Raw genomic sequence first — 72,089 nt, forward strand, 5'->3', positions numbered from 1 at the left:
TGTCCTGCTAAACATTCAAAATGTAACGAGTACTTTTGAGTGTCAGGGTAAAATGTATTGAGTAAAAAGTACATTATTTTATTTAGGAATGTAGTGAAGTAAAAGTAATGTACAGATACCACAAAAAACAACTTAAGTTAAAATACTTCAAAGTACTACTAAAGTACTTTACACCACTGCTTCCATATGACTGGTTTTACATTAGTCTCCAGGGATCATAAGGTAAAATAGAGATCAGTTTTCTAAACCCGTCAGTCATTTAGTCTCAGATCAGAGATCAGTGTTCTAAACCCGTCAGTCATTTAGTCTCAGATCAGAGATCAGTGTTCTAACCAGTCACTCATTTAGTCTCAGATCAGAGATCAGTGTTCTAAACCCGTCAGTCATTTAATCTCAGATCAGAGATCAGTGTTCTAACCAGTCACTCATTTAGTCTCAGAACAGAGATCAGTGTTCTAAACCCGTCAGTCATTTAGTCTCAGATCAGAGATCAGTGTTCTAAACCCCGTCACTCATTTAGTCTCAGATCAGAGATCAGTGTTCTAACCCTATCACTCATTTTAGTCTCAGATCAGAGATCAGTGTTCTAAACAGTCACTCATTTAGTCTCTGGACGCCTGGACCTCTGGACCTGCTGACTTCTAGCTGTTTGGAAGACAGGGCCTTGGCTTTAGGGATGATAGCTGTTTGGAAGACAGGGCCTTGGCTTTAGGGATGATAGCTGTTTGGAAGACAGGGCCTTGGCTTTAGGGATGATAGCTGTTTGGAAGACAGGGCCTTGGCTTTAGGGATGATAGCTGTTTGGAAGACAGGGCCTTGGCTTTAGGGATGATAGCTGTTTGGAAGACAGGGCCTTGGCTTTAGGGATGACTTATTGCCGTGTGTTTCAACAGTAGAGAGTTGAGCTAAATCAAATGAATTAAAGTGATTTTAGGAACGCGTCAGCGAGTCGTTACGGATGGTGGTGGTTTTCTACGTTACCATAGAGACAACGAAACGCATGAGAAGAGACACAGCAAAACAACTGTACAGTTACTCAGGTGGCTGTGCTTTCTTTAGCATGGCTCTGAGCGTGTGTGTGTGTGTGTGTGTGTGTGCGTACGTACGTGTTTGTGTGTTACAGGAGGAAAGCAGTTCCTTAAGGGGTGATTACCTGTGAAAGGACTTAACTGTGTTGTAAATCCTGCATCGCCACTGACAAAAAAACAGTAAAACACACACACACACACAGTCAGGAGTAAGTGTGACTGAGGCTGTAGAACAGTAACATACAGGTTTAACACTCTGATGATAAATGAGTTCACCGAGAGGTTTAACACTCTGATGATAAATGAGTTCACCGAGAGGTTTAACATCCTGATGATAAATGAGTTCACCGAGAGGTTTAACACCCTGATGATAAATTAGTTCACCGAGAGGTTCAACACCCTGATGATAAATGAGTTCACCGAGAGGTTTAATACTCTGATGATAAATTAGTTCACCGAGAGGTTCAACACCCTGATGATAAATGAGTTCACCGAGAGGTTCAACACCCTGATGATAAATGAGTTCACCCACTGGGGAGCCAGGCCCAGCCAATCAGAATGAGTTTTTCTCCACAAAATAACTTTATTCCAGACAGAAATACTCCTCAGTTTCATCAGCTGTCATGGTGGCTGGTCTCAGACGATTCCTTAGGTGTGGAGGTCCTGGCCTGGCGTGGAAACACATGGTCTGCAGTTGTGAGGTTGTTTGGATATACGGCTTATGGTAGAGAAATTAACATTAAATGATCTGGCAACAGTTCTGGTGGACATTCCTGCAGTCAGCATTCCAATTGCACGCTCCCTCAAAACTTGAGATATCTGTTGCATTGTTGTGTGACAGAACTGCACATTTTAGAGTGGCCTTTTATTGTCCCAGCACAAGGTGCACCTGTGTAATGTTTAATCAGCTTCTTCATATGCCACACCTGTCAGGTAGATGGATTCTCTTGGCAAAGAAGAACTGCTCATTAACAGGGCTGTAAACAAGTTTGTACACAATATTTGAGAGAAACAAGCTTTTTGTGCGTATGAAACTGGGATCTTTTATTTTATAACCCTTTACATGTTGCGTTGATATTTTTGTTCAGTATAAATGGAATTCAAATAATTGAACCGATGTCATCAATTAGTTGTTTAAAAACTGAAAAAATTACTGTGATCTCAGTTAATGCTCAGCACTGACAGACAGACAGACACCATAGCAGACAGGCAGACAGACAGCATAGCAGACAGACAGACTGTCACCATAGCAGACAGACAGACTGTCACCATAGCAGTCAGACAGTCATACAGACAGACAGACTGTTACCATAGCAGACAGACAGACACCATAGCAGTCAGGCAGACAGGCAGACAGACTGTCACCATAGCAGACAGACAGATTGTCAACATAGCAGTCAGGCAGACAGACTGTCACCATTGCAGTAAGACAGACAGACTGTCACCATAGCAGTCAGACAGACAGACTGTCACCATAGCAGTCAGACAGACAGACAGGCAGACAGACTGTCACCATAGCAGTCAGACAGACAGACTGTCACCATAGCAGTCAGACAGACAGACAGGCAGACAGACTGTTACCATAGCAGTCAGACAGACTGTCACCATAGCAGTCAGACAGACAGACAGGCAGACATACTGTCACCATAGCAGTCAGACAGACAGACAGGCAGACAGACTGTCACCATAGCAGTCAGACAGACTGTCACCATAGCAGACAGGCAGACAGACAGACACCATAGCAGTCAGACTGTCACCATTGCAGTCAGACAGACACCATTGCAGTCAGACAGACACCATTGCAGTCAGACAGACAACATAGCAGTCAGACAGGCAGACAGACAGAGAGTCACCATAGCAGTCAGACAGACACCATTGCAGTCAGACAGACACCATTGCAGTCAGACAGACAACATAGCAGTCAGACAGGCAGACAGACAGACAGAGAGTCACCATAGCAGTCAGACAGACACCATTGCAGTCAGACAGACAACATAGCAGTCAGACAGGCAGACAGACAGACAGAGAGTCACCATTGCAGTCAGACAGACACCATTGCAGTCAGACAGACAACATAGCAGTCAGACAGGCAGACAGACAGACAGAGAGTCACCATTGCAGTCAGACAGACACCATTGCAGTCAGACAGACAACATAGCAGTCAGACAGGCAGACAGACAGACAGAGAGTCACCATAGCAGTCAGACAGACACCATTGCAGTCAGACAGACACCATTGCAGTCAGACAGACACCATTGCAATCAGACAGACAACATAGCAGTCAGACAGGCAGACAGACAGACAGAGAGTCACCATTGCAGTCAGACAGACACCATTGCAGTCAGACAGACAACATAGCAGTCAGACAGGCAGTCAGACAGGCAGACAGACCGACAGAGAGTCACCATAGCAGACAGACAGACACCATTGCAGTCAGACAGACAACATAGCAGTCAGACAGGCAGTCAGACAGGCAGACAGACAGAGAGTCACCATAGCAGACAGACAGACACCATTGCAGTCAGACAGACAACATAGCAGTCAGACAGGCAGACAGACAGACAGAGAGTCACCATAGCAGACAGACAGACACCATTGCAGTCAGACAGACAACATAGCAGTCAGACAGGCAGACAGACAGACAGAGAGTCACCATAGCAGACAGACAGACACCATTGCAGTCAGACAGACAACATAGCAGTCAGACAGGCAGACAGACAGACAGAGAGTCACCATAGCAGACAGACAGACAACATAGCAGTCAGACAGGCAGACAGACAGAGAGTCACCATAGCAGACAGACAGACACCATTGCAGTCAGACAGACAACATAGCAGTCAGACAGACAGACAGACAGAGAGTCACCATAGCAGACAGACAGACACCATTGCAGTCAGACAGACAACATAGCAGTCAGACAGACAGACAGACAGAGAGTCACCATAGCAGACAGACAGACACCATTGCAGTCAGACAGACAACATAGCAGTCAGACAGGCAGTCAGACAGGCAGACAGACAGACAGAGAGTCACCATAGCAGACAGATGAGTAAACAATAAACAAACTAAAAGACTCAGGTAGAAAACATACCAACACAATAAATGGTGTTTCCATGAAAAAGTTCTAAAAAAGTTTAACAGGTAACATTTGGTTACAAAGTGTAGACCTGGGAAGGCATAAAGAAAAGGCATCTTACTCCCAGTACAAATCACCAAGGCTTCTTCATTCAGAAAGACTTTTCAATAGGATTAAATAACAACAAGTATAATAATACTAAAAGCTGTGTGTTTTACATGATGATAAACTATATGTGATTACTAACCAGAAGACGTGAACACAGGTATCATTTAGCATTGTGGGGATTATAATCCTAGAGGACGCATCACAAACCCTATTAGCTCTAAGGGCCCTGGGCTAAAGTAGTGCACTATATAGGAAACAGGGTGCCATTGGGCCCTGGGCTAAAGTAGTGCACTATATAGGAAACAGGGTGCCATTGGGCCCTGGGCTAAAGTAGTGCATTATATAGGAAACAGGGTGCCATTGGGGATGTAGTCATAGTTGAATAGTGGAGACTGTGGTATCAAGACTCTTCCAGAACAGACAGTCAGTCCATTCTGTTCTGCTGAGTTATTTAGTTTGCATAGGTTGTATCAACACTCAATGTTACATCAGAGATGGTCTCTCTCTATCAAATGCAGTGTTTCCTAGTCATCAAGGTAACAATGTGACAGTCAGTCAGTCAGCCAGCCAGCCAGCCAGCCAGCCAGCCAGACAGACAGACAGACAGACAGACAATCAGCCAGACAATCAGCCAGCCAGCCAGCCAGCCAGTCAGTCAGACAGACAATCAGCCAGTCAGCCAGCCAGTCAGACAGACAATGAGCCAGCCAGCCAGCCAGCCAGTCAGACAGACAATCAGCCAGCCAGTCAGCCAGCCAGCCAGTCAGACAATCAGCCAGCCAGCCAGTTACGCAGCTGGCTAGCCAGCCAGCCAGTCAGACAGACAGTCAGTCAGCCAGTCAGTTACATAGCCAGCTAGCCAGCCAGCCAGCCACACAGCCAGCCAGCCAGTTACGCAGCCAGCTAGCCAGCCAACCAGTCAATCAGACAGACAGACAGTCAGTCAGCCAGTTACACGGCCAGCTAGCCAGCCAGTCAGTTACATAGCCAGCCAGACAGTCAGTCAGCCAGCCAGCCAGCTAGCTACACAGCCAGCCAGCCCTCCAGCCCAGGGTGCAGTGCTCCATCCTGGGGCCCAGTGGTCCATCCTCGGGGAGCTAGTCTACGCCATTGGGGTGCCTGCCCTGGAGCTATGGTTGGAGCTGGGCCCAGGACCAGGCTGCTCCAGGCCTCTCCTGCTGGCCTGCCTGCTGCTGCGTTTGTTGTCCCGTGGCTGTGCTCCTCCTCCCGGCTGTCCACTACTCCTACTAACGTAAACGGTAGGAGGCTGGGCGGCCATCTCAAACCTCTGCTCCCCTCCTCCCCCTGTCCTGCTGCTGTGTGTGGAGGTCTTTCTCTTGGTGCGGGGCTGGGGCGAGGGATGGGGTCGGGCTGCAGGCAGCAGTAGAGAGCGTTGAGAAGACGATCCAGCTGCAGCGGTCCTACCCGTATACGTCCCTGCCATGGCGGAGGTGCCCAGTCGTGCCAGGGCCACGGGGATCTCCTCCAGGGACTCTGCAGAGTCAGAGTGATACTCAGCAGGGGGCCCGGCGGGCAGCACGGGGCCAGGTTGGAGACCAGGCTGTAGGGAGCTAGGGGGGGGCAGGGAGGCCCGCAGGGGGAAGGGGAGGTGCTGGCTCAGGGAGCTGGACAGGTGGCACACGGACGTGGGGACTGGAGTTACACTGCAGGACTCTACTGGAGAACAGGACAGGAGAGGAGGAGGACAGAGAGGGGAGGAGGACAGAGAGGAGGACAGCAGAGGATGACAGAGAGGAGAAGAGAGAAGGACAGGAGGAGGACAGAGAGGAAGAGGACAGAGAGGAGAAGAGAGAAGGACAGAGAGGAAGAGGACATCAGAGGAGAACAGAGAGGAGGAGGACAGAAAGGAGAAGAGAGAAGGACAGGAGGAGGACAGAGAGAAGAGGAGGAGGACAGAAAGGAGAAGAGAGAAGGACAGGAGGAGGACAGAGAGGAAGAGGACAGAGAGGAGAAGAGAGAAGGACAGAGAGGAAGAGGACATCAGAGGAGAACAGAGAGGAGGAGGACAGAAAGGAGAAGAGAGAAGGACAGGAGGAGGACAGAGAGAAGAGGAGGAGGACAGAAAGGAGAAGAGAGAAGGACAGGAGGAGGACAGCGAGGAGGAGGACAGCAGAGGAGAACAGAGAGGAGAGGACGGGACAGAAAGGAGAAGAGAGAAGGACAGGAGGAGGACAGGAAAGGGACAGACATTCACATCACAGAGCTGCTACTCAATATACATGAGCATAGAAATAGAATCAATAGAACAGGTCTCCAACCTCTCACCGTGGCGATTTGACTGGAACACTAAACTCATGGGTACACAAAAAATGGCTGTCCATTATGGCACCATTGACTTGAAAAGGGGAAGCCTGTTCTACTTGTTCTAGTTCTGTAGTATGACCTCGTTATAATGTCTTAGAATCATCTCATAATGACTAAATAACAGACAATTTGAGACTGTTGACAATTGTAGAGATGACATATTAAACCTTGTTATAAGACATTATAAAGGCTCATACATGCTTTTAACACATTCTAAAGCATTCTTTTTAACACAGAGTTTATGTTTACCAACAGATACACTCATGTCACTTCAAGTAGCAGAGGACTGACTAATTCTTTATCAGCATGTCAAGTAGCAGAGGACTGACTAATGCTATATCAGCATGTCAAGTAGCAGAGGACTGACTAATGCTTTATCAGCATGTCAAGTAGCAGAGGACTGACTAATGCTTTATCAGCATGTCAAGTAGCAGAGGACTGATTAACGCTTTATCAGCATGTCAAGTAGCAGAGGACTGACTAATGCTATATCAGCATGTCAAGTAGCAGAGGACTGACTAATGCTTTATCAGCATGTCAAGTAGCAGAGGACTGACTAATGCTTTATCAGCATGTCAAGTAGCAGAGGACTGACTAATGCTATATCAGCATGTCAAGTAGTTGAGGACTGACTAATGCTATATCAGCATGTCAAGTAGCAGAGGGCTGACTAATGCTATATCAGCATGTCAAGTAGCAGAGGACTGACTAATGCTATATCAGCATGTCAAGTAGCAGAGGACTGACTAATGCTTTATCAGCATGTCAAGTAGCAGAGGACTGACTAATGCTATATCAGCATGTCAAGTAGCAGAGGACTGACTAATGCTATATCAGCATGTCAAGTAGCAGAGGACTGACTAATGCTATATCAGCATGTCAAGTAGAAGAGGACTGACTAATGCTTTATCAGCATGTCAAGTAGCAGAGGACTGACTAATGCTTTATCAGCATGTCAAGTAGCAGAGGACTGACTAATGCTTTATCAGCATGTCAAGTAGAAGAGGACTGACTAATGCTATATCAGCATGTCAAGTAGCAGATGACTGACTAATGCTTTATCAGCATGTCAAGTAGCAGAGGACTGACTAATGCTTTATCAGCATTGAAGTAGCAGAGGACTGACTAATGCTATATCAGCATGTCAAGTAGCAGGGGACTGACTAATGCTTTATCAGCATGTCAAGTAGCAGAGGACTGACTAATGCTTTATCAGCATGTCAAGTAGCAGAGGACTGACTAATGCTTTATCAGCATGTCAAGTAGCAGAGGACTGACTAACGCTTTATCAGCATGTCAAGTAGCAGGGGACTGACTAATGCTTTATCAGCATGTCAAGTAGCAGAGGACTGACTAATGCTTTATCAGCATGTCAAGTAGCAGGGGACTGACTAATGCTATATCATTTTTTTAATGTATTATTATGCCAATTAGATTTCAGCGGGAGCACGGACATCGACCTTAGGGGGTTAAGGTTAGGGGTAAGGTTACAATTAGGGTTAGGTTTACGGTTAGGGGTTAGGGAAAATAGGATTTTGAATGGAAATCTATTTCAGGTCCGCACAAGGATAGTAAAACCTAAAAGCGTGTGGTTCTGTAGTGTTGAAGGCCGGGGCTTTGTGTGTGTGGTCTCACCAGGTTCTGTAGTGTTGAAGGCTGGGGCTTTGTGTGTGTGGTTCTGTAGTGTTGAAGGCTGGGGCTTGTGTGTGTGGTTCTGTAGTGTTGAAGGCCGGGGCTTTGTGTGTCTGGTTCTGTAGTGTTGAAGGCTGGGGCTTTGTGTGTGTGGTCTCACCAGGTTCTGTAGTGTTGAAGGCTGGGGCTTTGTGTGTGTGGTTCTGTAGTGTTGAAGGCTGGGGCTTTGTGTGTGTGGTTCTGTAGTGTTGAAGGCCGGGGCTTTGTGTGTGTGGTTCTGTAGTGTTGAAGGCTGGGGCTTTGTGTGTCTGGTTCTGTAGTGTTGAAGGCTGGGGCTTTGTGTGTGTGGTCTCACCAGGTTCTGTAGTGTTGAAGGCTGGGGCTTTGTGTGTGTGGTTCTGTAGTGTTGAAGGCCGGGGCTTTGTGTGTGTGGTTCTGTAGTTTTCAAGGCCGGGGCTTTGTGTGTGTGGTTCTGTAGTGTTGAAGGCTGGGGCTTTGTGTGTCTGGTTCTGTAGTGTTGAAGGATGGGCCTTTGTGTGTGTGGTTCTGTAGTGTTGAAGGCTGGGGCTTTGTGTGTGTGGTTCTGTAGTGTTGAAGGCCGGGGCTTTGTGTGTGTGGTTCTGTAGTGTTGAAGGCTGGGGCTTTGTGTGTCTGGTTCTGTAGTGTTGAAGGATGGGCCTTTGTGTGTGTGGTTCTGTAGTGTTGAAGGATGGGCCTTTGTGTGTGTGGTTCTGTAGTGTTGAAGGCTGGGGCTTTGTGTGTCTGGTTCTGTAGTGTTGAAGGATGGGCCTTTATGTGTGTGGTTCTGTAGTGTTGAAGGCTGGGGCTTTGTGTGTGTGGTCTCACCAGGTTCTGTAGTGTTGAAGGCTGGGGCTTTGTGTGTGTGGTTCTGTAGTGTTGAAGGCTGGGGCTTTGTGTGTGTGGTCTCACCAGGTTCTGTAGTGTTGAAGGCCGGGTCTCTGTTGCTGCTGGTCTCAGTGGAACGGTCGTTGATCACCTCCGCCGGCACTTTGTGGACTTTCTTCTTTTTCTTCTGCAAACACACAGGAGACCAGGAAGCATCATTCAACACACACATGGTCCACATGATGGTCAGAGACCAGGAAGCATCATTCAACACACACATGGTCCACATGATGGTCAGAGACCAGGAAGCATCATTCAAAACACACACATGGTCCACATGATGGTCAGAGACTAGGAAGCATCATTCAACACACACATAGTTCACATGATGGTCAGAGACCAGGAAGCATCATTCAACACACATATGGTCCACATGATGGTCAGAATGAAGGATGTTGGTTTCCATGATTGCCTTAATTTCTTACCCTTGTTTATGTGTTCTCTCATACATTGCGCGTGTGTGTGTGTACCTGGATGTGTGTTTGTGGTGCAGCTCTGTGCTCAGTAGAGACGGTGTGTGTATGTGTGTGTGTGTGTGTGTGTACCTGGATGTGTTTTCGTGGTGCAGCTCTGTGCTCTGCAGAGACGGTGTGTGTGTGTGTGTGTGTGTGTGTGTACCTGGATGTGTTTTCGTGGTGCAGCTCTGTGCTCTGTAGAGACGGTGTGTGTGTGTGTGTGTGTGTGTGTGTGTGTGTGTGTGCGTACCTGGATGTGTTTTCGTGGTGCAGCTCTGTGCTCAGTAGAGACGGTGTGTGTGTGTGTGTGTGTGTGTGCGTACCTGGATGTGTGTTTGTGGTGCAGCTCTGTGCTCTGTAGAGACGGTGTGTGTGTGTGTGTGTGTGTGTACCTGGATGTGTTTTCGTGGTGCAGCTCTGTGCTCTGTAGAAATGGTGTGTGTGTGTGTGTGTGTGTGCGTACCTGGATGTGTGTTTGTGGTGCAGCTCTGTGCTCAGTAGAGACGGTGTGTGTGTGTGTGTGTGTGTGTGTGTGTACCTGGATGTGTTTTCGTGGTGCAGCTCTGTGCTCTGTAGAGATGGTGTGTGTGTGTGTGTGTGTGTGTGTGTGTGTGTGTGCGTACCTGGATGTGTGTTTGTGGGGCACCTCTGTGCTCAGTAGAGACGGTGTGTGTGTGTGTGTGTACCTGGATGTATTTTCGTGGTGCAGCTCTGTGCTCAGTAGAGACGGTGTGTGTGTGTGTGTGTGTGTGTGTGTGTGTGTGTGTGTGTACCTGGATGTGTGTTTGTGGTGTAGCTCTGTGCTCAGTAGAGACGGTGTGTGTGTGTGTGTGTGTGTGTGTGTGTGTGTGTGTGTGTGTGTGTACCTGGATGTGTTTTCGTGGTGCAGCTCTGTGCTCTGTAGAGACGCTGGGTAACTGTTCCTCTTCAGCCATCCTGCTGGATGAACTATGAACTCTGCCGTTGCCATAGTACCTGACCCGCAACACAGACAGGGAAGTTACAACACCCACTATAACAGTCACCTCTCACTGCCAACTGTGCCAAAGACAGAGACAAAGTAAAAGCCAGGGTGAGTTAGCACTTTGACGACAGGATTTTACTGTAGATTCGGACGGTTTTAAGTGAACAAAATTAGCCAGTCCTATTTAAAAATTTCTGCCATGCCCCAAGTCTTCCAGCCAGGTTTGGCCAGTAGTAAATCTGGCAGGGACCCCTCTGAGTCTGTTTGTCTTCTTAGTGCTGTCTGACTGGTCGTTGTTTAGTCTGGATGGGAGTCTGTTGTCCTCTTAGTGCTGTCTGGCTGGTCGTTGTTTAGTCTGGATGTGAGTCTGTTGTCCTCTTAGTGCTGTCTGGCTGGTCGTTGTTTAGTCTGGTGTGAGTCTGTTTGTCCTCTTAGTGCTGTCTGGCTGGTCGTTGTTTAGTCTGGATGTGAGTCTGTTTGTCTTCTTAGTGCTGTCTGGCTGGTCGTTGTTTTGTCTGGATATTTTCGAAGACTGTGTTAGCGGCACCTTCCCAGCTTAATGAGCTTTTAATGTAGCTAGCTAACTGACTGGAGCACAGCTTCTACCATGCAAATCAGGAATGTTGTGGTTAAAGCACTCAGGTTCCCATTCTGCTAGCAGTAGGAACGCATTCTGTTAGCATAGCACCCGTATGAACACATTCTGTTAGCATAGCAGCTGTAGGAACACATTCTGTTAGCATAGCAGCGGTAGGAACGCATTCTGTTAGCATAGCAGCGGTAGGAACACATTCTGTTAGCATAGCAGCGGTAGAAACACATTCTGTTAGCATAGCAGCGGTAGGAACACATTCTGTTAGCATGGCAGCGGTAATAACACATTCTGTTAGCATGGCAGCGGTAGGAACACATTCTGTTAGCATAGCAGCGGTAGGAACACATTCTGTTAGCATGGCAGCGGTAGGAACACAACACATTCTGTTAGCATAGCAGCGGTAGGAACACAACACATTCTGTTAGCATAGCAGCGGTAGGAACACAATACATTCTGTTAGCATAGCAGCGGTAGTAACACAATACATTCTGTTAGCATAGCAGCGGTAGGACCACATTCTGTTAGCATAGCAGAGGTAGGAACACAACACATTCTGTTAGCATAGCAGCGGTAGGAACACATTCTGTTAGCATAGCAGCGGTAGGAACCCATTCTGTTAGCATAGCAGCGGTAGAAAAACAATAAATTCTGTTAGCATAGCAGCGGTAGGAACACAATACATTCTGTTAGCATAGCAGCGGTAGGAACACAATACATTCTGTTAGCATAGCAGCGGTAGGAACACAATACATTCTGTTAGCATAGCAGCGGTAGGAACACAATACATTCTGTTAGCATAGCAGCGGTAGGAACACAATACATTCTGTTAGCATAGCAACGGTAGCAACACATTTACATTTATGTCATTTAGCAGACGCTCTTATCCAGAGCGACTTACAAATTGGTGCATTCACCTTATGATATCCAGTGGAACAACCACTTTACAATAGTACATCTATATCTTTTTTTTGGGGGGGGGGTTAGAAGGATTACTTTATCCTATCCCAGGTATTCCTTAAAGAGGTGGGGTTTCAGGTGTCTACGGAAGGTGGTGATTGACTTCGCTGTCCTGGCGTCGTGAGGGAGCTTGTTCCACCATTGGGGTGCCAGAGCAGCGAACAGTTTTGACTGGGCTGAGCGGGAACTGTGCTTCCTCAGAGGTAGGGGGGCCAGCTGGCCAGAGGTGGATGAACGCAGTGCCCTTCTTTGGGTGTAGGGACTGATCAGAGCCTGAAGGTACGGAGGTGCCGTTCCCCTCACAGCTCCGTAGGCAAGCACCATGGTCTTGTAGCAGATGCGAGCTTCAACTGGAAACCAGTGGAGTGTGCGGAGGAGCGGGGTGACGTGAGAGAACTTGGGAAGGTTGAACACCAGACGGGCTGCGGCATTCTGGATGAGTTGTAGGGGTTTAATGGCACAGACAGGGAGCCCCGCCAACAGCGAGTTGCAGTAATCCAGACGAGAGATGACAAGTGCCTGGATTAGGACCTGCGCCGCTTCCTGTGTGAGGCAGGGTCGTACTCTGCGAATGTTGTAGAGCATGAACCTACAGCATCGGGTCACCGCTGCTACATTCTGTTAGCATAGCAGCGGTAGGAACACAACACATTCTGTTAGCATAGCAGCGGTGGTATATTTGTATTAACAGCTCAGGTGGAATGCCATCCAGGCCAGGTGATTTGTAGTAACAGCTCAGGTGGAATGCCATCCTGGCCAGGTGATTTGTATTAACAGCTCAAGTAGAATGCCATCCAGGCAAGGTGATTTGTAGTAACAGCTCAGGTGGAATGCCATCCTGGCCAGGTGATTTGTAGTAACAGCTCAGGTGGAATGCCATCCTGGCCAGGTGATTTGTAGTAACAGCTCAGGGGGAATGCCATCCAGGCCAGGTGATTTGTAGTAACAGCTCAGGTAGAATGCCATCCAGGCCAGGTGATTTGTAGTAACAGCTCAGGTGGAATGGGGGAGGGGGCGTGTAGACCTGTAGCCAGGTAGACTTCACCGAAATTCCTCTGCCTCTTTATGCCGAGGTGAAGGAGAGTTTCTAAGCGTTGAAAGTAAGTCGCAGGGTAACGGGATAGATCAGAAAAGACGGTATGCCCTGCGGGTACAACTCCCTCTGGACATCTGCAAATGCTTTCCTTTCGCTTGGTGAAGGCAACTGTAGTCTGCATAAAAACGTATGGTTCTCCCGCCATCTTGGACGGGCGCATTCTTTCTTGCTTCCAGCGCTCCTTGTAGAATAGCGTTGAGGTCTTGGTATCGGAGAACGTTGAAGAGCATGAAGGTCTGGGGGTTGTCCTTCTTTGTATTTTGGTTGTAGATCCTGTGAACCCTTTCCATTTGAATCGGAGTAGTACCAAGTGACGGAATCCATTTGGGAAGGATTTCTTGCAGGAAAGCAATCGCATCACCTCCCTCTCCCCCGGTTTGTAGAAATCCCCATGACCCTCACGTTATTGCGTCTGTCTTGATCCTCAAGCGATGCCATTTTTGAACCCGCATCTTCTCAAAATCCAAAGTGCAGATGTTTACGTCCCTTTTTAGGCTCCTTTTGTCTCAGTCTGAATGTGATGCACCTTTTCTATTAAATCTGGAACTGATTCCAGGTCCATCTGATCTCAAAAAAAGGTAACAACTTGTTCCCTCACTACTGCTTGAATTGCTGCACCAACAGGACGTGTAACCACCTCCTCCAACCTCTCCTGTTGTTCAGCTAAAGCTAACGAGACGCCGTTGCTAAAGCTAACGAGACGCCGTTGCTAAAGCTAACGAGACGCCGTTGCTAAAGCTAACAAGATGCCGTTGCTAAAGCTAACGAGACGCCGTTGCTAAAGCTAACAAGATGCCGTTGCTAAAGCTAACGAAACGCCGTTGCTAAGGCTAACAAGATGCCGTTGCTAAAGCTAACGAGATGCCGTTGCTAAAGCTAACGAAACACCGTTGCTAAAGCTAACAAGATGCCGTTGCTAAAGCTAACGAGATGCCGTTGCTAAAGCTAGCATCAGTAGTAACAGTTGTATCAGTTGTTTTCTGGTTGTTTATTTGACATTTTTGGGTGGGTGAACCCGTATGTTTCTTGCCCCCCCCCCCCAGACATTTTCACCGACATTTAAACTAGAAAGTATAAAACCTTGGAAGTAGATAACCTCAATAGAAATATAGAATGATGAATTGTCGCCAGGAGTCTCCAGTCTTCTGACCGTTGCGTTTTTGTAGGTCACGTAACTCTCCAATGCCCAGCCTTTCTGAAGGAGCCATTTAGCCATGAGGATGAATGTATGACCTTGTGTGAGAGAGTATAATGTATAGTGTTATTAGTGTGTCCCTCTGCTTGACTGATAGACTTACATCAGAGGTCCACCTCCATAATACACCACTATCACTTTCCTGTTGCTCTCCTCCTTACTGTACTTCTATCCCAAAATGGCACCCTTTCCCCTATAACACTCTGGTCTAAATTAGGGCACTAAATAGGGAATAGGGTGCCATTTGGGACACAGCAGCAGACTGTCATTAAAGTCATGGGAAAATTGTTTTATTTTGCTTTCACCATGGAGACAAAGAGAGAATTTGTCATGGTCACAGTCGTCGTAAGTTATGATGAAATGACGTGTTAATGCTAAACACTGTTTATTGTGTGTCAGTTATGAAAACATGACAAACCTGCCTGGAGGGATAATTGACGTTGCATCACAAACGGGCACCGTATGTAGTGCACTACTTTTGACCAGGGTGGAATAGGGTGCCATTTGGGACACTACTTAGGCTACCGAAGAACCCAACTACACATATCCACTCAAATAATGATCTTAAAATACTTTGACACTCTTTGAAAGTGTGTGGACGCCCCAAGAACAATAAAACACAAGGTCAATTTTTATGACTGAAATATGGTTCCAGTCATCCAGTTTAAAAAAGAAGCAGGGATTTCAGACTAAGAGCCGGTCCGTTTGTTTTGATTGGTCTTCCCTATTTGAGACGGCAGAGAGAGAGATAACAACCAGCAGTACAGAGAGAGAGATAACAACCAGCAGCACAGAGAGAGATAACAACCAGCAGTACAGAGAGAGAGAGATTTTTTTATTGTTTTGATTGGTTTTCCCTATTTGAGACGGCAGAGAGAGATAGCAACCAGCAGTACAGAGAGAGAGATAACAACCAGCAGTACAGAGAGAGAGAGATAGCAACCAGCAGTGCATAGAGAGAGATAGCAACCAGCAGTACAGAGAGAGAGATAACAACCAGCAGTGCAGAGAGAGAGAGAGATAACAATCAGCAGTGCAGAGAGAGAGATAACAACCAGCAGTACAGAGAGAGAGATAACAACCAGCAGTACAGAGAGCGAGATAACAACCAGCAGTACAGAGAGATAACAACCAGCAGTACAGAGAGAGAGATAACAACCAGCAGTGCGGAGAGAGAGAGATAACAACCAGCAGTACAGAGAGAGATAACAACCAGCAGTACAGAGAGAGAGAGATGACAACCAGCAGTACAGAGAGAGATAACAACCAGCAGTACAGAGAGAGCGAGATAACAACCAGCAGTACAGAGAGAGAGATAACAACCAGCAGTACAGAGAGAAAGATAACAACCAGCAGTACAGAGAGAGATAACAACCAGTAGTACAGAGAGAGAGATAACAACCAGCAGCACAGAGAGAGATAACAACCAGCAGCACAGAGAGATAACAACCAGCAGCACAGAGAGAGATAACAACCAGCAGTACAGGGAGAGATAACAACCAGCAGTACAGAGAGAGAGATAACAACCAGCAGTACAGAGAGAGAGATAACAACCAGCAGCACAGAGAGAGATAACAACCAGCAGCGCAGAGAGAGATAACAGCCAGCAGCACAGAGAGAGAGATAACAACCAGCAGTACAGAGAGAGATAACAACCAGTAGTACAGAGAGAGAGAGAGATAACAACCAGCAGCACAGAGAGAGATAACAACCAGCAGTACAGAGAGAGATAAGAACCAGCAGCACAGAGAGAGATAACAACCAGCAGCACAGAGAGAGATAACAACCAGCAGTACAGAGAGAGAGATAACAACCAGCAGTACAGAGAAAAAGAGATAACAACCAGCAGCAGAGAGAGAGAGATAACAACCAGCAGCACAGAGAGAGATAACAACCAGCAGCACAGAGAGAGATAACAACCAGCAGTACAGAGAGAGAGAGATAACAACCAGCAGTACAGAGAGAGAGATAACAACCAGCAGTACAGAGAGAGAGATAACAACCAGTAGTACAGAGAAAGAGAGAAAACAACCAGCAGCACAGAGAGAGATAACAACCAGCAGTACAGAGAGAGATAACAACCAGCAGCACAGAGAGAGATAACAACCAGCAGCACAGAGAGAGATAACAACCAGCAGTACAGAGAGAGAGAGATAACAACCAGCAGCACAGAGAGAGATAACAACCAGCAGCGCAGAGAGAGATAACAGCCAGCAGTACAGAGAGAGAGATAACAACCAGCAGTACAGAGAGAGAGATAACAACCAGTAGTACAGAGAAAGAGAGAAAACAACCAGCAGCACAGAGAGAGATAACAACCAGCAGTACAGAGAGAGATAACAACCAGCAGCACAGAGAGAGATAACAACCAGCAGCACAGAGAGAGATAACAACCAGCAGTACAGAGAGAGAGAGATAACAACCAGCAGTACAGAGAGAGAGATAACAACCAGCAGTACAGAGAGAGAGAGATAACAACCAGCAGCAGAGAGAGAGAGATAACAACCAGCAGCACAGAGAGAGATAACAACCAGCAGTACAGAGAGAGAGATAACAACCAGCAGTACAGAGAGAGAGATAACAACCAGCAGTACAGAGAGAGAGATAACAACCAGCAGTACAGAGGGAATGTCTTATTATCAGAAATAAGGAGAGATTACTGACTCACATCACTGAGAGAGAGAGAGAGAGAGAGATATTATGGAACTGTCAAACAACACTAATTGTATTAGTCACATTACACACCATGACACATCACAGCCCAGCTCCACACTACAGAACAGAACACACCACTAGTGTCGGTCCAAACCTCGTATAACCAGTTCTGTTGTCTTTCCCACTAGTGTCAGTCCAAACCTCATAGAACCAGTTCTGTTGTCTTTCCCACTAGTGTAGGTCCAAACCTCATAGAACCAGTTCTGTTGTCTTTCCCACTAGTGTAGGTCCAAACCTCATAGAACCAGTTCTGTTGTCTGTCCCACTAGTGTAGGTCCAAACCTCATAGAACCAGTTCTGTTGTCTTTCCCACTAGTGTAGGTCCAAACCTCATAGAACCAGTTCTGTTGTCTTTCCCACTAGTGTCGGTCCAAACCTCATAGAACCAGTTCTGTTGTCTTTCCCACTAGTGTCAGTCCAAACCTCATAGAACCAGTTCTGTTGTCGTTCCCACTAGTGTAGGTCCAAACCTCATAGAACCAGTTCTGTTGTCTTTCCCACTAGTGTAGGTCCAAACCTCATAGAACCAGTTCTGTTGTCTTTCCCACTAGTGTCGGTCCAAACCTCATAGAACCAGTTCTGTTGTCTTTCCCACTAGTGTAGGTCCAAACCTCATAGAACCAGTTCTGTTGTCTGTCCCACTAGTGTCGGTCCAAACCTCATAGAACCAGTTCTGTTGTCGTTCCCACTAGTGTAGGTCCAAACCTCATAGAACCAGTTCTGTTGTCTGTCCCACTAGTGTAGGTCCAAACCTCATAGAACCAGTTCTGTTGTCTGTCCCACTAGTGTAGGTCCAAACCTCATAGAACCAGTTCTGTTGTCGTTCCCACTAGTGTAGGTCCAAACCTCATAGAACCAGTTCTGTTGTCGTTCCCACTAGTGTAGGTCCAAACCTCATAGAACCAGTTCTGTTGTCGTTCCCACTAGTGTAGGTCCAAACCTCATAGAACCAGTTCTGTTGTCTGTCCCACTAGTGTAGGTCCAAACCTCATAGAACCAGTTCTGTTGTCTGTCCCACTAGTGTAGGTCCAAACCTCATAGAACCAGTTCTGTTGTCGTTCCCACTAGTGTAGGTCCAAACCTCATAGAACCAGTTCTGTTGTCGTTCCCACTAGTGTAGGTCCAAACCTCATAGAACCAGTTCTGTTGTCGTTCCCACTAATGTAGGTCCAAACCTCATAGAACCAGTTCTGTTGTCGTTCCCACTAGTGTAGGTCCAAACCTCATAGAACCAGTTCTGTTGTCTTTCCCACTAGTGTAGGTCCAAACCTCATAGAACCAGTTCTGTTGTCTTTCCCACTAGTGTCGGTCCAAACCTCATAGAACCAGTTCTGTTGTCTTTCCCACTAGTGTCGGTCCAAACCTCATAGAACCAGTTCTGTTGTCGTTCCCACTAGTGTAGGTCCAAACCTCATAGAACCAGTTCTGTTGTCTTTCCCACTAGTGTAGGTCCAAACCTCATAGAACCAGTTCTGTTGTCGTTCCCACTAGTGTAGGTCCAAACCTCATAGAACCAGTTCTGTTGTCTTTCCCACTAGTGTCGGTCCAAACCTCATAGAACCAGTTCTGTTGTCTTTCCCACTAGTGTAGGTCCAAACCTCATAGAACCAGTTCTGTTGTCTGTCCCACTAGTGTAGGTCCAAACCTCATAGAACCAGTTCTGTTGTCTTTCCCACTAGTGTCGGTCCAAACCTCATAGAACCAGTTCTGTTGTCTGTCCCACTAGTGTCGGTCCAAACCTCATAGAACCAGTTCTGTTGTCTTTCCCACTAGTGTCGGTCCAAACCTCATAGAACCAGTTCTGTTGTCTTTCCCACTAGTGTCGGTCCAAACCTCATAGAACCAGTTCTGTTGTCTGTCCCACTAGTGTAGGTCCAAACCTCATAGAACCAGTTCTGTTGTCTGTCCCACTAGTGTAGGTCCAAACCTCATAGAAACAGTTCTGTTGTCTGTCCCACTAGTGTCGGTCCAAACCTCATAGAACCAGTTCTGTACTACAGACAGACATCATCCTGTGTGTTTGGACTAAAACAAGATATCAACAGTTTTTACAAGCCAGTTAAAAAGGGGAACATCCCACTAAAGAGAATTAAAGTGTTTATTCTTTAACGAGGTAACGGGCAGATTTACAGAACCACTACTAAACAAACTAAAGGCTGTCCAAGGCACCGGAGGGACTGAGGTGCATGGATGAAACCCCAGCAGCCAGTAAAAGGGGGGAGATGCCCATTTTTCATTCAGAACCACCACTAGGGTTGCAAAATTCCGGTAACGTTCCCCAAATTCTCAGGTTTTCCAGAAATCCCTGTCAGGAGGGAATACGCAGGAAATTCAGGAGTCCTCCACGCAGGAAAACCAGCAATGGGAATTATGGGAAAGTTAGTGGAATTTTGCAACTTTAACCACTAGAGAACAGAATAACAACTCACTCTAAACCCCCCCGCGCTGCAGCCATGGTGGTAGGATCCTCCACGTCCATCTCAGGGTTGGTATAGCCCAGCGTCCCCGAGTAGCTTACATTCTGAGAGAGAGAGAGAGAGAGAGAGAGAGAGAGAGAGAGAGAGAGAGAGAGAGAGAGAGAGAGAGAGAGAGAGAGAGAGGAGAGAGAGAGAGAGAGAGAGAGAGAGAGAGAGAGAGAGAGAGAGAGAGAGAGAGAGAGAGAGAGAGAGAGAGAGAGAGAGAGAGAGAGAGAGAGAGAGAGTTAAAGAGAGAGTTAAAGAGAAGGAGGGAGAGAGAGAGAGAGAGGTAGGGAGAGTTAAAGAGAAGGAGGGAGAGTTAGAGAGAGAGGTAGGGAGAGTTAGAGAGAGAGGTAGGGAGAGTTAGAGAGAGAGGTAGGGAGAGTTAAAGAGAAGGAGGGAGAGGGGGAGAGAGAGAGAGGTAGGGAGAGTTAAAGAGAAGGAGGGAGAGGGGGAGAGAGAGAGGGAGAGAGTGAAATGGATAAATGGGGTGCTTTCATCAGGCCTCTGGCGTCATGGGACAGCCCTTCTCTACTGTTCTGAATAAAACCCCCACCTGAGGAAATCCTCACCAGGCCATGCGTACCTCGATCACCGAGGGGGCAAAGGTTTGAGTAGAGACCACCAAAAACCTGTCTAAGCTAAGGTTGTAATGGTTGTTGAATTCCTAACCAAACAACGTGGAGCATTGGCTACATGGGTGGAAATGGTTCAACTCTGAGACTATCGATCCCGACAGAATAAGAGCAAATCTTCCATACTAATTACTAGTCTGCAGCTGGAAATTATATCGACCTGGAATGCGAATACGGACAACCGCCAAAATATCTATTCTATAAGAACATTTTGGAATGGGACTCTGATGTATCCATTCTAACCACGAGAGACTTCATGGAAGCAGAGAGACGATCAGATGAACTTTCCAACAGAAAGACGGACGATGCCAACAGAGATCACGACGAAACACTGAGCGTAAATATATATTGATTGCAATTATTCCCGAATGAGTGAGCGTTCATGTGCAAAGGATTAGCATTTTAATTAATGTAATTAGCAACTGTTTAGGGACTCTTGTCTTTCCCGCCCTTTTCAGTCCACACCCACTTCCCTTTGTCCACCAAGCCGTCATATCAGCTTAGCCCATTAGGGAACCTCCCCTATCATTTCCTTGTAACCATATCTACTGTTTGTTTGTTTGTTTGTTTATGCATTTCTGTGATTATTTAGTTAGTTAGTAAATAAATGATTAAGACAATTGATGTATGGATGATTCATAGTGAAGACTGGGTTCATGCAGATAACCAACGACGTTCGGAATGAGACTGACGTGAGGTAAAGAATAATTCATTAATTAGAAGACTAATTGATCAGATATTAAAATATCTGAAGAGTTATATTAGGAAAATTATAACTTTGTAATCTGAAGATTTTCCTTGGTGCCCGACTTCCTAGTTAATTACATTTACATGATTAGTTTAATCACGTAATAATAATTACAGAGAATTGATTTGATAAAATAACAGTCTTCAATTTAATGATGACAAAGACACGACAGGGGAAACCGAAGAGACTACAGCAAGGAGGGTATCACTGACTGGACAGTACAGGAGAGACTGAAGAGACTACAGCAAGGAGGGTATCACTGACTGGACAGTACAGGAGAGACTGAAGAGACTACAGCAAGGAGGGTATCACTGACTGGACAGTACAGGAGAGACTGAAGAGACTACAGCAAGGAGGGTATCACTGACTGGACAGTACAGGAGAGACTGAAGAGACTACAGCAAGGATGGCATCACTGACTGGACACAGAGGAAAACTATCTCCTTAACGTTCAGCTTATTTCATTTCAGGGACGAGAAATGTAAAGCAGGCTTAAGTAATGGTGTTGAGAAAAGAGAGTCAGATATGTTCTGATGAATGTAGAACAGCATTAATAACAGCAGTGACAACATATCCCAGCCTGAACCCAACGACCATCTCTCCGCTGTTCTCATGGATTTAATCATGAGCCAGTCCAGATGGCAAACAGACAGGCTTTTAATATAGGCCTACCCTACTACGTCTGTCAACTCAATGGGAGCTGGTTACTACCAGTGTAGAACCAGAGTCTGATCAGGGTACTAACTTGTTCTGGTAACTACCAGTGTAGAACCAGAGTCTGATCAGGGTACTAACTTGTTCTGGTTACTACCAGTGTAGAACCAGAGTCTGATCAGGGTACTAACTTGTTCTGGTAACTACCAGTGTAGAACCAGAGTCTGGTCAGGGTACTAACTTGTTCTGGTAACTACCAGTGTAGAACCAGAGTCTGATCAGGGTACTAACTTGTTCTGGTTACTACCAGTGTAGAACCAGAGTCTGGTCAGGGTACTAACTTGTTCTGGTAACTACCAACTACTAACTGCCAGGTTTGGCTGGCAGGGTGAGGTTTCAGTGAGGTGTTTAGAGTCTGGGTGAGGTTTCAGTGAGGTGGTTAGAGTCTGGGTGAGGTTTCAGTGAGGTGGTTAGAGTCTGGGTGAGGTTTCAGTGAGGTGGTTAGAGTCTGGGTGAGGTTTCAGTGAGGTGGTTAGAGTCTGGGTGAGGTTTCAGTGAGGTGGTTAGAGTCTGGGTGAGGTTTCAGTGAGCCTCAGGGCTCAGCTTGGTGTTGGTTATGAGGAACCCTTGTGGTTTTGTCAGCCTGCTGTGAGTTATAGGAGAGCACTGTGGTTTATAAGGAGGGTTATAGTTCGGTTAGACAGAGAGATAGCGTCCCAAATGGCACCCTATTCCCTATATAGTGGTACTACTATAGACCAGAGCCCTACTCCCTATATAGTGCACTACTTTCAACAAGAGCCATATTCCCTTTAGAATGCACTACTTTCAACCAGAGCCCATGCCATTTGGGCCACAGCCAGAGTGGACTGGGCCGGGGCCAGAGCTGGGGTTTGACGGGACTACTGTGTGTGTGTGTGAGTGTGTGTGTGTGTGTGTGTGTGTGCTGCACGGCAGGTTTCTTTGTGAGTGTGCCAGGTGCAGGTGGTGGGTCGGTGTCCGTCCTGTTAGCTGCTGGGTTTTGGTCACTGCCAGACAGCCCACGCCAAGGCTAACAGAGCGTCACCACGGTTACCCAAACCCAGCATGCAGCTCAGACTGGGAGAGCAGCAAACGATCACAGGGCAGGGAGGTGTGTGTGTGTGTAAGTCTGCATTTGACAGCGTGATTGTGGGCAGGTGTGTCTTTGTGAAGCCAGGGTCAGTAACTACCAGGACACGTGTGAAGCCAGGGTCAGTAACTACCACTACACGTGTGAAGCCAGGGTCAGTAACTACCAGGACATGTGTGAAGCCAGGGTCAGTAACTACCAGGACACGTGTGAAGCCAGGGTCAGTAACTACCAGGACACGTGTGAAGCCAGGGTCAGTAACTATCACTACACGTGTGAAGCCAGGGTCAGTAACTACCACTACACGTGTGAAGCCAGGGTCAGTAATTACCAGGACACGTGTGAAGCCAGGGTCAGTAACTACCAGGACACGTGTGAAGCCAGGATCAGTAACTATCAGGACATGTGTGAAGCCAGGGTCAGTAACTACCAGGACACGTGTGAAGCCAGGGTCAGTAACTACCACTACACGTGTGAAGCCAGGGTCAGTAACTACCAGGACACGTGTGAAGCCAGGATCAGTAACTACCAGGACACGTGTGAAGTCAGGGTCAGTAACTATCACTACACGTGTGAAGCCAGGGTCAGTAACTACCACTACACGTGTGAAGCCAGGGTCAGTAACTACCAGGACACGTGTGAAGCCAGGGTCAGTAACTACCAGGACACGTGTGAAGCCAGGGTCAGTAACTACCACTACACGTGTGAAGCCAGGGTCAGTAACTACCAGGACACGTGTGAAACCAGGGTCAGTAACTACCAGGACACGTGTGAAGCCAGGGTCAGTAACTACCACTACACGTGTGAAGCCAGGGTCAGTAACTACCAGGACACGTGTGCAGCCAGGGTCAGTAACTACCAGGACACGTGTGAAGCCAGGGTCAGTAACTACCACTACACGTGTGAAGCCAGGGTCAGTAACTACCAGGACACGTGTGAAGCCAGGGTCAGTAACTACCAGGACACGTGTGAAGCCAGGGTCAGTAACTACCAGGACACGTGTGAAGCCAGGGTCAGTAACTATCACTACACGTGTGAAGCCAGGGTCAGTAACTACCAGGACACGTGTGAAGCCAGGGTCAGTAACTACCACTACACGTGTGAAGCCAGGGTCAGTAACTACCAGGACACGTGTGAAGCCAGGGTCAGTAACTACCAGGACACGTGTGAAGCCAGGATCAGTAACTACCAGGACACGTGTGAAGCCAGGGTCAGTAACTATCAGGACACGTGTGAAGCCAGTGTCAGTAACTACCAGGACACGTGTGAAGCCAGGGTCAGTAACTACCAGGACACGTGTGAAGCCAGGATCAGTAACTACCAGGACACGTGTGAAGCCAGTGTCAGTAACTATCAGAACACGTGTGAAGCCAGGGTCAGTAACTACCAGGACACGTGTGAAGTCAGGGTCAGTAACTACCACTACACGTGTGAAGCCAGGGTCAGTAACTACCAGGACACGTGTGAAGCCAGGGTCAGTAACTACCAGGACACGTGTGAAGCCAGGGTCAGTAACTACCAGGACACGTGTGAAGCCAGGGTCAGTAACTACCAGGACACGTGTGAAGCCAGGGTCAGTAACTACCACTACACGTGTGAAGCCAGGGACAGTAACTACCAGGACACGTGTGAAGCCAGGGTCAGTAACTACCAGGACACGTGTGAAGCCAGGGTCAGTAACTACCACTACACGTGTGAAGCCAGGGTCAGTAACTACCAGGACACGTGTGAAGCCAGGGTCAGTAACTACCACTACACGTGTGAAGCCAGGGTCAGTAACTATCACTACACGTGTGAAGCCAGGGTCAGTAACTATCACTACACGTGTGAAGCCAGGGTCAGTAACTACCAGGACACGTGTGAAGCCAGGGTCAGTAACTACCAGGACACGTGTGAAGCCAGGGTCAGTAACTACCAGGACATGTGTGAAGCCAGGGTCAGTAACTTCCACTACACGTTTGAAGCCAGGGTCAGCAACTACCAGGACACGTGTGAAGCCAGGGTCAGTAACTACCACTACACGTGTGAAGCCAGGGTCAGTAACTACCAGGACACGTGTGAAGCCAGGGTCAGTAACTACCAGGACACGTGTGAAGCCAGGGTCAGTAACTACCACTACACGTGTGAAGCCAGGGTCAGTAACTACCAGGACACGTGTGAAGCCAGGGTCAGTATCTACCAGGACACGTGTGAAGCCAGGGTCAGTAACTACCACTACACGTGTGAAGCCAGGGTCAGTAACTACCACTACACGTGTGAAGCCAGGGTTAGTAACTACCAGGACACGTGTGAAGCCAGGATCGGTAACTACCAGGACACGTGTGAAGCCAGGGTCAGTAACTACCACTACACGTGTGAAGCCAGGGTCAGTAACTACCAGGACACGTGTGAAGCCAGGATCTGACACATGTTCTGACGCACCAGGGCTGTCCACGTTGTGTGTCCCAAGTCGGTTCCACCGAAGTGGATGACTATCATGTATTCACGGCCACACCTCGTCTTGACAAGAGAGAATATTCTGGAACCCTTCCATTGAAAACAGCTCATCCATATTTCTCCCTCCTGTAGTCATCTAGCCAGCTACATTGTGTAATTGCATAGTAAATATTTGCTTCAGTAGGATTATGAGATAGGATCTTATCAATAAATAAAATAAATAAAAAACATTGTGAGGTGTTCACAAAGAGAGCATGTGTTAAACTGTATTATAATGTTATATAATCATGTTACATAATCACCTTCCGGTGTAAAAAAACATGGAAATTAAAAACTAAAAAACAATGTTTTGAGTGAGAATAGGCATTGGTCTAAAGCCCAAAAAAGAAAGGAAATTCACATGAGTACCACAATGCCTATTCCACCCATGCTCTACCAAGGTTTTCCAGCACCACAATGCCTATTCCACCCATGCTCTACCAAGGTTTTCCAGCACCACAATGCCTATTCCACCCATGCTCTACCAAGGTTTTTCAGCACCACAATGACTATTCCACCCATGCTCTACCAAGGTTTTCCAGCACCACAATGACTATTCCACCCATGCTCTACCAAGGTTTTCCAGCACCACAATGCCTATTCCACCCATGCTCACCCAAGGTTTTCCAGCACCACAATGCCTATTCCACCCATGCTCTACCAAGGTTTTCCAGCACCACAATGCCTATTCCACCCATGCTCTACCAAGGTTTCACAGCAGCACAATGCCTATTCCACCCATGCTCTACCAAGGTTTTCCAGCACCACAATGCCTACTTCACAGATGCTCTACCAAGGTTTTCCAGCACACAGCTTTGACCTGCTACAGTAACTATGTTGGTATTGTACTTCAAACTATGAGTAGGCAGGTTACTTAGGATTCAAACCTTCTCAAACAGTCTAATTCAATGGTATTTACAGCGTCTTGCTATTAAAATTATGTATATCGGTATAAATAATGAACAAAAATATAAAATCACAGGAATTACCAGTGACCTGCTCAATAAGGAAGTGGACAGATGAAGGAGATGCTAAACTACAGGACTGTTTTGCTAGCACAGACTGGAATATGTTCCGGATTTCCTCCGATGGCATTGAGGAGTACACCACATCAGTCACTGGCTTCATCAATAAGTGCATCGATGACGTCGTCCCCACAGTGACCGTACGTACATACCCCAACCAGAAGCCATGGATTACAGGCAACATCCGTACTGAGCTAAAAGGGTATAGCTGCTGCTTTCAATGAGCGGGACTCTAACCCGGACGCTTATAAGAAATCCCGCTATGCCCTCCGACGAACCATCAAACAGAAAAGGCATCAATACAGGACTAAGATTGAATCCTACTACACCGGCTACAATGCTCGTCGGATGTGGCAGGGCTTGAAAACTATTACGGACTACAAAAGGAAGCACAGCCGCGAGCTGCCCAGTGACGCGAGCCTACCAGACGAGCTAAATAACTTCTATGCGCGTTTCAAGGCAAGCAAAACTGAAACAGCAGAAACCCTAGACCCACTCCAATTTGCATACCGCCCCAACAGATCCACATATGACGCAATCTGAAATTGCACTCCACACTGCCCTTTCCCACCTGGACAAGAGGAACACCTATGTGAGAATGCTGTTCATTGACAACAGCTCAGCGTTCAACACCATAGTGCCCTCAAAGCTCATCACTAAGCTAAGGACCCTGGGACTAAACACCTCCCTCTACAACTAGAGATCCTGGATTTCCTGACGGGCCGCCCCCAGGTGGTGAGGGTAGATAACAACACATCTGCCACGCTGATCCTCAACATGGGGGCCCCTCAGGGGTGTGTGCTCAGCCCCCTCCTGTACTCCCTGTTCAACAATTAGGCACGACTCCAACACCATCCTTAAGTCTGCCGACAACACAACAGTTTTAGGCTTGATCACAACAATGACGAGACAGCCTATAGGGAGGTCAAAGACCTGGCCGTGTGGTGTCAGGATAACAACCTCTCCCTCAACCTGATGAAGACAAAAGAGATGATTGTGGACTACAGGTAAAGGGGGAACGAGCACATCTGCCATTCTCATCGACGGTGCTGTAATGGAGCAGGTTGAGAGTTTCAAGTTCCTTGGTGTCAACATCACCAACAAACTATCATGGTCCAAACACACCAAGACAGTCGTGAAGAGGGCACGACAACACCTTTTCCCCCTCAGGAGACTGAAAAGATTTGGCATGGGTCCTCAGATCCTCAAAAAGTTCTACAGCTGCACCATCGAGAGCATCCTGACTGGTTGTATCACTGCCTGGTATGGCAACTGCTCAGCCTCCGACCGCAAGGCGCTACAGAGGGTAGTGCGTACGGCCCAATACATCACTGGGGCCAAGCTTCCAGCCATCCAGGACCTCTATACCAGGCGGTGTCAGAGGAAGGCCCGACAAAATTGTCAAAGACTCCAGCCACCCTAGTCATAGACTGTTTTCTCTGCTACTCTTTCTCTCTCTCTCTCTCTCTCTCTCTCTCTAAGAACGATAGATACCGTGTCCCCTTTAATAGTTGTCACCTAATCTTGTTCCGCCCACGAGGCATCAGAGAGTTCAGAGACATTATGTTCATCCCAAATGGCACCCTATTCCGTACGTAGTGCACTAGTTCTGACCTAGAGCCCTATGAGTAGTGTACTATATAAGGGAATAAGGGTGCCATTGGGGACTATTCTATGTTTGAATGGACGTGGTCATCAGTAACTGATGTCACTATGATACGCAGCATGTTTACTAAACACACCGAGGGCACCGGGCGAGACAAGATGATGACATTACCACATGAATGCAGCGCCTGTGTGTTTGAGAGAGAGAGAGGGAGTGTGTGAAAATATCAGAGAGAGAGAGAGGGAGTGTGTGAAAATATCAGAGAGAGAGAGATAGAGATCAAATCAAATCAAATTGTATTTGTCACATGACTTACAAGCCCTTAACCAACAATGCTTTAAGTTAAGACATTTTTTAAAAGAAGTGTTAAGTAAAAAATACAAAATAGAAAATAAAAGTAACAAAGAGAGAGAGACAGACAGACAGACAGACAGGCAAACAGAGAGACAAACAAAGAGACAGACAGACAGACAGACAAACAAAGAGACAGACAGACAGACAGACAGACAGACAGACAGACAGACAGACAGACAGACAGACAGACAGACAGACAGAGAGAGGGTGTGCTCTGAAGTGTTTGTGTTTAAAGGAAACAGGTGTGAATTCCATTACAGATTGAATCTGAGAGGAGCCATTGGCCGATTAGTTCCTGAACGAGTTCCGTTTCCCCACAAGCCCCTCTGGTGGGGTACAGTTTCAGCTCCCGAGTGGAGGGGTGGGTGTGTGTGTGTGTGTGTGTGTGTGTGTGTGTGTGTGTGTGTGTGTGTGTGTGTGTGTGTGTGTGTGTGTGTGTGTGTGTGTGTGTGGACACTGACACCACATAGAGATTAAGAACTAATAAAGCAACATCATTCTCTTTTAGTAACCCTGGTCTGAGGTAGAACGGACAGTTAGTGACCCTGGTCTGAGGTAGAACGGACAGTTTGTAACCCTGGTCTGAGGTAGAACAGACAGTTAGTGACCCTGGTCTGAGGTAGAACGGACAGTTAGTAACCCTGGTCTGAGGTAGAACGGACAGTTAGTGACCCTGGTCTGAGGTAGAACGGACAGTTAGTGAGTCTGGTCTGAGGTAGAACGGACAGTTAGTGACCCTGGTCTGAGGTAGAACGGACAGTTAGTGACCCTGGTCTGAGGTAGAACGGACAGTTAGTGACCCTGGTCTGAGGTAGAACGGACAGTTAGTGACCCTGGTCTGAGGTAGAACGGACAGTTAGTAACCCTGGTCTGAGGTAGAACGGACAGTTAGTAACCCTGGTCTGAGGTAGAACGGACAGTTAGTGACCCTGGTCTGAGGTAGAACGGACAGTTAGTAACCCTGGTCTGAGGTAGAACGGACAGTTAGTAACCCTGGTCTGAGGTAGAACGGACAGTTAGTGAGCCTGGTCTGAGGTAGAACGGACAGTTAGTAACCCTGGTCTGAGGTAGAACGGACAGTTAGTGACCCTGGTCTGAGGTAGAACGGACAGTTAGTGACCCTGGTCTGAGGTAGAACGGACAGTTAGTGAGCCTGGTATTAGGTAGAACGGACAGTTAGTGAGCCTGGTCTGAGGTAGAACGGACAGTTAGTGACCCTGGTCTGAGGTAGAACGGACAGTTAGTGACCCTGGTCTGAGGTAGAACGGACAGATAGTGAGTCTGGTCTGAGGTAGAACGGACAGTTAGTGACCCTGGTCTGAGGTAGAACGGACAATTAATGACCCTGGTCTGAGGTAGAACGGACAGTTAGTGACCCTGGTCTGAGGTAGAACGGACAGTTAGTGACCCTGGTCTGAGGTAGAACGGACAGTTGCTAGCAGTGTGTTTGGAGGAACATGTTTTAACATTTTGTTTCTTCATGGTAATGTGCCTCATATATCAAATTCAGTCCAGGGACGAGGATAGGCAAGAAAAGGATAGCTGAAAGGTAGCCATTACGTCCCTTGGTATCCAGAGACTGAGGACCACAAGTCAACTGAAAGGTAGCCATTACGTCCCTTGGTATCCAGAGACTGAGGACCACAAGTCAACTGAAAGGTAGCCATTACGTCCCTTGGTATCTAGACACTGAGCACCACAAGTCAACTGAAAGGTAGCCATTTTGTCCCTTGGTATCCAGAGACTGAGGACCACAAGTCAACTGAAAGGTAGCCATTTTGTCCTTTGGTATCTGGAGACTGAGGACCACAAGTCAACTGAAAGGTAGCCATTTTGTCCTTTGGTATCTGGAGACTGAGGACCACAAGTCAACTGAAAGGTAGGATGGAAGGAAAGAGACAATCCTCAGTGCATAAACATGGTCCTCCCATTTCCCTGGGTCAGTGTACCTTCATGAGGTTGGTTTTAGGAGGCGCTGCTTGGTTCCCCTGTACTCCTTTACTGATGTCTCTGGGCTCCTGGCGATGCCTCTGTCTGACGATGTACTCATACGTATTCAGACGGTTCCACACTGTAAACAGAGAGAGAGGAGGGTTAGTAATACACACACACACACCCCCACCCACCCACCCACCCACCCACACACACACAGACACACACACCCCCACCCACCCACCCACCCACACACACACACACCCACACACACATACACACAAACACACAATTATTTTGAGGTGAATTCCTAGTCTTTTATGTTGAAAAACAAATGATTATTTTTTTGTCTCAGAAAAAATTTGACGGACCAAATAAAATTGTCCGCGGGCTGAATTTTCTGCCAGTTGACCATCTCTGCCTTCCATCATCAACGTTAAGGAAGCTGCCTTTCTCTCTCTGTGGACACAGTAGCAGGCTACAACACAGTGGATAGACGTCCCTCCTACGCCCCCTTGTGGTACCTCTCTAGATTTACAGGCCTGTATTCTCAAAGCACATGTCGGAGTACTGATCTGGGATCAGGTTCCCCTTCTTATTTATTATTATATAAAATACTAAACTGATCATAGATCAGCACTCCTACAATGAAAGGCTTTGCTCCCATACAGTCTAGTGGGGGACTAGAGTAACTCCCTGTGGCCCCTTCCTCCGTATGGCCCCTTCCTCCGTATGGCCCCTTCCTCCGTATGGCCCCTTTCTTCCCTATGGCCCCTCCCTCCTTCCCTATGGCCCCTTCCTCCCTATGGCCCCTCCCTCCCTATGGCCCCTCCCTCCCTCCCTATGGCCCCTCCCTTCCTCCCTATGGCCCCTCCCTCCCTCCCTATGGCCCCTCCTTCCCTATGGCCCCTCCTTCCCTATGGCCCCTCCCTCCCTCCCTATGGCCCCTCCCTCCCTCCCTATGGCCCCTTCCACTCTATGGCTCCTTCCTCCATATGGCCCCTCCCTCTCTATGGCCCCTCCCTCCCTCTCTATGGCCCCTCCCTCCCTCCCTATGGCCCCTTCCTCCCTATGGCCCCTTCCACCCTATGGCCCCTCCCACCCTCTCTATGGCCCCTTCCTCCGTATGGCCCCTCCTTCCCTATGGCCCCTTCCGCCCTATGGCCCCTCCTTCCCTATGGCCCCTTCCTCCCTATGGCCCCTCCTTCCCTATGGCAGCTAGCAGGTCTGTGAGTGGCTTAGGATCAAGGGAGATACTAAAGTGTTTTAGTACTATATCTCTTGACATAATGATGAAAATAATCATGGCCTCCAAACCCTCAAGCTGCATACTGGACCCTATTCCAACTAAACTACTGAAAGAGCTGCTTCCTGTGCTTGGCCCTCCTATGTTGAACATAATAAACGGCTCTCTATCCACTGGATGTGTACCAAGCTCACTAAAAGTGGCAGTAATAAAGCCTCTCTTGAAAAAGCCGAATCTTGACCCAGAAATTATAAAAAACTATCGGCCTATATCGAATCTTCCATTCCTCTCAAAAATTTTAGAAAAAGTTGTTGCGCAGCAACTCACTGCCTTCCTGAAGACAAACAATGTATACGAAACGCTTCAGTCTGGTTTTAGACCCCATCATACCACTGAGACTGCACTTGTGAAGGTGGTAAATGACCTTTTAATGATGTCAGACCGAGGCTCTGCATCTGTCCTCATGCTCCTAGATCTTAGTGCCGCTTTTGATACCATCGATCACCACATTCTTTTGGAGAGATTGGAAACCCAAATTGGTCTACATGGACAAGTTCTGGCCTGGTTTAGATCTTATCTGTCGGAAAGATATCAGTTTGTCTCTGTGAATGGTTCGTCCTCTGACAAATCAATTGTAAATTTCGGTGTTCCTCAAGGTTCCGTTCTAGGACCACTATTGTTTTCACTATATATTTTACCTCTTGGGGATGTCATTCGAAAACATAATGTTAAATTTCACTGCTATGCGGACGACACACAGCTGTACATTTCAATGAAACATGGTGAAGCCCCAAAATTGCCCTCGCTAGAAGCCTGTGTTTCAGACATAAGGAAGTGGATGGCTGCAAATTTTCTACTTTTAAACTCGGACAAAACAGAGATGCTTGTCCTAGGTCCCAAGAAACAAAGAGATCTTCTGTTGAATCTGACAATTAATCTGGATGGTTGTACAGTCGTCTCAAATAAAACTGTGAAGGACCTCGGCGTTACTCTGGACCCTGATCTCTCTTTTGAAGAACATATCAAGACTGCTTCAAGGACAGCTTTTTTCCATCTACGTAACATTGCAGAAAAATTAATCCATGCTTTTGTTACTTCTAGGCTCGACTACTGCAATGCTCTACTTTCCGGCTACCCGGATAAAGCACTAAACAAACTTCAGTTAGTGCTAAATACGGCTGCTAGAATCCTGACTAGAACCAAAAAATTTGATCATATTACTCCAGTGCTAGCCTCCCTACACTGGCTTCCTGTTAAGGCAAGGGCTGATTTCAAGGTTTTACTGCTAACCTACAAAGCATTACATGGGCTTGCTCCTACCTATCTTTCCGATTTGGTCCTGCCGTACATACCTACACGTACGCTACGGTCACAAGACGCAGGCCTCCTAATTGTCCCTAGAATTTCTAAGCAAACGGCTGGAGGTAGGGCTTTCTCCTATAGAGCTCCATTTTTATGGAATGGTCTGCCTACCCATGTGAGAGACGCAGACTCAGTCTCAACCTTTAAGTCTTTACTGAAGACTTATCTCTTCAGTAGGTCCTATGATTAAGTATAGTCTGGCCCAGGAGTGTGAAGGTGAACGGAAAGGCTGGAGCAACGAACCGCCCTTGCTGTCTCTGCCTTGTCGGTTCCCCTCTTCCCACTGGGATTCTCTGCCTCTAACCCTTTTACAGGGGCTGAGTCACTGACTTACTGGTGTTCTTCCATGCCGTCCATGGGAGGGGTGCGTCACTTGAGTAGGTTGAGCCACTGACGTGGTCTTCCTGTCTGGGTTGGCGCCCCCCCCTTGGGTTGTGCCGTGGCGGAGATCTTTGTGGGCTATACTCGGCCTTGTCTTCGGACGGTAAGTTGGTGGTTGTAGATATCCCTCTAGTGGTGTGGGGGCTGTGCTTTGGCAAAGTGTGTGGGGTTATATCCTGCCTGTTTGGCCCTGTCCGGGGGTATCATCGGATGGGGCCACAGTGTCTTCTGATCCCTCCTGTCTCAGCCTCCAGTATTTATGCTGCAGTAGTTTATGTGTCGGGGGGCTAGGGTCAGTCTGTTACATCTGGAGTATTCTCTTGTCTTATCCGGTGTCCTGTGTGAATGTAAATATGCTCTCTCTAATTCTCTCTTTCTTTCTTTCTCTCGGAGGACCTGAGCCCTAGGACCATGCCTCAGGACTACCTGGCATGATGACTCCTTGCTGTCCCCAGTCCACCTGGCCATGCTGCTGCTCCAGTTTCAACTGTTATGCCTGCGGCTACGGAACCCTGACCTGTTCACCGGACGTGCTTGTTGCACCCTTGACAATTACTATGATTATTATTATTTGACCATGCTGGTCATTTACGAACATTTTAACATCTTGACCATGTTCTGTTATAATATCCACCCGGCACAGCCAGAAGAGGACTGGCCACCCCTCATAGCCTGGTTCCTCTCTAGGTTTCTTCCTAGGTTTTTGGCCTTTCTCAGGAGTTTTTCCTAGGGAGTTTTTCCCAGCCACCGTGCTTCTTTCACATGCAATGCTTGCTGTTTGGGGTTTTAGGCTGGGTTTCTGTACAGCACTTTGAGATTTCAGCTGATGTACGAAGGGCTATATAAATACATTTGATTTGATTTTTGATTTGATTTGTTGTTCCAGCTCCAGGGTATTGTTTACACTGTGTTGTACTGTGATGGGTCCAATTAGGGCTTGTTGTTCCAGCCCCAGGGTATTGTTTACACTGTCTTGTACTGTGATGGGGCCAATTAGGGCTTGTTGTTCCCGCTCCAGGGTATTGTTTACACTGTGTTGTACTGTGATGGGGCCAATTAGGGCCTGCTGTTCCAGCTCCAGGGTATTGTTTACACTATATTGTACTGTGATGGGGCCAATTAGGGCTTGTTGTTCCAGCCCAGGGTATTGTTTACACTGTGTTGTACTGTGATGGGGCCAATTAGGCCTTGTTGTTCCAGCCCCAGGGTATTGTTTACACTGTGTTGTACTGTGATGGGGCCAATTAGGGCTTGTTGTTCCCGCTCCAGGGTATTGTTTACACTGTGTTGTACTGTGATGGGGCCAATGAGGGCTTGTTGTTCCAGCCCCAGGGAATTGTTTACACTGTGTTGTACTGTGATGGGGCCAATTAGGGCTTGTTGTTCCAGCCCCTGGGTATTGTTTACACTGTATTGTACTGTGATGGGGCCAATTAGGGCTTGTTGTTCCAGCCCCAGGGTATTGTTTACATTGTGTTGTACTGTGATGGGTCCAATTAGGGCTTGTTGTTCCAGCTCCAGGGTATTGTTTACACTGTGATGGGTCAAATTAGGGCTTGTTGTTCCAGCTCCAGGGCATTGTTTACACTGTGATGGGTCCAATGAGGGCTTGTTGTTCCAGCTCCAGGGTATTGTTTACACTGTGTTGTACTGTGATGGGGCCAATTAGGGCTTGTTGTTCCCGCTCCAGGGAATTGTTTACACTGTGTTGTACTGTGATGGGGCCAATTAGGGCTTGTTGTTCCAGCCCCTGGGTATTGTTTACACTGTATTGTACTGTGATGGGGCCAATTAGGGCTTGTTGTTCCAGCCCCAGGGTATTGTTTACACTGTGTTGTACTGTGATGGGTCCAATTAGGGCTTGTTGTTCCAGCTCCAGGGTATTGTTTACACTGTGATGGGTCCAATTAGGGCTTGTTGTTCCAGCTCCAGGGCATTGTTTACACTTTGATGGGTCCAATGAGGGCTTGTTGTTCCAGCTCCAGGGTATTGTTTACACTGTATTGTACTGTGATGGGTCCAATTAGGGCTTGTTGTTCCAGCTCCAGGGTATTGTTTACACTGTGTTGTACTGTGATGGGGCCAATTAGGGCTTGTTGTTCCAGCCCCAGGGAATTGTTTACACTGTGTTGTACTGTGATGGGGCCAATTAGGGCATGTTGTTCCAGCCCCTGGGTATTGTTTACACTGTATTGTACTGTGATGGGGCCAATTAGGGCTTGTTGTTCCAGCCCCAGGGTATTGTTTACACTGTGTTGTACTGTGATGGGTCCAATTAGGGCTTGTTGTTCCAGCTCCAGGGTATTGTTTACACTGTGATGGGTCCAATTAGGGCTTGTTGTTCCAGCTCCAGGGAATTGTTTACACTGTCATGGGTCCAATGAGGGCTTGTTGTTCCAGCTCCAGGGTATTGTTTACACTGTGTTGTACTGTGATGGGGCCAATTAGGGCTTGTTGTTCCCGCTCCAGGGTATTGTTTACACTGTGTTGTACTGTGATGGGGCCAATTAGGGCTTGTTGTTCCCGCTCCAGGGTATTGTTTACACTGTGTTGTACTGTGATGGGGCCAATGAGGGCTTGTTGTTCCAGCCCCAGGGAATTGTTTACACTGTGTTGTACTGTGATGGGGCCAATTAGGGCTTGTTGTTCCAGCCCCTGGGTATTGTTTACACTGTATTGTACTGTGAAGGGGCCAATTAGGGCTTGTTGTTCCAGCCCCAGGGTATTGTTTACACTGTGTTGTACTGTGATGGGTCCAATTAGGGCTTGTTGTTCCAGCTCCAGGGCATTGTTTACACTGTGATGGGTCCAATGAGGGCTTGTTGTTCCAGCTCCAGGGTATTGTTTACACTGTATTGTACTGTGATGGGGCCAATTAGGGCTTGTTGTTCCAGCCCCAGGGTATTGTTTACACTGTGTTGTACTGTGATGGGGCCAATGAGGGCTTGTTGTTCCCGCTCCAGGGTATTGTTTACACTGTGTTGTACTGTGATGGGGCCAATTAGGGCTTGTTGTTCCAGCTCCAGGGTATTGTTTACACGATGATGGGTCCAATTAGGGCTTGTTGTTCCAGCTCCAGGGCATTGTTTACACTGTGTTGTACTGTGATGGGGCCAATTAGGGCTTGTTGTTCCAGCTCCAGGGCATTGTTTACACTGTGTTGTACTGTGATGGGGCCAATTAGGGCTTGTTGTTCCCGCTCCAGGGTATTGTTTACACTGTGTTGTACTGTGATGGGTCCAATTAGGGCTTGTTGTTCCAGCTCCAGGGTATTGTTTACACTGTGATGGGGCCAATTAGGGCTTGTTGTTCCAGCCCCAGGGTATTGTTTACACTGTGTTGTACTGTGATGGGTCCAATTAGGGCTTGTTGTTCCAGCCCCTGGGTATTGTTTACACTGTATTGTACTGTGATGGGGCCAATTAGGGCTTGTTGTTCCAGCCCCAGGGTATTGTTTACACTGTGTTTTACTGTGATGGGTCCAATTAGGGCTTGTTGTTCCAGCTCCAGGGTATTGTTTACACTGTGTTGTACTGTGATGGGTCCAATTAGGGCTTGTTGTTCCAGCTCCAGGGTATTGTTTACACTGTGATGGGGCCAATTAGGGCTTGTTGTTCCAGCCCCAGGGTATTGTTTACACTGTGTTGTACTGTGATGGGTCCAATTAGGGCTTGTTGTTCCAGCCCCTGGGTATTGTTTACACTGTATTGTACTGTGATGGGGCCAATTAGGGCTTGTTGTTCCAGCCCCAGGGTATTGTTTACACTGTGTTTTACTGTGATGGGTCCAATTAGGGCTTGTTGTTCCAGCTCCAGGGCATTGTTTACACTGTGATGGGTTCAATGAGGGCTTGTTGTTCCAGCTCCAGGGTATTGTTTACACTGTATTGTACTGTGATGGGGCCAATTAGGGCTTGTTGTTCCAGCCCCAGGGTATTGTTTACACTGTGTTGTACTGTGATGGGGCCAATGAGGGCTTGTTGTTCCCGCTCCAGGGTATAGTTTACACTGTGTTGTACTGTGATGGGGCCAATTAGGGCTTGTTGTTCCAGCTCCAGGGTATTGTTTACACGATGATGGGTCCAATTAGGGCTTGTTGTTCCAGCTCCAGGGCATTGTTTACACTGTGTTGTACTGTGATGGGGCCAATTAGGGCTTGTTGTTCCAGCTCCAGGGCATTGTTTACACTGTGTTGTACTGTGATGGGGCCAATTAGGGCTTGTTGTTCCAGCTCCAGGGTATTGTTTACACTGTGTTGTACTGTGATGGGTCCAATTAGGGCTTGTTGTTCCAGCTCCAGGGTATTGTTTACACTGTGATGGGGCCAATTAGGGCTTGTTGTTCCAGCCCCAGGGTATTGTTTACACTGTGTTGTACTGTGATGGGTCCAATTAGGGCTTGTTGTTCCCGCTCCAGGGTATTGTTTACACTGTGTTGTACTGTGATGGGGCCAATGAGGGCTTGTTGTTCCAGCTCCAGGGTATTGTTTACACTGTGTTGTACTGTGATGGGGCCAATGAGGGCTTGTTGTTCCAGCTCCAGGGTATTGTTTACACTGTGTTGTACTGTGATGGGGCCAATTAGGGCTTGTTGTTCCAGCCACAGCTTATTGTTTACACTGTGTTGTACTGTGATGGGGCCAATGAGGGCTTGTTGTTCCCGCTCCAGGGTATTGTTTACACTGTGTTGTACTGTGATGGGGCCAATGAGGGCTTGTTGTTCCCGCTCCAGGGTATTGTTTACACTGTGTTGTACTGTGATGGGGCCAATTAGGGCTTGTTGTTCCAGCCACAGGGTATTGTTTACACTGTGTTGTACTGTGATGGGGCCAATTAGGGCTTGTTGTTCCAGCCCCAGGGCATTGTTTACACTGTGATGGGGCCAATTAGTTCATTGTCATCGTGTGGAACAGGAGGCCCCAGGGAAACAGTATATTTACACTGAGTGTACAAAACATTATGAACACCTGCTCTTTCAATGACAGACTGCAAGCTATGATCCCTTATTGATGTCACCTGTTAAATCCACTTCAGTCAGTGTAGATGAAGGGGAGGAGACAGGTTAAAGAAGGATTTTTAATTGAGACATGGATTGTGTTTGTGTTCTGTCTTTGAACGGCGTATGGTAGCAGGTGTCTTTGAACAGCGTACGGTAGCAGGTGTCTTTGAACAGCGTATGGTAGCAGGTGCCTTTGAACAGCGTACGGTAGCAGATGTCTTTGAACAGCGTATGGTAGCAGGTGCCTATGAACAGCGTATGGTAGCAGGTGCCTTTGAACGGCGTATGGTAGCAGGTGCCTTTGAACGGCGTATCGTAGCAGGTGCCTTTGAACAGCGTATGGTAGCAGGTGTCTTTGAACGGCGTATGGTAGCAGGTGTCTTTGAACAGCGTATGGTAGCAGGTGTCTGAACAGCGTATGGTAGCAGGTGTCTTTGAACGGCGTATGGTAGCAGGTGTCTTTGAACAGCGTATGGTAGCAGGTGTCTTTGAACGGCATATGGTAGCAGGTGCCTTTGAACGGCGTATGGTAGCAGGTGTCTTTGAACGGCGTATGGTAGCAGGTGTCTTTGAACGGCGTACGGTAGCAGGTGTCTTTGAACAGCGTATGGTAGCAGGTGTCTTTGAACGGCGTATGGTAGAAGGTGTCTTTGAACGGCGTATGGTAGCAGGTGTCTTTGAACGGCGTATGGTAGCAGGTGTCTTTGAACGGCGTTTGGTAGCATGTGTCTTTGAACAGCGTATGGTAGCAGGTGCCTTTGAACAGCGTATGGTAGCAGGTGTCTTTGAACGGCGTATGGTAGCAGGTGTCTTTGAACGGCATACGGTAGCAGGTGTCTTTGAACAGCGTATGGTAGAAGGTGTCTTTGAACGGCGTACGGTAGCAGGTGTCTTTGAACGGCGTATGGTAGCAGGTGTCTTTGAACGGCGTATGGTAGCAGGTGTCTTTGAACGGCGTATGGTAGCAGGTGCCTTTGAACGGCGTATGGTAGCAGGTGCCTTTGAACGGCGTATGGTAGCAGGTGCCTTTGAACAGCGTATGGTAGCAGGTGTCTTTGAACGGCGTATGGTAGCAGGTGCCAGGCACTGCAACGCTGCTGGGTTTTTCATACTAAACAGTTTCCCCGTGTGTATCAAGAATGGTCCACCACCCAAAGGACATCCAGCCTTCTGGTGTCCAAGGTAACCAGAGCAGGCAAATCATATTTCGCACACACACACGCAGACACACACACACGCACGCAGACACACACACACACACACACGAACGCACACAGACACACACACACCAGAGCCTCCACCTATTTGGCCTTCTATCCTACCAAGTCCGTTCTGGGACTAACATACTGCTCTACGTGTGTGTGTGTGTGTGTGTGTGTGTGTGTGTGTGTGTGTGTGTGTGTGTGTGTGTGTGTGTGTGAGAGAAAGAGAGAGATAATACAAGCCAGTGTTGTAACATGATGTGATTATTTTTTAGTGGGATGTTTTGATGTTAACAGTGAGCTTGTTGTATTCACTGGGGCTAATGCTGCTGTTGCTATGGAGCTGGTTGTTTTCACTGGGGCTAATGCTGCTGTTACTATGGAGCTGGTTGTATTCACTGGGGCTAATGCTGCTGTTGCTATGGAGCTGGTTGTATTCACTGTGGCTAATGCTGCTGTTGCTATGGAGCTTGTTCTATTCACTGGGGCTAATGCTGCTGTTGCTATGGAGCTTGTTCTATTCACTGGGGCTAATAATGCTGTTGCTATGGAGCTGGTTGTATTTACTGGGGCTAACGCTGCTGTTGCTATGGAGCTTGTTGTATTCACTGGGGCAAATGCTGCTGTTGCTATGGAGCTTGAGTTATTAACTGGGGCTAATAATGCTGTTGCTATGGAGCTTGTTCTATTCACTGGGGCTAATGATGCTGTTGCTAAGAGAGGTAGATATGATTTACAGACTCAGGTTGAGATGTGAATGACCAAAGTGTACACTGTGAGAGATTCTGACTAAAGTATAAAGTACAAAGTTAGTTCTATAAATGCTTAGTTGGTAGGTAAACGTTAGATATATATGTGAGTTCTTGGACTGCCCAGCTAGATAGACTAACTGAGGTACAGTATATATGTGTGTAAACAGAGTAATGTCCCAGCAGTCAGACATACAAAGGACCAGCCAGCCAGAGACAGTCAGTATAAAGCAGATTTTAAAACTCACTGAGGTAGAAGTGGAAGCAGAGTAGATGTCCCAGCAGCAGAGTAGAGAGCAGGCCCAGGGCGATGGTGATGCCAGCCAGGACAGGGATGGCTGGACCTGCTGTGGAGACCGGAGCCACGGGCAGGAAAACAAACCACACCACCGTCTCATTCTTTACTGTGAGGAGGACAAGACAGCGACATCAGAACAGACTTCAGGAGGGGACACAGAGAGCTAGTCTTGTATTGCTGAGCAGAGAGACAAGACAGGGACATCAGAACAGACTTCAGGAGTGGACACAGAGAGATAGTCTTGTATTGCTGAGCAGAGAGACAGACAAGACAGGGACATCAGAACAGACTTCAGGAGTGGACACATATAGTAAAATCTCTCTCTCTCTCCCTCTCTCTCTAATAATAAAGCTGATAGATTGATTGATTTACCTTGGAAGTGTTTATCAGTACCAGGGTTTACCTTGGAAATGTTTATCAGTGCCAGGTACCAGGGTTTACCTTGGAAGTGTTTATCAGTACCAGGGTTTACCTTGGAAGTGTTTATCAGTACCAGGGTTTACCTTGGAAGTGTTTATCAGTACCAGGTACCAGGGTTTACCTTGGAAGTGTTTATCAGTACCAGGGTTTACCTTAGAAGTGTTTATCAGTACCAGGGTTTACCTTGAAAGTGTTTATCAGTACCAGGGTTTACCTTGAAAGTGTTTATCAGTACCAGGGTTTACCTTGGAAGTGTTTATCAGTACCAGGGTTACCTTGGAAGTGTTTATCAGTACCAGGGTTTACCTTGGAAGTGTTTATCAGTGCCAGGTACCAGGGTTTACCTTGGAAGTGTTTATCAGTACCAGGGTTTACCTTGGAAGTGTTTATCAGTACCAGGGTTTACCTTGGAAGTGTTTATCAGTACCAGGGTTACCTTGGAAGTGTTTATCAGTACCAGGGTTTACCTTGGAAGTGTTTATCAGTACCAGGGTTTACCTTGGAAGTGTTTATCAGTGCCAGGTACCAGGGTTTACCTTGGAAGTGTTTATCAGTACCAGGGTTTACCTTGGAAGTGTTTATCAGTACCAGGGTTTACCTTGGAAGTGTTTATCAGTACCAGGGTTTACCTTGGAAGTGTTTATCAGTGCCAGGGTTTACCTTGGAAGTGTTTATCAGTGCCAGGTACCAGGGTTTACCTTGGAAGTGTTTATCAGTACCAGGGTTTACCTTGAAAGTGTTTATCAGTACCAGGGTTTACCTTGGAAGTGTTTATCACTGCCAGGTACCAGGGTTTACCTTGGAAGTGTTTATCAGTACCAGGGTTTACCTTGGAAGTGTTTATCAGTGCCAGGTACCAGGGTTTACCTTGGAAGTGTTTATCAGTACCAGGGTTTACCTTGGAAGTGTTTATCAGTACCAGGGTTTACCTTGGAAGTGTTTATCACTGCGCAGCTTTGAGGGATCCAAGAAGAACTCGATGAAGATGTAACTGGCGATGACCACCACCAGGCAAACACCCAGCAGAGCAGATATCACACTGTTCAGGAAGAGCCTGGGGTAGAGAGCGAGAGGATAGGGTACATGAACACAGAGATACCACTGTTCGGGAAGAGCCTGGGGTAGAGAGAGAGGTTAGGGTACATGAACACAGAGATACCACTGTTCAGGAAGAGCCTGGGGCAGAGAGAGAGAGGATAGGGTACATGAACACAGAGATACCACTGTTCAGGAAGAGCCTGGGGTAGAGAGAGAGGATAGGTTAGGGTACATGAACGCAGAGATACCACTGTTCAGGAAGAGCCTGGGGTAGAGAGAGAGGTTAGGGTACATGAACACAGAGATACCACTGTTCAGGAAGAGCCTGGGGTAGAGAGAGAGGATAGGTTAGGGTACATGAACGCAGAGATACCACTGTTCAGGAAGAGCCTGGGGTAGAGAGAGAGGTTAAGGTACATGAACGCAGAGATACCACTGTTCAGGAAGAGCCTGGGGTAGAGAGAGAGGTTAGGGTACATGAACGCAGAGATACCACTGTTCAGGAAGAGCCTGGGGTAGAGAGAGGATAGGGTACATGAACACAGAGATACCACTGTTCAGGAAGAGCCTGGGGTAGAGAGAGAGAGGATAGGGTACATGAACACAGAGATACCACTGTTCAGGAAGAGCCTGGGGTAGAGAGAGGGGATAGGGTACATGAACACAGAGATACCACTGTTCAGGAAGAGCCTGGGGTAGAGAGAGAGAGGTTAGGGTACATGAACACAGAGATACCACTGTTCAGGAAGAGCCTGGGGTAGAGCGAGAGGATAGGGTACATGAACACAGAGATACCACTGTTCAGGAAGAGCCTGGGGTAGAGAGAGAGGATAGGGTACATGAACACAGAGATACCACTGTTCAGGAAGAGCCTGGGGTAGAGCGAGAGGATAGGGTACATGAACACAGAGATACCACTGTTCAGGAAGAGCCTGGGGTAGAGAGAGAGGATAGGGTACATGAACACAGAGATACCACTGTTCAGGAAGAGCCTGGGGTAGAGAGAGAGGATAGGGTACATGAACACAGAGATACCACTGTTCAGGAAGAGCCTGGGGTAGAGAGAGAGGATAGGGTACATGAACACAGAGATACCACTGTTCAGGAAGAGCCTGGGGTAGAGAGAGAGGATAGGGTACATGAACACAGAGATACCACTGTTCAGGAAGAGCCTGGGGTAGAGAGAGAGGATAGGGTACATGAACACAGAGATACCACTGTTCAGGAAGAGCCTGGGGTAGAGAGAGAGGATAGGGTACATGAACACAGAGATACCACTGTTCAGGAAGAGCCTGGGGTAGAGAGAGAGAGGTTAGGGTACATGAACACAGAGATACCACTGTTCAGGAAGAGCCTGGGGTAGAGCGAGAGGATAGGGTACATGAACACAGAGATACCACTGTTCAGGAAGAGCCTGGGGTAGAGAGAGAGGATAGGGTACATGAACACAGAGATACCACTGTTCAGGAAGAGCCTGGGGTAGAGAGAGAGGATAGGGTACATAAACACAGAGAGGGAATGATGGGAGGTTAGGATATGATATATTGTCTATACCAGCTATAGTAGTGAGGGGTGAAAAAGGCAGCAATAAAGATTTGAGCATATTCAGGCACTATGGCTAGTTACATACTTTGAAGTGAACACTATGGCTAGTTACATACTTTGAAGTGAACACTATGGCTAGTTACATACTTTGAAGTGAACACTATGGCTAGTTACATACTTTGAAGTGAACAAGGGAAGCTTTTCCCACTAACTTATTCAGTCAGGAGACAAACAATCAGTCCTAGTAGTGTGGTAGTTGAAGGTCATGAGAGACGAGAACTTCAGAGTGACAGTCCATCAACGTCCAATATACTTTCATTACAGTACTCTGTGTTACGACCTAAAGTCACCAAGGAGAGCATGTAGACGTGAGTGATTTATTTTATAAAGCGTTGTTTTTTTAATTATAACGACACAACCGTCCGCTTTAAATGCCTCGCTCCATGAGATCACGTCTCTATTTTATCATTTTATCGCTGGCGCTGTAGTCACACAAAACAATACAAATGTGGCCATTATTCACTTGTTTTTCCCCCCCAAGCTCATTTGAAATGGAAAAAGGTAGCTAACATGCTGACCAACGAGCGTCTGCGTAGCCAGGCGCTAAAATAAAACTTTGTTGAATCAGCTAAACCTGCCCAATGCTAAACCTGCCCAATGCTAAACCTGCCCAATGCTAAACCTGCCCAAAGCTAAACCTGCCCAATGCTAAACCTGCCCAATGCTAAACCTGCCCAATGCTAAACCTGCCCAAAGCTAAACCTGCCCAAAGCTAAACCTGCCCAATGCTAAACCTGCCCAAAGCTAAACCTGCCCAAAGCTAAACCTGCCCAATGCTAAACCTGCCCAAAGCTAAACCTGCCCAAAGCTAAACCTGCCCAAAGCTAAACCTGCCCAATGCTAAACCTGCCCAATGCTAAACCTGCCCAATGCTAAACCTGCCCAATGTTAAACCTGCCCAATGCCTAATCAAACTCATGGCCAACCTAGTTCCTTGTTCCAGAGTTCCAGTGTTGAATATTCATGACTGGCATCAGGACTAAAAGCCTTGAACTAAACCCCATGCTGGCAGGGTTTCCCAACGCACAGTAAAGACGTCTGTTTCATAATATAATATATGCCATTTAGTAGACTGTTTTATCCAAAGAGACGTACTACTGCGCGTGTGAATACCCTGAGTATACTTGATGTTGACTGTGTCCCAAGCTGAGGCTGAGCAGCACATGACTACATTATGAGTAAACAGCAGCTGGTCTAGGGGCTAACTCTGGTGTGATGCTGACTGGTAAACACAGAGGAGCTGGTCTAGGACTAACTCTGGTGTGATGCTGACTGGTAAACACAGAGGAGCTGGTCTAGGACTAACTCTGGTGTGATGCTGACTGGTAAACACAGAGGAGCTGGTCTAGGACTAACTCTGGTGTGATGCTGACTGGTAAACACAGAGCAGCTGGTCCAGGACTAACTCTGGTGTGATGCTGACTGGTAAACACAGAGCAGCTGGTCCAGGACTAACTCTGGTGTGATGCTGACTGGTAAACACAGAGGAGCTGGTCTAGGACTAACTCTGGTGTGATGCTGACTGGTAACCACAGAGGAGCTGGTCTAGGACTAACTCTGGTGTGATGCTGACTGGTAAACACAGAGGAGCTGGTCCAGGACTAACTCTGGTGTGATGCTGACTGGTAAACACAGAGCAGCTGGTCTAGGACTAACTCTGGTGTGATGCTGACTGGTAAACACAGAGGAGCTGGTCTAGGACTAACTCTGGTGTGATGCTGACTGGTAAACACAGAGGAGCTGGTCTAGGGACTAACTCTGGTGTGATGCTGACTGGTAAACAGAGCAGCTGGTCTAGGACTAACTCTGATGTGATGCTGACTGGTAAACACAGAGGAGCTGGTCTAGGACTAACTCTGGTGTGATGCTGACTGGTAAACACAGAGAAGCTGGTCTAGGACTAACTCTGGTGTGATGCTGACTGGTAAACACAGAGGAGCTGGTCTAGGACTAACTCTGCTGTGATGCTGACTGGTAAACAAAGAGGAGCTGGTCTAGGACTAACTCTGGTGTGATGCTGACTGGTAAACACAGAGGTGCTGGTCTAGGACTAACTCTGGTGTGATGCTGACTGGTAACCACAGAGGAGCTGGTCCAGGACTAACTCTGGTGTGATGCTGACTGGTAAACACAGAGGAGCTGGTCTAGGACTAACTCTGGTGTGATTCTGACTGGTAAACACAGAGGAGCTGGTCTAGGACTAACTCTGGTGTGATTCTGACTGGTAAACACAGAGGAGCTGGTCTAGGACTAACTCTGGTGTGATGCTGACTGGGTAACACAGAGGAGCTGGTCTGTTTTGCTTTATTAAGGGTGTCAATAATTTCAGACCCCGCTCTATACAACCTATACTGTGGTGAGATAGAGATGGAAAAAGATTATATATATATATATATAGAAGAACAAAAGAGAGATACTGACCAGTAATTCCTGCTCCCCACACAGTTGTTGAGCCACCTGCAGTGATGGTCAAAGCTAGCAACACACTTGTTACAGGCACTGCAGTGTTTGGATTTGGGGCCCCTGCAACACACCACACACGTCTCAGTAGAGGATAGAAACACATATTCATACACAATGTGACTGGCCCCGAGCATTACAGACCCCCAGGGCAGGGGTCACCATATGAGCAGGTAGTTATGGGCTGCTAGGCTTATGGCTGTTTCTCCTCACTCATGACAGATGAAACATTATGTTGACCTGCTGCCTGGCCAGCCTGAGGTATAATCAAATATAGATGTAAACAGAGAATGTGGTCATCCCTACTGCCTCTGATCTGGAGGACTCACTAAACAGAGAGCATCCCTGGTCATCCCTACTGCCTCTGATCTGGAGGACTCACTAAACAGAGAACATCCCTGGTCATCCCTACTGCCTCTGATCTGGAGGACTCACTAAACAGAGAGCATCCCTGGTCATCCCTACTGCCTCTGATCTGGAGGACTCACTAAACAGAGAACATCCCTGGTCATCCCTACTGCCTCTGATCTGGAGGACTCACTAAACAGAGAACATCCCTGGTCATCCCTACTGCCTCTGATCTGGAGGACTCACTAAACAGAGAACATCCCTGGTCATCCTCAGTCCTGAGGTATAATTAAATATAGATGTGTGTGAGACAGGAGAGGGGTTGCTCTCATCCCCAGACATGTCCCCTCTTCTAGTCTGCTGCCCTCAATCCTCTCAGCCCTGTCCAGTCCTGTCTTCCTCTCAGCCCTGTCCAGTCCTGTCTTCCTCTCAGCCCTGTCCAGTCCTGTCTTCCTCTCAGCCCTGTCCAGTCCTGTCTTCCTCTCAGCCCTGTCCAGTCCTGTCTTCCTCTCAACCACCCACACAGACCTGTCCAGTCCTGTCTTCCTCTCAGCCACCCACACAGACCTGTCCAGTCCTGTCTTCCTCTCAGCCACCCATACAGACCTGTCTTCCTCTCAGTCACAAACACAGACCTGTCCACTCCTGTCTTCCTCTCAGCCACCCACAGACCTGTCCACTCCTGTCTTCCTCTCAGCCACCCACACAGACCTGTCCAGTCGTCTCCTCCATTTTGCTAGTATAAACAGTGCCATCGGAAAGTATTCAGACCCCTTGATTTTTTTTACACAGTTTGTTACGTTAAAGCCTTATTCTAAAATTGATTGTAAAGGTACACACCTGTCTATATAAGGTCCCACAGTGGACAGTGCACAGCAGAGCAAAAACCAAGCCATGAGGTCAAAGGAATTGTCCGTAGAGCTCAGGGACAGGATTGTGTTGAGGCACAAATCTGGGGAAGGGTACCAAAACATTTCTGCAGCGTTGTAGGTCCACAAGAACACATTGGCCTCCATCATTCTTAAATGGAAGAAGTTTGGAACCACCAAGACTCTTCCTAGAGCTGTCCGCCAGGCCAAACTGAGCAACCAGGGGAGAAGGGCCTTGGTCAGGGAGGTGACCAAGAACCTGATGGTCACTCTGACAGAGCTCCAGAGTTCCTCTGTGGAGATAGGAGAACATTCCAGAAGGACAACCATCTCTGCAGCACTCTACCAATTAGGCCTTTATGGTAGAGTGGCCAGGCGGAAGCCACTCCTCAGTAAAAGGCACAAATCACAGCCTACTTGGAGTTTCCGAAAAGGCACCTAAAGACTCTCAGACCATGAGAAACAAGATTCTCTGGTCTGATGAAACCAAGATTGAACTCTTTGGCCTGAATGCCAAGCGTCATGTCTGGAGGAAACCTGGCACCATCCCTACGGTGAAGCACGGTGGTGGCAGCATCATGCTATGGGGATGTTTTTCAGCGGCAGGGACTGGGAAACTAGTCAGGATCGAGACAAAGATGATCAGAGGAATGTACAGAGAGAGATCCTTGATGAAAACATGCTCCAGAGCGCTCAGAACTATTTAATACATTTGAGAAAAAACTGTAACGTAACAAAATGTGGAAAACGTCAAGAAGTGTGAATACTTTCAGAAGCCTCTTATTGCACTGGTTTCAACAGCAACCTCCTAGCCTCCTCCTTCCCCTTCATCAACCCTCCTCTGTTCATCTGCTGCTGCCCCCCGACTATCTGTTAGTCCTCCTGTTCTGTTCTGTCGTCTCCCTTCTACCCAGTAACAACCCTCCTCTGTTCACCTGCTGCTGCCCCCCCCGACTATCTGTTAGTCCTCCTGTTCTGCCGTCTCCCTTCTACCCAGTAACAACCCTCCTCTGTTCATCTGCTGCTGCCCCCCCGACTATCTGTTAGTCCTCCTGTTCTGTCCTGCCGTCTCCCTTCTACCCAGTAACAACCTTCCTCTGTTGATCTGCTGCTGCCCCCCCGACTATCTGTTAGTCCTCCTGTTCTGTCCTGTCGTCTCCCTTCTACCCAGTAACAACCTTCCTCTGTTCATCTGCTGCTGCCCCCCCCCGACTATCTGTTAGTCCTCCTGTTCTGTCCTGTCGTCTCCCTTCTACCCAGTAACAACCTTCCTCTGTTCATCTGCTGCTGCCCCCCCGACTATCTGTTAGTCCTCCTGTTCTGTCCTGCCGTCTCCCTTCTACCCAGTAACAAACATCCTCTGTTCATCTGCTGCTGCCCCCCCGACTATCTGTTAGTCCTCCTGTTCAGTCGTCTCCCTTCTACCCAGTAACAACCCTCCTCTGTTCACCTGCTGCTGCCCCCCCTGACTATCTGTTAGTCCTCCTGTTCTGTCCTGCCGTCTCCCTTCTACCCAGTAACAACCTTTCTCTGTTCATCTGCTGCTGCCCCCTGACTATCTGTTAGTCGTCCTGTTCTGTCCTGTCGTCTCCCTTCTACCCAGTAACAACCTTCCTCTGTTCATCTGCTGCTGCCCCCCCCCAACTATCTGTTAGTCCTCCTGTTCTGTCCTGCCGTCTCCCTTCTACCCAGTAACAACCCTCCTCTGTTCATCTGCTGCCCCCCCCGACTATCTGTTAGTCCTCCTGTTCTGTCCTGCCGTCTCCCTTCTACCCAGTAACAACCTTCCTCTGTTCATCTGCTGCTGCCCCCCCGACTATCTGTTGGTCCTCCTGTTCTGTCCTGCCGTCTCCCTTCTACCCAGTAACAACCTTCCTCTGTTGATCTGCTGCTGCCCCCCCGACTATCTGTTAGTCCTCCTGTTCTGTCCTGTCGTCTCCCGTCTACCCAGTAACAACCTTCCTCTGTTCATCTGCTGCTGCCCCCCCGACTATCTGTTAGTCCTCCTGTTCTGTCCTGTCGTCTCCCTTCTACCCAGTAACAACCTTCCTCTGTTCATCTGCTGCTGCCCCCCCCGACTATCTGTTAGTCCTCTTGTTCTGTCCTGCCGTCTCCCTTCTACCCAGTAACAAACCTCCTCTGTTCATCTGCTGCTTCCCCCCCGACTATCTGTTAGTCCTCCTGTTCTGTCGTCTCCCTTCTACCCAGTAACAACCCTCCTCTTTTCACCTGCTGCTGCCCCCCCTGACTATCTGTTAGTCCTCCTGTTCTGTCCTGCCATCTCCCTTCTACCCAGTAACAACCTTCCTCTGTTCATCTGCTGCTGCCCCCCCCGACTATCTGTTAGTCCTCCTGTTCTGTCCTGCCGTCTCCCTTCTACCCAGTAACAACCTTCCTCTGTTCATCTGCTGCTGCCCCCCGACTATCTGTTAGTCGTCCTGTTCTGTCCTGCCGTCTCCCTTCTACCCAGTAACAACCCTCCTCTGTTCATCTGCTTCCCCCCCGACTATCTGTTAGTCCTCCTGTTCTGTCCTGCCGTCTCCCTTCTACCCAGTAACAACCTTCCTCTGTTCATCTGCTGCTGCCCCCCCCGACTATCTGTTAGTCCTCCTGTTCTGTCCTGCCGTCTCCCTTCTACCCAGTAACAACCCTCCTCTGTTCATCTGCTTCCCCCCCCGACTATCTGTTAGTCCTCCTGTTCTGTCCTGCCGTCTCCCTTCTACCCAGTAACAACCTTCCTCTGTTCATCTGCTGCTGCCCCCCCCGACTATCTGTTAGTCTTCCTGTTCTGTCCTGCCGTCTCCCTTCTACCCAGTAACAACCTTCCTCTGTTCATCTGCTGCTGCCCCCCCCGACTATCTGTTAGTCCTCCTGTTCTGTCCTGCCGTCTCCCTTCTACCCAGTAACAACCTTCCTCTGTTCATCTGCTGCTGCCCCCCCCCCCCGGCTATCTGTTAGTCCTCCTGTTCTGTCCTGCCGTCTCCCTTCTACCCAGTAACAACCCTCCTCTGTTCATCTGCAGCTGCCCCCCCGACTATCTGTTAGTCCTCCTGTTCTGTCCTGCCGTCTCCCTTCTACCCAGTAACAACCCTCCTCAGTCAGCTCCTCAGCCCGTCAGGGGGGGTCTCACAGCCCCAGCACTACAGTACCCCAGCCCCCACTCTGCTGACACCATTAATGTACAGCCGGCCTACACTCTACTCGTCTAACTACTGACCTCAGATCAGTCTCTAAGTGACTCTCTACTCTGACATGCTACACAGCAGGTCACTATGTTCTGTAGCTCCAGAAAGAAAGACAGAGAAAGAGAAAGAGAGAGAGAGAGCGAGAGAGAGAGAGAGAGACCCAGTCACTACAAACCATCACACATTATAGGAGCCCCAGTCACTACAAACCATCACACATTATAGGAGCCCCAGTCACTACAAACCATCACACATTATAGGGGCCCCAGTCACTACAAACCATCACACATTATAGGAGCCCCAGTCACTACAAACCATCACACATTATAGGAGCCCCAGTCACTACAAACCATCACACATTATAGGAGCCCCAGTCACTACAAGCCATCACACATTATAGGAGCCCCAGTCACTACAAACCATCACACATTATAGGAGCCCCAGTCACTACAAAACATCACACATTATAGGAGTCAGTCACTACAAACCATCACACATTATAGGAGCCCCAGTCACTACAAACCATCACACATTATAGGGGCCCCAGTCACTACAAACCATCACACATTATAGGAGCCCCAGTCACTACAAACCATCACACATTATAGGAGCCCCAGTCACTACAAGCCATCACACATTATAGGAGCCCCAGTCACTACAAACCATCACACATTATAGGAGCCCCAGTCACTACAAAACATCACACATTATAGGAGTCAGTCACTACAAACCATCACACATTATAGGAGCCCCAGTCACTACAAACCATCACACATTATAGGGGCCCCAGTCACTACAAACCATCACACATTATAGGAGCCCCATTCACTACAAACCATCACACATTATAGGAGCCCCAGTCAATACAAACCATCTCACATCATAGGGGCCCCAGTCACTACAAACCATCACACATTATAGGAGCCCCAGTCACTACAAACCATCACACATTATAGGAGCCCCAGTCACTACAAACCATCACACATTATAGGACCCAGTCACTACAAACCATCACACATTATAGGAGCCCCAGTCACTACAAACCATCACACATTATAGGAGCCCCAGTCACTACAAACCATCACACATTATAGGAGCCCCAGTCACTACAAACCATCACACATTATAGGAGCCCCAGTCACTACAAACCATCACACATTATAGGAGCCCCAGTCACTACAAACCATTAGATGAGACATTGAGCATGAATCCCAAATGGAATCCTATTCCCTACATAGTGCACTACTTTTGACTTGAGCCCTGTGGACCCTGGTGAAAGTAGTGCACTATATGGGTGCAATTGATTTGGGACGCATCATAAGTACCTGCTTGAAGGAATGCCCTGATAAAAAGATGTGGAAGAAAGGCCCTGATGGTGACATTTCTCTGTGAGGCTTTACAAAGAGAGTACTCACACGTCTACTTCACAGAGGTGATATTTCTCTGTGAGGCTTTACAAAGAGAGTACTCACACGTCTACTTCACAGAGGTGATATTTCTCTGTGAGGCTTCACAAAGAGAGTACTCACACGTCTACTTCACAGAGGTGATATTTCTCTGTGAGGCTTTACAAAGAGAGTACTCACACGTCTACTTCACAGAGGTGATATTTCTCTGTGAGGCTTTACAAAGAGAGTACTCACACGTCTACTTCACAGAGGTGCTATTTCTCTGTGAGGCTTTACAAAGAGAGTACTCACACGTCTACTTCACAGAGGTAGCAGTGGCAGTTCTCGATGACGTGGACGTGTTTGGTGCGGTCGAACACGGGCACGGGGCCGTGGTAGCTCTTGGCCCTGACGTTGTAGTCCGCGGGGTCGATGGAAACCGCCATCAGGTGGACAAACAGGTGACATACAAACGTGATGCCCGTGCACTGGAGATGGGAGGCAGTTAAGGGCCTGGTCCTGCATGCTGTAGTTACAGAACCTCAATACTAACAGAACAGGATGCTTTATGTGCAGTGCTTTATGTGCAGTCTGTCAGTAATAGTAGGGTTAGCTTCATTCTACTCCATCATGTCAGTTCAAATACTACCCAATAGGAACAGAGGATAAATACTACCCAATAGGAACAGACGATAAATACTACCCAATAGGAACAGAGGATAAATACATTTACATTTAAGTCATTTAGCAGACTTACAAATTGGTGCATTCACCTTAAGATATCCAGTGGAACAACCACTTTACAATAGTGCATCTAAATCTTTTGGGGGGGGGGGGGGTTAGAAGGATTACTTTATCCTATCCCAGGTATTCCTTAAAGAGGTGGGGTTTCAGGTGTCTCCGGAAGGTGGTGATTGACTCCGCTGTCCTGGCGTCGTGAGGGAGCTTGTTCCACCATTGGGGTGCCAGAGCACCCCAATGGTGTCCTCTGTTCCAATAGGAATAGAGGACAAATACTACCCAATAGGAACAGAGGACAAATACTACCCAATAGGAACAGAGGATAAATACTACCCAATAGGAACAGATGATGCATACTACCCAATAGGAACAGAGGATAAATACTACCCAATAGGAACAGAGGATAAATACTACCCAATAGGAACAGGGGATAAATACTACCCAATAGGAACAGAGGATAAATACTACCCAATAGGAACAGAGGATGCCAAAACGTTGTTGGTTGTAGGGTTGAGGACCCCTTTTTAGTTGACAACAGATGTAATTGAACTGAGCCCCTTTTTAGTTGACAACAGATGAAATTGAACTGAGACCCTTTTAGTTGACAACAGATGAAATTGAACTGAGCCTTTTTAGTTGACATCAGATGAAATTGAACTGAGCCCCTTTTAGTTGACAACAGATGTAATTGAACTGAGACCCTTTTAGTTGACAACAGATGAAATTGAACTGAGCCCCTTTTAGTTGACAACAGATGAAATTGAACTGAGCCCCTTTTAGTTGACAACAGATGAAATTGAACTGAGCCTTTTTAGTTGACATCAGATGAAATTGAACTGAGCCCCTTTTAGTTGACAACAGATGTAATTGAACTGAGCCCCTTTTAGTTGACAACAGATGAAATTGAACTGAGCCCCCTTTAGTTGACAACAGATGTAATTGAATTGAGCCCATTTTAGTTGACAACAGATGAAATTGAACTGAGCCCTTTTAGTTGACAACAGATGTAATTGAACTGAGCCCTTTTAGTTGACAACAGATGTAATTGAACTGAGCCCATTTTAGTTGACAACAGATGAAATTGAACTGAGCCCTTTTAGTTGACAACAGATGTAATTGAACTGAGCCCAACCCTGTAGATAAGCCTACCTGATTGAACCATGGATTTGACCACTAGGCTGTTATTCTACTGTATGTGTTGATGAGGCGATCACCACAACGCTGTCACTCTGAGCAAAACCTTTCAACCCATTACAATGACTGCATCCCACATTCAGATTGTGATCAACCATATACATTGATTTGATTGAGAGGATACGATGTAGCCAGCTGGGATCCAGTGGGAGGGAAGCAAGGGGACAAACACTCCAAACCCGGTGACAGCAAAGAAGAGGTAGAGGAGCCATGCCAGGAGCTGGAAGGGGTGTGGAGGCCAGCTCCACCCGTTGGTCCTGGAGCACAGAGGCAGGTCCCGCCGGGGCACAGGCTCACTCACTGGGGCCGTACGATTGGGTTTACACACATCCATATGGGAGGGGACACCTTCTGGAGGGAGGGAGGGAGGGGGGGAGAGAGAGAGAGAAGAGAGAGAGAAAAAAAGAGACAGAGAGAGACAGCGAGTGAGAGAGAGAGACAGCGAGTGAGAGAGAGAGACAGCGAGTGTGAGACAGAGAGTGAGAGACAGAGAGAGAGAGAGACAGAGAGAGAGAGACAGAGAGAGAGAGAGAGAGAGACAGAGACACAGAGAGACTTAGAGAGACAGAGAGAGAGAGAGCGAGAGAGCGAGAGAGAGAGAGCATCAGCACTCTGGTCATTGTTACATTATTCACATATCATATAACATTGTAATTAGCTACATTGTTATTGACATTAACTTACGGTATCATCCATGTCAATTATGCTTATTTTGAAGGAAGTAACTACGGTAGACCATTTTGCATCGTTTTGGTTACAGGTCAGTACCTATTCAGGTGAGGGCTGTACTGTACCTACATGATTACTCGCTAACACTAAAACACAATCCTAATGTTTGTGTGTAGGGTGTTTCTGAAACCAGTCAGGTCATCATATGGTAGTCTTGCTAGCTGGCATATCAGCATCATTATCTCTGCTCTGTAGCTAGCTGGCTAGCATGCCTACCATATCAGGATCATTATCTCTGTACTGTAGCTAGCTGGCTAGCATGCCTACCATATCAGCACCATTGTCTTGATTGTAGACAGAAGAACAAAAGCACCATCCCGTTATAAAATGGAAGCTGATCATAATTGTAGGCTTGTGACTGAGTGACTCACCTTTTCAGTGCGGGTTGAATCGACTAGGGACGCTGCTGAGGGCTGTTCTTCTTAACCAAATAATTTCACAATCGGATCACAACAAGGCAGGTCGGCGGTTATCTTTCCTCCAGGGTGTCTGCTATACTCCAGCAGCAGGGTCCCATGCCTTACTTCAGCATGAATACCAGCCATTGTTTTTAACTAGCTAACTAGCTGCACATAGGTTCTGCACACCATACAGAGGCAATCAGCCAACCCTCCTCCTCAAAGGAATTCAAGTCAGTAGGGCGTAAAAACATATGCCATGGTGGGGATAGAACTTACTAGTTAAGCTTCCTAGCTTCTAATTCAGCACCATGCGATTTGTTTTAGGCTAGTAAGCTAACTTAGCTAATTGCTATTTGCTAGCTATCTGAAAGAAAGCAAAGGTAACCTTAGCTAACTGCCGGGGATCTGTTAGCTCTGTAGCTAACCGCTATTAACGGACTGTAACAGTCACTAGCCTGACAATGTGGCATCAGTAAACTCAGCCAGCGACGTTAGCTTGTTAAAAATATCAAATCACGAAACACCAAAAGCTACCACCAAATTGAGTTATACTATTTTCATCTTAAATGGTAACGTATTTTAACCAGATAACGGCTAATAACGGTACCTTTCGGTAGCCTTTGAGTTGGTTCCTGTAAAAATCCCTGGTTTCCCTGGTAACGACCCAGATCCCCGTTCTGATTGGTCGTAGCTGGAGTCGCCAACTATAGGGACCTCTAGTGGTCATTTGATGCAACACGCTCGTCCTGGACGTTTCCACAATGCTTTCCCCAATGCTTTCCACAATGCTTTCCACAGTGCTTTCCCCAATGCTTTCCACAATGCTTTCCACAATGCTTTCCACAGTGCTTTCACAGCCGAGCTACAGGTGCAGCCGAGCCAGGTAGCTATGCATTGATTCAGCACTAGACTTTTGTATATTAATGTACAAAACTGAAAACAGTATAAATATCTTTACTTTTTTCAACGTGTAGAGCTGATTTAAAGCCACAAATCTGTAAGATGTGCTGTACCAATCAAAGAGTGGCACTGACAAAACATATATTTTTTATTTTATTTATTTTATTTCACCTTTATTTAACCAGGTAGGCTAGTTGAGAACAAGTTCTCATTTACAATTGCGACCTGGCTAATGCAGAACGCCACGGGATGTTTTTGTGTTGGTTAAGGGCAGTCAGGTCTGGAGAGAACAAAGGGCTATATCTGTTCCTGGTTCTACATTTCTTGAACGGGGCATGCTTATTTAAGATGGTGAGGAAGGCATTTAAAAAAAAATAACCATGCATCCTCTACTGAAGGGATGAGGTCAATATCCTTCCAGGATACCCGGGCCAGGTCGACTAGAAAGGCTTGCTCGCTGAAGTGTTTCAGGGAGCGTTTGACAGTGATGAGTGGAGGTCGTTTGACCGCTGACCCATTACGGATGCAGGCAATGAGGCAGTGATCGCTGAGATCTTGGTTGAAAACAGCAGAGGTGTATTTAGAGGGCAATATATAGTGAAGAATGGAGGAAATGGATCACGATCCCATGACATTCATATAGTGCTTGGTTTCCCTTATACATCTGGAATGCTCAAGGACATTTCTGTCTTTTGTGTCAGGAGATCTGAGTTTGCAGCCGAACACCATCATTTCCCGTCTGAATTTGTATTGTTTGGTAAACACGTTGGCGATGCTTGAACAAAATCATTACCCAGTACGGCTACTCTGTGTGTGTCACATTGGTTGGACATGTACAGTATAACAAACAGTGGGGAAAAGAACACTTACACTGCTTGTATGTTTAGTTTCTCCAGATACATAGGAGTCATCTGATGAGTCATTTGATGAGTCTCTTGTTCCACAAATGAATCAGTCTCCTGCCTTCGTCATTGTAATGTAATAGAACGAACAGCAGACGGCAGCAGTGGGTCATATATGTGAATATCCCATCAGCAATTTATCCTGACTCAGCAACCTTTGGAGTTATTGGGACGCGATGGCACACTGGTTTATATATGAATGCATACAACATATGAAACATAATTATATTAGTTAATGTTGCGAGTGAGCGATATCAGGTAATATTCTATATTTCAATGTTTTCTGGAATTGTAATGTATAGAGTTAATTAAAGACATGCTCTGAATGCACCAATTTGTAAGTCTCTCTGGATAAGAGCGTCTGCTAAATTACATAAATGTAAAATGTAAAATGCTCTGGAACTTTGGTCGACTACCAAGTATTGTTTAAAAACCCAGTGGAGAAAAAAAAGTACCCAATTGTGGTACTTGAGTAAATGTATAAATACCTAAATAGAAAATGACTCAAGTAAAAGTTCAAGTTAAAATACTACTTGAGTAAAAGTCTAAAAGTATTTGGTTTTAAAATATACTTATGTATCAAAAGTAAATGTAAAAATATTAAATCATTTCAAATTCCTTATATTAAGCAAAGCAGATGGCAACATTGGGTGTACTTTTGGGTGTCAGGGGAAAATGTATGGAGTAAAAAGTACATGACTTTCTTTAGGAATGTAGTGAAATAAAAGTAGTTAAAAAGGAGAGAGAGAGAGAGAGAGAGAGAGAGATCATGGGGTTTCCATTGTGTGGCACTGTGTTCCATTGCTGCATTGGAATGTACAAATGTGTGTGTATTTTTCACACGGCACAGTTTATATTGGTCTCTCGGTTCTCCCTCCATGCCTGACTGCAGGTACACCCCTAACTCTACCATGGGAATGGTAGTAGACTGCTTGTAATAGCTTGATTTATTAAACCTTTTAATTGCCTTTATGAGTCTTGTATAGTGCATAAGGGGCACATTGTACGGAAAACCCCCCAAAATCTGCTTTGTCGTCTCCCCCTGTTTTTTTTTGTTCTGTGTTCAAAATGGCACCCTATTCCCTATATAGTGCACTACTTTTAATCAGAGCCCTAGGATTCCTTGTCAAAAAGTAGTGCACTTAAAAATAAGGAATATAGTGCCATTTGGGACACATGCAAATCTTCCATAAGTGTCGGGAAAAGTCACTTCTCGTTTTCCACACATGATATTTCTACTGGTTGCAGGAGAATAAGGAGGATATGCCAGTGGCTTGGAGGCCTGACATCCTGCATGTGTTTCTAGTCAGCACACCACAACATCTGTCTGTTTCTGGCATTTGTACACGCTCCGTGGGGCGAGAACAAGTCTGAGTCTCAAGTGGCGCCCTATTCCCTACACAGTGCACTACTTTTGACCAGATCCCTATGAGCCTTAGTGCACTACATAGGAAATAGTGTGCCATTCGGTACGCGGACACCCATAATGGCACACACACACACACATACATCAGGTTCAGACTCCAAGCTAATTGGAGCAGGAGGTCTGAGGGAGAGACCTTGGATCCTTTCCTCCGAGGCGCTTTGAAAGGAATTGAGGAAACAGGGATTTGACTGCTGGTAATATTTTTCATGTGGTTTCATATGGCAGCAGCGGGGCTGAATGCTATCCCGCTGACACAACGGGAAATGATGCGTTACTTACAAGCCGTCCCTCATACCTCTCCTCACTGACACTGTGGCCTCCTGAGTTGATGCCTGCATCCCAAATGGCCAGCTATGTGCATCCCAGAGCTCTATGTATCTCTATCCCCAGCTCCCTAACCTCCCAGCCCCCTAACCTCCCAGCCCCCTAACCTCCCAGCCCCCTAACCTCCCAGCTCCCTAACCTCCCAGCCCCCTAACCTCCCAGCCCCCTAACCTCCCAGCCCCCTAACCTCCCAGCCCCTAACCTCCCAGCCCCCTAACCTCCCAGCTCCCTAACCTCCCAGCTCCCTAACCTCCCGGCTCCCTAACCCCCCAGCTCCCTAACCTCCCAGCTCCCTAACCTCCCAGCTCCCTAACCTCCCAGCTCCCTAATCTCCCAGCTCCTTAACCTCCCAGCTCCCTAACCTCCCAGCCCCCTAACCTCCCAGCTCTCCCAGCTCCCTAACCTCCCAGCTCCCTAACCTCCCAGCCCCCTAACCTCCCAGCTCCCTAACCTCCCAGCCCCCTAACCTCCCAGCCCCCTAACCTCCCAGCCCCCTAACCTCCCAGCTCCCTAACCCCCCGGCTCCCTAACTTCCCGGCTCCCTAACCTCCTGGCTCCCTAACCTCCCGGCCCCCTAACCTCCCGGCTCCCTAACCTCCCGGCTCCCTCGGCCTCCCGCCTCCCCCAACCTCCCAGCCTCTCAGCCTCTCAACCTCCCAGCCTCTCAACCTCCCAGCCTTCCAGCCTCCCAGCCTCCCATCCTCTTAGCCTCTCAGCCTCTCAGCCTCTCAGCCTCCCAGCCTCTCAGCCTCTCAACCACTCAGCCTCTCAACCTCCCGCCTCCCCCAACCTCCCAGCCTCTCAGCCTCTCAACCTCCCAGCCTCTAAACCTCCCAGCCTCCCCCAATCTCCCAGCCTCTCAATCTCCCGCCTCCCCCAACCTCCCAGCCTCTCAACCTCCCAGCCTCTCAACCTCCCAGCCTCCCAACCTCCCAGCCTCCCAGCCTCTCAACCTCCCAGCCTTCCAGCCTCCCAGCCTCTCAGCCTCCCAGCCTCTCAGCCTCTCATCCTCCCGCCTCCCCAACCTCCCAGCCTTTCAGACTCTCAACCTCCCAGCCTCTCATTCTCCCGCCTCCCCCAACCTCCCAGTCTCTCAGTTCTCAACCTCCCAGCCTCCCAACCTCCCAGCCTCTCAAACTCCCAGCCTCCCAGCCTCTCAACTTCCCAGCCTCCCAGCCTCTCAGCCTCTCAACCTCTCAGCCTCTCAACCTCCCAGCCTCCCAGCCTCTCAACCTCTCAACCTCCCAGCCTCCCAGCCTCTCAACCTCCCGCCTCCCCCAGCCTCTCAGCCTCTCAGCCTCCCAACCTCTCAAGCTCCCAGCCTCCCAGCCTCCCTAACCACGGAAGTGCTGAGACGGGGCAACTTGAGGAGAAGCCTGGGGCATTTGAGAGAACCAGAACAGACATCAGGAAAGATTGCGTAAAAAGACCACCATCCATACAGGCAGGCAGACAGACAGGCAGACAGACAGGCAGACAAACAGGCAGGCAGGCAGGCAGGCAGGCAGGCAGACAGACAGACAGACAGGCTCCGGTCTTATCTTGGCACCTGAGATCAGTCCATCAATCATGATCCTCTCAAGGACACCAGGACGGGGACACCAGGACACCAGGACGGGGACACCAGGACACCAGGACGGGGACACAAGGACGGGGACACCAGGACGGGAACACCAGGACGGGGACACCAGGACAGGGACACCAGGTCAAGAACACCAGGACGGGGACACCAGGACGGGGACACCAGGATGGGGACACCAGGACGGGGACACCAGGACAGGGACACCAGGACACCAGGACGGGGACACCAGGACAGGGACACCAGGTCAAGAACACCAGGACGGGGACACCAGGACGGGGACACCAGGATGGGGACACCAGGACGGGGACACCAGGACAGGGACACCAGGACACCAGGACGGGGACACCAGGACAGGGACACCAGGACGGGGACACCAGGACGGGGACACCAGGACAGGGACACCAGGACAGGGACACCAGGACGGGGACACCAGGACAGGGACACCAGGACAGGGACACCAGGACGGGGACTTTGAATCATCAGGGTTGTGCTTCAAATGGAACCCTGTTCCATGGACTAAATAGCGGACAACTGTTGACCAGGTCAAAATACAAACACTATATAGGGAATAGGGAGCCATTTGGGATGCACTCAGAGACTTGGACTCATTAGGAGCCAACAGGTTAACGAAGGGCACTATATAGGGAATAGGGAGCCATTTGGGATGTAAGTCAGAGACTTGGACTCATTAGTAGTCAACAGGTTAACGAAGGGCACTATATAGGGAATAGGGAGCCATTTGGGATCCACTCAGAGACTTGGACTCATTAGGAGTCAACAGGTTAACGAAGGGCACTATATAGGGAATAGGGAGCCATTTGGGATGTAAGTCAGAGACTTGGACTCATTAGGAGTCAACAGGTTAACGAAGGACACTATATAGGGAATAGGGAGCCATTTGGGATGTAAGTCAGAGACTTGGACTCATTAGGAGTCAACAGGTTAACGAAGGGCACTATATAGGGAATAGGGAGCCATTTGGGATGTAAGTCAGAGACTTGGACTCAGTAGTCAACAGGTTAACGAAGGGCACTATATAGGGAATAGGGAGCCATTTGGGATGCACTCAGAGACTTGGACTCATTAGGAGTCAACAGATTGACTGAGGAGAAACAGGAGATCGTGTTATCTCTGCTCTGGACTCTGGAGCGGATAGAAGTACATTAAGTGTGATGTCTGCTGAGTGCGTGTTTCTGTGCGTACATTTCGTTGTGTAATATTTGGATGGATGCTGTGTGTGTGTGTGTGTGTGTGTGTGTGTGTGTGTCTGTATGAGTCTCTCTTTCACCACCGTTTAATCTCAGTGGCACCAGCTGCTAATATCCCACTGTGCTTTGACCACTCTGGATGGGTTGAGGCTTGAGCAACAGGCTGGATAGAGCCTGTTGGATAGAGGATGGATGGGGTGGTTATCTGGCTGCTCGGGGCTGGATAGAGCCTGTTGGATAGAGGATGGATGGGGTGGTTATCTGCCTGCTCGGGGCTGGATAGAGCCTGTTGGATAGAGGATGGATGGGGTGGTTATCTGGCTGCTCGGGGCTGGATAGAGCCTGTTGGATAGAGGATGGATGGGGTGGTTATCTGGCTGCTCGGGGCTGGATAGAGCCTGTTGGATAGAGGATGGATGGAGTGGTTATCTGGCTGCTCGGGGCTGGATAGAGCCTGTTGGATAGAGGATGGATGGGGTGGTTATCTGGCTGCTCGGGGCTGGATAGAGCCTGTTGGATAGAGGATGGATGGGGTGGTTATCTGGCTGCTCGGGGCTGGATAGAGCCTGTTGGATAGAGGATGGATGGGGTGGTTATCTGGCTGCTCGGGGCTGGATAGAGCCTGTTGGATAGAGGATGGATGGAGTGGTTATCTGGCTGCTCGGGGCTGGATAGAGCCTGTTGGATAGAGGATGGATGGGGTGGTTATCTGGCTGCTCGGGGCTGGATAGAGCCTGTTGGATAGAGGATGGATGGGGTGGTTATCTGGCTGCTCGGGGCTGGATAGAGCCTGTTGGATAGAGGATGGATGGGGTGGTTATCTGGCTGCTCGGGGCTGGATAGAGCCTGTTGGATAGAGGATGGATGGGGTGGTTATCTGGCTGCTCGGGGCTGGATAGAGCCTGTTGGATAGAGGATGGATGGGGTGGTTATCTGGCTGCTCAGGGCTGTTCAGGGTTAAAGCTACGTCCCAAATGGTCAACAATAGGCACACTGCTTTATATAGGAATTAGGGTGCTATTTGGGACGTAGTATTAATCTGGAAGGTAATGAAGGGGCCTTTCTCTCTCTCTCTCCGATGTAAAGTTTACAGCTCTCTCTCTCTCTCCGATGTAAAGTTTACAGCTCTCTCTCCGATGGAACGTTTACAGCTCTCTCTCCGATGGAAAGTTTACAGCTCTCTCTCTCTCTCCGATGTAAAGTTTACAGCTCTCTCTCCGATGGAACGTTTACAGCTCTCTCTCCGATGGAGAGTTTACAGCTCTCTCTCTCTCTCCGATCTGATGGAGAGTTTACAGCTCTCTCCCTCTCCAATCCAAAGGAAAGTTTACAGCTCCCGCTCTCTCCGATGGAACGTTTACAGCTCTCTCTCTCTCCGATGGAACATTTACAGCTCTCTCTCTACGATGAAAAGTTTACAGCTCTCTCTCTCTCCAATCCAAAGGAAAGTTTACAGCTCCCTCTCTCTCCGATGGAAAGTTTATAGCTCTCTCTCTCCGATGGAACGTTTACAGCTCTCTCTCTACGATGGAACGTTTACAGCTCTCTCTCTCCGATGGAACGTTTACAGCTCTCTCTCTACGATGGAACGTTTACAGCTCTCTCTCTCTCCGATGGAACGTTTACAGCTCTCTCTCTACGATGGAACGTTTACAGCTCTCTCTCTCTGAAGGAAAGTTTACAGCTCTCTCTCTCTCCGATCTGAAGGAAAGTTTACAGCTCTCTCTTTCACATGGGAGGGGGAGGTCTTCTTCAGCACTATGGCAGAGGTAAACATAATACACACACACACACACGCACACACACACACACACACACACACACACACACACACACACACACACACACACACACACACACACAGTTTGGATTTGGGGGGGGGGGGTTGCTGGGTTCCATAAAGGTTGAGTCTTTCCTATCCGAGTCTCTCCACTCCCACAGGGCTGTAGAGAGCAGATCAAAGTGTGTGTCCCAAATGGCACCCTACTCCCTAGGTTTTCTGGTCAAAAGTAGTGCACTATATAGGGAATAGGGTGCCATTTGTGTCATTGACCAGAACTCCCACCAGGCTTGTAGCCAACACCTCTGTTTTGGTGGCTGAATTGCTCAATGTAATTGGCAACCTAACATCACATACAAATACAGTTGATTTTCATCAGAAGAGATGTCAAAAGCACTAAAAGTAGCAGGAACTAAAATGAAATGTCTTATGAAAGACATTTCCCTATGGGTCCCTATGGGTCCTGGTCCACAGTAGTGCTCTGTTGAGAGAAAGGCCTGTTCCCTATGGGTCCTGGTCAGAAGTAGTGCTCTGTTGAGAGAAAGGCCTGTTCCCTATGGGACCTGGTCCACAGTAGTGCTCTGTTGAGAGAAAGGCCTGTTCCCTATGGGTCCTGGTCCACAGTAGTGCTCTGTTGAGAGAAGGGCCTGTTCCCTATGGGTCCTGGTCCACAGTAGTGCTCTGTTGAGAGAAAGGCCTGTTCCCTATGGGTCCTGGTCCACAGTAGTGCTCTGTTGAGAGAAGGGCCTGTTCCCTATGGGTCCTGGTCCACAGTAGTGCTCTGTTGAGAGAAAGGCCTGTTCCCTATGGGTCCTGGTCCACAGTAGTGCTCTATGTAGATATAGTTCCCAGAACATTGGTTAGATCGTGGCAAATGTTCTCGTAACACAAAAACTTACCGGTCGTGCTGATGATTATAGAATGTTTGTATAAAACATTCTCCTGACGTTGCAAGAACATTCCCAGACAACTTTTTTTTTTAATCTGTTCTTAAAAGGTTCCCAGAATGTTTCATTAGGTTTTGGGAACATTGTAGTGATATGACAGGAGAGAGAGGTTCCCAAATCACTAAAACTGTCCAGTTGTATTGACATTAAGATAATGTTTGTTTCAGGGTTACAGATCGGGGCTTACTGAGTTCTTTAAAGTTTCCCAGAACATTTAATTAAAAATCGAAATCAAATCTAATTTTATTAGTCACATACACATGGTTAGCAGATGTTAATGAGAGTGTAGCGAAATGCTTGTGCTTCTAGTTCCCGACAGTGCAGCAATATCTAACAAAGTAATCTAACAATTCCACAACAACTACCTAATATACACAAATCTAAGTAAAGGAATGGAATAAGAATATATACATATATGTTGTGGGAACAGTGTGGACACATTTACAAGAGATAAGTTCCCCAAAACATAAAATATATAACATTCTTATAATTCCTATAATGTTGTATGAATGTTGACAGAACACCTGGTCTATGTTCTTTAAAGGTTCCCAGTACATTTAATTATGTTATGGGAGTTGTCTGGGATGTTTGAAGAACATTCTTGTGGTTTTGACATCGGCTGCACAGAACATTCCCACAATGGTCCCCAAATTCCCCCAAAATACTATTTTTTTATAACCTTTATTGCATATTTATTTTAGGCTTAACGTAATATTCCATTGATGTTCACGCAATATACACTGAACAATTTTTTTTATACGCAACATGCAACAATTTCAAAGATTTTACTGAGTTACAGTTCAAATAAGGATAGCAGTCAATTGAAATGAACTTGTTACTGCTAATCTATGGATTTCACATGACTGGGAATACAGGTATGCATCTGTTGGTCACAGGTATGCATCTGTTGGTCACAGGTATGCATCTGTTGGTCACAGGTATGCATCTGGTGGTCACAGGTAAAGGGTTGTGTATCAGAAAACCAGTCAGTATCTGCTTTGACCACCATTTGCCTCATGCAGCGTGACACATCTCCTTCACATCGAGTTGATCAGGCTGTTGATTGCGGCCTGTTGGAATGTTGTCCCACTCCTCTTTAATGGCTGTGGGAAGTGGCTGGATATTGGCGGGAACTGGAAAACGTTATCGTACACGTCGATCTGGAGCATTCCAAACATACTCAATGGGTGACATGTCTGGTGAGTATTCAGGCCGCGGAAGAACATGTTCCGATTCCAGGAATTGTGTACAGATCCTTGCGACATGGGGCCGTGCATTATCATGCTGAAACATGAGGTGATGGCGGTGGATGAATGGCACGACAATGGGCCTCAGGATCTCGTTACGGTATCTCTGTGCATTCAAATTGCCATCGATAAAATGCAATTGTGTTCGTTGTCCGTAGCTTATACCTGCCCCATACCATAACCCCACCGCCACCATGGGGCACTCTGTTCACAACGTTGACATCAGCAAACCGCTCGCCCACACGACGCCTGCCATTTGTCCGGTACAGTGGATACCGGGATTAATCCGTGAAAAGCACACTTCTCCAGCTTGCCAGTGGCCATCGAAGGTGAGCATTTGCCCATTGAAGTCAGTTACGATCCCAAACTGCAGTCAGGTCAATACTCTGTTGAGGACGATGAGCACGCAGATGAGCTTCCCTGAGACAGTTTTTGACAGTTTGTGCCGAAATGTATTGGTTGGGAAAAACCACAGTTTCATCAGCTGTCAGGGTGGCTGGTCCCGCAGATGAAGAACCCAGATGTGGAGGCCCTGGGCTGGTGTGGTTACACGTGGACTGTGGTTGTGAGTCCGGGTTGGACGTATTGCCAAATTCTCTAACATGACGTTGGAGGCGGCTTATAGTAGAGAAATTAATATTAAATTCTCTGGCAACAGCTCTGGTGGACATTCCTGCAGTCAGCATGCCAATTACACGATCCCTTAAAACCTGAGACTGTGGCATTGTATTGTGTGACAAAACTGCACATTTTAGAGTGGCCTTTTATTGTCCCCCAGCACAAGGTGCACTTGTGTAATTACCATGCTGTTTAATCAGCTTCTTGATATGCCACACCCGACAGGTGGAGGAATTATCTTGGTAAGAAGCTCTCATACAGCTTATTGACTATATGTGACCCGTTTCAGGAAGCTAGGCAGCACTAATTCACAGGAGAGGCATTTGAACGAAACTTCTGGATCATGTGAACTTTCATGTGAACTTAATAACAAAACGTGTATGCCATCTGTAAATACAAAAAATAAAATTGTTAAATTACGAACCTAGTTGGTTTAGCCACGGAAAACGTCGGGAAGCCTTCCCACTAGCCCTGATTGGCTGAGATAATGGATGAGCTGGACGAGAGATCAGTGGCGATTTTAGTATGTAAATCTTGCTGGGGCAAACTAAAAAATATATTGTTGGGATGCATGCCAGCAAAGCCACTAAACACAATACTAAGCAATACATTATTTGCACTATAACGGTGACAAGCGGTGCCCACAAACTGTTAGGGCCTCCATAAAGCTGTCCCAACAGCAGAGTCCCGACAGCAGAGTCCCAACATTTTTACATTTTAGTCATTTAGCAGACGCTCTTATCCAGAGCGACTTACAGTAGTGAATGCATACATTTCATACATTTTATCTCCGTACTGGTCCCCCGTGGGAATCGAACCCACAACCCTGGCGTTGCAAACACCATGCTCTACCAACTGAGCCACACAGCAGAGTCCCAACGGCAGAGTCCCCAACGGCAGAGTCCCCAGCGGCAGAGTCCCCAGCGGCCGAGTCCCCAGCGGCCGAGTCCCCAGCGGCAGAATCCCCAGCGGCAGAGTCCCCAACGGCAGAGTCCCCAACGGCAGAGTCCCGACAGCAGAGTCCCGACAGCAGAGTCCCAACACCTTACCACAGATACTCCTGGCTATCAGCGGAGCCTTGTCTGGCAGCGAAACAGTTCATTCAGGCTACCACCAAACATTTCTCTCCCTGGTTTTACATGACCATCCATTCTGGTCTAGATTTTAGCTATTTTATTACTGTTCTGCTTAGCGATCGACCGACGGTTATTTTATAATCTATTGTCGCCCTGGATGTCTGCCTAGTTGAGGACCTCTTCAGCCCTGGATGTCTGCCTAGTTGAGGACCTCTTCAGCCCTGGATGTCTGCCTAGTTGAGGGCCTCTCTTCAGCCCTGGATGTCTGCCTAGTTGAGGACCTCTTCAGCCCTGGATGTCTGCCTCGTTGAGGACCTCTCTTCAGCCCTGGATGTCTGCCTCGTTGAGGACCTCTCTTCAGCCCTGGATGTCTGCCTCGTTGAGGACCTCTCTTCAGCCCTGGATGTCTGCCTAGTTGAGGACCTCTTCAGCCCTGGATGTCTGCCTAGTTGAGGGCCTCTCTTCAGCCCTGGATGTCTGCCTAGTTGAGGACCTCTTCAGCCCTGGATGTCTGCCTCGTTGAGGACCTCTCTTCAGCCCTGGATGTCTGCCTCGTTGAGGACCTCTCTTCACCCTGGATGTCTGCCTCGTTGAGGACCTCTCTTCAGCCCTGGATGTCTGCCTAGTTGAGGACCTCTTCAGCCCTGGATGTCTGCCTAGTTGAGGGCCTCTCTTCAGCCCTGGATGTCTGCCTAGTTGAGGACCTCTTCAGCCCTGGATGTCTGCCTAGTTGAGGACCTCTTCAGCCCTGGATGTCTGCCTCGTTGAGGACCTCTCTTCAGCCCTGGATGTCTGCCTCTCTCTCCCAGTCTGGAGACTCCCCCACCTCTCTCACTCACTCACTCACTCACTCACTCACTCACTCACTCACTCACTCACTCACTCACTCACTCACTCAGCCAGTCTGGTACAGGTTCCCCCCCACCTCTCTCTCTCTCTCTCTCTCTCTCTCTCTCTCAGCCAGTCTGGTACAGGTTTCCCCACCTCTCTCTCTCTCTCTCTCCCAGTCTGGTACAGGTTTCCCCACCTCTCTCGGTCTCTCTCTCCCCGGCCTACATCATAGGCATACACCGCAGACATTTTATGGATTAGTGATTCTTGCTATGTTTGCATTATTATTATTAATTAGGAAGGCTTTATATGATTACGTTGTGTTGGCTACATATCTTTAGATTGTTCTGCTCAGTGCTGTGTTTTCTCTCATGTTATTTGATAGGGCAATAAATAAACAGTTTTCTCTCATGTTATTTGATAGGGCAATAAATAAACATCCTGCTGTCGTCTACCTTTTAGCTTTCACAACGTTGTACCAACGTTTTATAGCCCGTTGCTCTGTGAATTAGGAAATACATGACTGTTTCTCCCTTGTGTCTTGGGAGAAACCACACGTGTGGTCTTGTATATGCGAGAACTCTGCACATTTCTCAACAAACAAACATGGGAGAAATCAGGGACTCTTCTGGACTTTAAACATCTCCTGAAATATGTGGCGTTAAAAGACTCTGGTGACTGTTGATTGTCGTTCAAGTGCTGTCTGTAAATCCACATGTCTGTAAATCCATTGTCTTGCTGCTTTTGTTGTCTGGAAATGTGCCCTCTAAACCAGGGTCCTGACATTATAAGGCCATATTGGGTAAAATGGCACTTTTATCTTTCTTCTTTATTTTTTTTTTTATCAAGTCAGTAAATAAATATCAATTATGGTCCCATTCTCATGTTAATTTTAATAGTACCAAGAATTAGAACAGGTCACGGTAGAAATCGTTTTAGTTACTCGGCTCCGTGGTCCTGGAATTCTCTCCTGAACATTTTAATATGTGATGATCAAGTCACGTTGGTGGAGTTTAAACACTTGGTCGATGTAAATATCATAGAAGAGTGGAATTGTCTTTTAGTACCGCTATTTTTTAGTTATGACATTTTGTGTTTCTTTACGTTAACATGTAATAGTTGTACTGTAATGTGTGTCTATAGTTTTGTTCAGTGTTGTGTTAGTGTATGTAAGTTGTTTTTGTCTGAAGCTTTATTCTCCCTGCTGCTGTTGGACCAGGTCTCTCTTGAAAAATAGATTCTATCTCAATGTGGAAAAACCTGTATAAGTGAAGGTAAAAAAACAACAAAAAAACGCCTTTTTAAAAAACATAGCTGATATGGCTGACGTGCTTAAACGAATGGAGTTTCTACTGACAATTGAGATCTTCAAACAAACTATGGCATAAGGGGGACGTAAAGCGGATAAGAGGCAATCTGTAATTTCGATGAAGACATTAATGACATTAATGTTCAGCACTTTTGAAATGTAAACCGACAGAATTCAGAACATGGGCCATTCTTACAGTGTTCTCCATGTACACCAAGTCAGAACCGTAGGATAAATAAAGGGGGCATATAAGCAGACAATGAAAGCTCTTACAATATTCGATGATGACATTTCTCAAAAACAGGTTAAAGACTACATGTTCACCACCAAGTCAGAACAGTAGGCGAACAGTGCTTTCAATGACAACTGGGAACTAAGGGGGAAAAAAACAAGGTTGAATCATCATGACGTCAGTGATCTTCAGGTCGTAGCTCTAGAAAGAGACCCGAGTTCCCGACTTACAATTCCGAGTTGGATGAAAACGTATTTTCCCAGTCGGAACTCCCGAGTTCCCAGTTCACTGAAGTCAGATTTCCCAGTTGCAAGTTAACAGTTAATTTGAGTGAGGCATAAATCATGCTGGATTAACAGCATGGCCAATGTGGAATGTTTATCATTTTAAGTTTGGTAAAGAGACCTTTAAATTCAGAATTGGGACCACACACCCACTCCACTGAATAGCAGGCTAGTGATATTCAATGCTTGCAGTTAGCCACTGATTAATTCCAAATCAAACACCCTGCTGCTGTTCAATGTACCCTTATTGTCCTTTAACCTGATGCTGTTCAATGTATCCTTATTGTCCTTTACCCTGATGCTGTTCAATGTATCCTTATTGTCCTTTACCCTGCTGCTGTTCAATGTATCCTTACTGTCCTTTACCCTGCTGCTGTTCAATGTATCCTTACTGTCCTTTACCCTGCTGCTGTTCAATGTATGCTTATTGTCCTTTACCCTGCTGATGTTCAATGTATCCTTACTGTCCTTTACCCTGCTGCTATTCAATGTATCCTTATTGTCCTTTACCCTGATGATGTTCAATGTATCCTTATTGTCCTTTACCCTGATGCTGTTCAATGTATCCTTATCCATTTGTTTAGGTCTGTTACCCTTGTCTCTTTACTATTATCCGGCCCATTGCTGATCATGCCCCACGTCCCCTAGTGATTAGAGATAGGCCCTGTCCCATCTCCCCACGTCCCCTAGTGATTAGAGACAAGCCCTGTCTCACCTCCCCTATTGATTAGAGACAGGCCCTGTCCCACCTCCCCTAGTGATTAGAGACAGGCCCTGTCCCACCTCCCCTCGTCCCCTAGTGATTAGAGACAGGCCCTGTCCCACCTCCCCACGTCCCCTAGTGATTAGAGACAGGCCCTGTCCCACCTCCCCTATTGATTAGAGACAGGCCCTGTCCCACCTCCCCTCGTCCCCTAATGATTAGAGACAGGCATTGTCCCACCTCCCCACGTCCCCTAGTGATTAGAGACAGGCCCTGTCCCACCTCACGTCCCCTAGTGATTAGAGACAGGCCCTGTCTCACCTCCCCTAGTGATCAGAGACAGGCCCTGTCCAACCTCCCCACGTCCCCTAGTGATTAGAGACAGTGCCCTGTCCCACCTCCCCACGTCCCCTTGTGATTAGAGACAGGCCCTGTCCCACCTCCCCTCGTCCCCTAGTGATTAGAGACAGGCCCTGTCCCACCTCCCCTCGTCCCCTAGTGATTAGAGACAGGCCCTGTCCCACCTCCCCACGTCCCCTAGTGATTAGAGACAGGCCCTGTCCCACCTCCCCTCGTCCCCTAGTGATTAGAGACAGGCCCTGTCCCACCTCCCCATGTCCCCTAGTGATTAGAGACAGGCCCTGTCCCACCTCCCCTCGTCCCCTAGTGATTAGAGACAGGCCCTGTCCCACGTCACCTAGTGATTAGAAACAGGCCCTGTCCCATCTCCCCTAGTGATTAGAGACAGGCCCTGTCCCACCTCCCCTAGTGATTAGAGACAGGCCCTGTCCCACCTCCTCACGTCCCCTAGTAATTAGAGACAGGCCCTGTCCCACCTCCTCACGTCCCCTAGTGATTAGAGACAGGCCCTGTCCCACCTCCCCTCGTCCCCTAGTGATTAGAGACAGGCCCTGTCTCACGTCCCCTAGTGATTAGAGACAGGCCCTGTCCCACCTCCCCTCGTCCCCTAGTGATTAGAGACAGGCCCTGTCCCACGTCCCCTAGTGATTAGAGACAGGCCCTGTCCCACCTCCCCTAGTGATTAGAGACAGGCCCTGTCCCACGTCCCCAAGTGATTAGAGACAGGCCCTGTCCCACCTCCCCTAGTGATTAGAGACAGGCCCTGTCCCACCTCCCCACGTCCCCTAGTGATTAGAGACAGGCCCTGTCCCACCTCCCCTCGTCCCCTAGTGATTAGAGACAGGCCCTGTCCCACCTCCCCTCATCCCCTAGTGATTAGAGACAGGCCCTGTCCCACCTCCCCACGTCCCCTAGTGATTAGAGACAGGCCCTGTCCCACCTCCCTACGTCCCCTAGTGATTAGAGACAGGCCCTGTCCCACCTCCCCTCATCCCCTAGTGATTAGAGACAGGCCCTGTCCCACCTCCCCACGTCCCCTAGTGATCAGAGACAAGCCCTGTCCCACCTCCCCACGTCCCCTAGTGATTAGAGACAGGCCCTGTCCCACCTCCCCATGTCCCCTAGTGATTAGAGACAGGCCCTGTCCCACCTCCCCACGTCCCCTAGTGATTAGAGACAGGCCCTGTCCCACCTCCCCACGTCCCCTAGTGATTAGAGACAGGCCCTGTCCCACCTCCCCACGTCCCCTAGTGATTAGAGACAGGCCCTGTCTCACCTCCCCTAGTGATCAGAGACAGGCCCTGTCCCACCTCCCCACGACCCCTAGTGATTAGAGACAGGCCCTGTCCCACCTCCCCACGTCCCCTAGTGATTAGAGACAGGCCCTGTCCCACCTCCTCACCTCCCCTATTGATTAGAGACAGGCCCTGTCCCACCTCCCCACGTCCCCTAGTGATTAGAGACAGGCCCTGTCCCACCTCCCCTCGTCCCCTAGTGATTAGAGACAGGCCTTGTCCCACCTCCCCACGTCCCCTAGTGATTAGAGACAGGCCCTGTCCCACCTCCCCACGTCCCCTTGTGATTAGAGACAGGCCCTGTCCCACCTCCCCATGTCCCCTAGTGATTAGAGACAGGCCCTGTCCCACCTCCCCTCGTCCCCTAGGGATTAGAGACAGGCCCTGTCCCACGTCCCCTAGTG

At 47.9% G+C, this 72,089-nt stretch overlaps 1 protein-coding gene across 3 annotated transcripts; it reads right to left on the reverse strand.

Moving 5' to 3' along the window:
- Positions 1-5,197: 5,197 nt before the first annotated feature.
- Positions 5,198-55,586, reverse strand: LOC115203540 (probable palmitoyltransferase ZDHHC1). 3 transcript variants are annotated; one of them, XM_029768320.1, is made up of 11 exons: positions 54,632-55,586; positions 53,656-53,882; positions 51,909-52,084; positions 45,768-45,869; positions 41,633-41,757; positions 40,234-40,389; positions 30,066-30,187; positions 19,482-19,573; positions 10,397-10,505; positions 9,100-9,202; positions 5,198-5,886 (listed from the first exon to the last, which is right to left on the reverse strand). In XM_029768320.1, exons 2-11 carry the CDS (start codon positions 53,863-53,865, stop codon positions 5,315-5,317), a joined length of 1,767 nt encoding a protein of 588 aa, XP_029624180.1. In that variant the 5' UTR covers positions 53,866-53,882; positions 54,632-55,586; the 3' UTR covers positions 5,198-5,314. The 3 variants fall into 3 exon arrangements, with proteins under 3 accessions (XP_029624180.1, XP_029624179.1, XP_029624178.1); XM_029768319.1 differs by having other exon boundaries at positions 5,198-5,889; positions 53,656-53,879; positions 54,632-55,585; XM_029768318.1 differs by having other exon boundaries at positions 5,198-5,889; positions 54,632-55,585.
- Positions 55,587-72,089: the final 16,503 nt, after the last annotated feature.

Source organism: Salmo trutta, chromosome 12, assembly GCF_901001165.1.
Source record: "Salmo trutta chromosome 12, fSalTru1.1, whole genome shotgun sequence".
Taxonomy (NCBI): Eukaryota; Metazoa; Chordata; class Actinopteri; order Salmoniformes; family Salmonidae; genus Salmo; species Salmo trutta.

Excerpts from the sequence above, each read along its gene's own strand:
- LOC115203540 (XM_029768319.1), bottom strand. The coding sequence starts at position 53,865 with ATGGATGTGTGTAAACCCAATCGTACGGCCCCAGTGAGTGAGCCTGTG. Across the intron at positions 41,758-45,767 it reads GTGGGGAGCAGGAATTACTG|GCTCTTCCTGAACAGTGTGA; the intron begins GTCAGTATCTCT and ends TCTCTACCCCAG. Across the intron at positions 10,506-19,481 it reads GCAGCGCGGGGGGGTTTAGA|GTACTATGGCAACGGCAGAG; the intron begins GTGAGTTGTTAT and ends GTTGCGGGTCAG.